The 72,089-nt window shown below is 36.6% G+C and overlaps 4 protein-coding genes and 1 pseudogene across 4 annotated transcripts; all 5 read left to right on the top strand.

The window, feature by feature from the left end:
• Positions 1-6,573: 6,573 nt before the first annotated feature.
• LOC113346767 (cysteine desulfurase, mitochondrial-like) lies at positions 6,574-9,736 on the top strand. Its single transcript, XM_026590276.1, has 2 exons — positions 6,574-8,080; positions 9,482-9,736. The coding sequence occupies exon 1, from the start codon at positions 6,636-6,638 to the stop codon at positions 8,010-8,012; it is 1,377 nt and encodes a 458-aa protein (XP_026446061.1). The 5' UTR covers positions 6,574-6,635; the 3' UTR covers positions 8,013-8,080; positions 9,482-9,736.
• A 13,048-nt stretch (positions 9,737-22,784) lies between these two features.
• LOC113354653 lies at positions 22,785-22,884 on the top strand (annotated as a pseudogene).
• Positions 22,885-28,785: 5,901 nt separating this feature from the next.
• On the top strand, positions 28,786-29,643 carry LOC113350619. Its single transcript, XM_026594757.1, has one exon. It carries the CDS (start codon positions 28,786-28,788, stop codon positions 29,641-29,643), a length of 858 nt encoding a protein of 285 aa, XP_026450542.1.
• A 22,147-nt stretch (positions 29,644-51,790) lies between these two features.
• Positions 51,791-52,921, top strand: LOC113350618 (F-box protein SKIP23-like). Its single transcript, XM_026594756.1, has one exon. It carries the CDS (start codon positions 51,791-51,793, stop codon positions 52,919-52,921), a length of 1,131 nt encoding a protein of 376 aa, XP_026450541.1.
• Positions 52,922-57,299: 4,378 nt separating this feature from the next.
• Positions 57,300-58,567, top strand: LOC113352940 (putative F-box protein At5g55150). The gene has a single exon (XM_026596685.1). The coding sequence runs from the start codon at positions 57,568-57,570 to the stop codon at positions 58,531-58,533; it is 966 nt and encodes a 321-aa protein (XP_026452470.1). The 5' UTR covers positions 57,300-57,567; the 3' UTR covers positions 58,534-58,567.
• The last annotated feature ends 13,522 nt before the right edge of the window (positions 58,568-72,089 follow it).

Raw genomic sequence — 72,089 nt, 5'->3', positions numbered from 1 at the left:
CCCTGTCACCATCTTGTCCACCACTGCCTAACAACTGCAGCAGCTATATCAAGCACCATCTTCGGCTTCATATACTCTTTCGAAGCAACAAATCTGTCACCATTGCAATTCAGTAACTCCACCTGAAATTTCATCCAACAAGGCTTCAACTGATTCATCCATCCTAACATTCATCTAAGCTCATTGTGTAGCTTCAACTGCGTCTGCACTTGCACCTGCAATTCAGCCAAGCTGCCAGCCCTTAGCTTCACCACCATTTCCATGTTAGATTCACCATCATAAGTTTAACACAACCAGCTCCATTCTGCATTTGACCATGTATTGCAACCTCCAGTTCTAGCTCTGTGACAGAAACCACCATCTCTGGATTCTTCTTGTTCTGCTATGAATCTCCTCTTCTTTCCTGCATTGAGAACAACCACCAGAAACTGATACAAATTCAGTTCAAACCCACTCTTGTGCATATGCTATTCACAGCCTCAATTCCCCGCAAAACTCGCAGACTGCAACTCCATTATTCTGCATCATTTCATTAGGCTGCAAACAACTCATTGCCTTCATTTGCACCTGTAACTTGAGTTTCAGCCATAACGCATGATAATCATTACTTCCACCTGCAATCTCCCATCACAGTTGCACAGCTTACCATCTACTTAGCTCCATCATTCCCTTTACTTCATTGCAATTCTTCTCAGCACCAGTTCCAGCTCATTTTGAGCCATTCTGTCACAACCAAACAACCACTTCTTTCCATCCGTCTTCAATTCATTCAATCTTGCAACACCTCAGTTCAAGACTAATCTCAGCTGCACAGGTCTAATTTCTCAGTTGTATCTTCTCCACTATGGCAGCAACAACATTTCAGTTCCATGGCAATTCATTACCAACCGCTCAGTCATTTTCTCTTGCTTCATCAGCAGAATACCCACACAATCACCACCAATGCCTTCACTGCACTTCGTTTCACAGCAGGACCATCTCCATCTCATATAACTCATAATCGATTCATTGTTCTTGTTGATTTCATAAACCCATCCTTTCTCTGCAAAACCACCATCTCAACAAATCCCATAAACCATTCTCTGAATCTGAACCAAACCCCATTACTGCAGAAACCCATCTGTCTCTTCTTCTCAGCTTTGAATCACCATTTCCATCAAAGCCTAATTCTTCTGATTTGGGGAAGAATTGAAATCCTCTTTATTACAAAAACCTGATCTAACCCATTGCAGAGACAACCTTCTTAACCCTTCCGAGTCTGAAATTTCTTCTTATTACAACCTAGAACCCATGAATTTCTTCATTAACAGCAGACATATAAATTGTTTTCAGATCTCCTCTAACCTTCTTCTCTGAATGTTCTTCATCTCTGTATGTTCTCCTTGTCATGAATCATTGGAAGAAATCATTCCTCCACCTACACAGGTTATTGAATTCACTTTAAATCTCCCTTTGTCTCTGAATAGTGTTGCCGCCATCAGACAGGGACGGTAAAGAAGAACTACTGATTTCTTCTGAAATTGAGGTATTTCTGTAGGAACTTGAACTTACATGCCCCAGCTTTGGATAAGGGCTACCTGAGGTGATAACATTTCCATTGAACTGTCGGTTCTGCGAAGCTGACAGTTCAGACCCCTTTGCAATTCATTAATTTGTTGGAGTAGCCTCGTTCTTTCCCCGATGACTTCATATTTTTGCTCCCTCCAAGTTGATGAGATGAAATCCTAGATTTGAGCGAATTTCGCTTCTTTTTGCTCCAAATGACGCTAAAGTACCTATAAACTCAAAAGCAAGCATAAAATACATAATTTACAAAGACAATAGCAAAGAAAGCATAAATACTAGATATAAAATTAGGTGTTTTAGACACCTATCAGCAGGTGAAGATTCTGGGCATTGTGAAACCCAATGAAAATCACTATCACACTTGAAACACCCTTTAGTTAACAGAACTAGTCATAAAAACTCAAGGTGACCAAACTTGTGGTACAAAAACCCCGTTCAAATGTTGGGATCCATTAAACCTCCATCTTAAGCAAAATTGATACCAAAACTCCAAAGTTTTAAAAATTGATACAAAAACCCCAAATTTCAAAATTGGTTTCATCAAATTCTTTGGGGTTTTTGTGTTACCTTTGTTTTTGTTTTTTTGGGTTTTGTGTTACTTTTGTTTTGATGGGTTTTTTGTGGATGGATAGTGACACTTTTGCGGTTATAACTCGCGGACCGTTTACTTAAGTGTTGTTTTTTCTTCTTGGTGATTCTGCAGCTTTGTCTAACCATTCAAACTCATCACATTTTGGTCAGTTTAAACACTTTATAAATCTCCTTCCTTTGTTAGATTCAGTTTTTCTTACCAAAACCTACATCCTGTCACATTTTCTGCACTTTTACATGTATTACTAATGCTAAATGAGAAGATGATTTGCAAACTTGGAAGCTCCAACGAGACTAAAAACAGAATATGTTATTAGTCTGACCTACTAACTGTAAAATACGAATTAGTATTACCTCCTCTGTGTAAATACACTATTTTGAGTTACCTCCTTTAATGACGTTACTTATATTGCAAGTAAAGCTTGATGATGAATACCCCATCACAGATAGAGCTTGATATGCTTACTTGATGTACTTACAATAAAAATTCTACACTTCAGAAAACATATTTTTTTTAATATATAAATGTGAAATATCAGATTTTCGTTATATAACTTGGATCGGAAGAGAGGACTCGACCGTACAAATTGTTCACCCTAGGTTATCCGCGTATTCTAGATTAGATATTTCAAACTGAAAGTATTTTGCACAGTCGGAATGACACGCATGATTTAATTCAGGTGAACATAGTTGATGAGTCGAGTAAATAAAAAACTGATAGAGAACTTAACCGTAGAAGGATATGCTAATATTGAATCTTTAGAGGAGGTTGTCCTAAGAGCACTTCCTATGGAATGAACAAACTCAGAGTTTTTTCATTTTGCTCCCACTATGGAATGAACAAACATGAAAAATGGATGTTCAAATCAATATATTTGTTGATTTGAACATCGAGATGGACATCCCAGCGCGCGCCTATGGTAACAACGGGCGTCCTTGTTACGAACGCTGGCGTTTGAAGAAAAAACGCCAGCGTTAGAACAGCTCAATCTGAACGATTAGTGTTATGAACGTGCGGCATGACGTAAAGCGCCAGCGTCCGTATTAAAAACGCTAGTGTCACCCAAGGGCGCAAACAGATCAATCTGAACGGCTGAAAAATCTTGTGATCCAACGGCTACATTTTCTGAATTCTATGAATACTCCTCATTCAACTCCAAATTCACACATTCTACACATTCTTCACTCTCAAATCTTCTACAAAAATGTCTCCCAGAGTTCGTACTGTTAGATTCACTAAACAAGAGGATTTAGCTATTTGTAGAGCCTTTGTTTTTCACACACAAGATGCTGTCATGCGTAATGTGGCCGATTCGAAGTTGACTTTCTGGGAGAAAGTTTACAGAATGTTCACCGCTGAAACTGGGAACATCTATGGGCGTGATTCTCATGGATTGCAGCATCGTTTTAGTGTAATTAATATGAACGCGTTGGAGTTCATGGATTTACTAATGGAGAATCACAAAAATAAGCTCAACGGTGATGCCGAACATGAAGTGGAACCCAGAACTCTAGCAATGTGGCCAGTAACTCACCGCAGTCGTCCTTTCGACTTCCATGCTTGTTCCAATATTCTTAGGGTGCTCAACATATACAATCCCCTACTCTAGGAATTCCACCACCCGCCGAGAATTGACGCCTATGTAGTAGTTGTTTTAGTCTAATGTATTTCTTTTATATTCATGTATGATGTGGTGGTTGTTCAATGCAGTACGTTTTTATTTATGATGGTGTAATTTTTAATCCAGGAAAAATTTAAATTACTAACATGCAAATGTGAAGATTAATCGTAATAACATAATAGCATAGTGAATCGATTTGTCATACAACTTCAGTCAGCCCACTCCACCAAAAAACACCTGGGACATTCCCAGAAATGCCTTCCATATGTGTTTTCTTCAGAAGAAGTCCGCAAATGCATAAAAGTCTTGCAACCGGGCTTTGCGCATGCACTGGTTCTCCGTGGACAATATTTGTATTCGTGATCTCCATATCCATAATGCTTGCAGTGTAATAGCTTCTTCTTCAATTTGGCTTTAAGTTTGAAGTTTTTGCAGAGTATTGCAATCTTTTCTTCTTCTTCTTTTTTAATCTTCATAGCATCATCTAGCATATGTGGTTCCTCTGGACAATTGGGATCTTGACATTGCAAATACCTGAGCTTTTCCGGTTGTGATTCAATCACCATTCTGATGCGTGAACATCCTTCCAGCGGACACTTTGAATACATCCAAGGACATTGCATAAGACTGTGGTTATCCATGAAACATAATAGACAAACCTCTTTTGCTTCGACACATAATATTTGCTTCGCTTTGCCTTTAGAAAACATGGTGGATGTTGAGAAAGAAATCGGTTGGTTTGGTTTAGAATAAAACCTAGTGATGTATTTATAATAAAAAATATGCGTTGGTAATTCAAAAGGGAGGTTTTAGTAAAATAGCCAGCGCTTTTACTTTAAACGCCAACGAAAAAATTTCCAACGGCTCCATTTTTTTTCTCGACCTATAAATTTCATTCCTCCCATCTCCAAAATCACTTCTTGTTCTTTTTTTATTAAATCTCTCTCCCTCTTTGACAGAAATGTCTGTTAGAAATCGTGGTCCAAAGTTTACTCAAGAAGAGGATATAACTCTAGGCAAAGCATATTTTTTTCATAGGGTAATCACTGGTGTTGTTATTTCTCATGACAGTTCTTTTTGGAAGAACGTTTTTTAATGTTCGTCTCACTGACGGGAAACCCAGGAAACCGAGATGATCGTCGATTGCGTACTCATTTTCATTCTATTAGGCTTGAAGTCCAGCCATTTCTTGCTCTAGTGATGGAAATTGATCGAGAAAAGTTCGTCGGTGTTACTGAAGATGAAGTGATCCAAACAGCTCTTGATAATTGGGAGGAAGCTCACGGTAAACCTTTTCGTTACGAAGCATTTTCAGAATTCTAAAAAATGGTCCATCTCAAGCACATCGTTACTGCACTCGAATGCCGCTGCCGGTCTTTACAATGGAAGAAGATGTTGCTCTTGTTCGATGTTGGATACATCGTATGATGAGACCAATGAACAATGACAATTTCTGGGAAAGAGTATTGGGACATTTTGTAGCATCGCGTAACGAAGCGATAAGAAACATTAAGAGCCTAGATTTAAGAATTGCATTCATCACTAAGGAAGTCAAACATTATACAGAAGTATTGTGGATGGTTCATCGTGGCAATTCTGGAATATCCAACGAAGAACTGGTGAGTATCTTACCTTTGTCTTCGTGGGCTCAACTGCATCATAAAAATATCTGAACTCGTTATTTATCTGTTTTACAGAAACCCATCGCTCAGACCAAGTTTATCGAAGAAAGCGGAAGAGAGTTTAGGCATTTTGAATGCTATGAACTTTATAGACAGAATGTTGTTGGATTTGATATAGTTTGATATTTTTGTTGTGGTTTATTAAAATGTAGTTTGATGTTATTTGCAAGTTTAAATTGTAATGAATTTCACTTAATCTGAAGTGGAAATCTATTTTAAAATATAAACATTTTCATTCATTGATATTACTGCCAATTCTTTTACAAGATATAAACTTAGACAATAATAAAAACTTCAATAAAAATCAAGTACAAGTTTTGGCCTCCTGTTTATCTTCATTTGACGTATTTTCCATTCAACGCGCTCTTTGAAAATTTCACCATTGTTTTTGAATATTTTGTTGTTAACTTTCAAAACTGGAGCTCTTCTTTGCCTTTTAGCGGAACATTTTCTTGGAACAACTTCTAAAACTTGCACTTCCCTTTTACAATTTTCAATCTTTTTAAAACTCCCACATATCTTAGAAACAGCAGCTTCAAGTTTTGCATCGCAAAAAAGTGTGATCGCCTTTTCATCCATTTCACAAGAGAAAATTCAAGTGAATTTTGGCGTGAGTGAATTGTTTGAAGATGGTAGTAATTTATAGAGGTAAAAAGTGAATTTCAAATTTTAAAAAACTACCTGTTGGCGTCTGTCGCAAAAACGCCGGCGTTTTATCTTAGGACGCCAACGTTTTCCCCTCCAACGCCAGCGTTGAATCTACCGACTCTAGCGTTTGTACCTGGATCGCACACCTATTGATCTAACGCCCAATGCTTTATCATAGTGGAAAACCTAGTTTGGCCATCCACCTGACTCAACAAACGAATGGATTAGTTCATTCCCGTAGGAATTGCCCTAATCAGCAATCTTTAATGGGAGGTAACTTTAAATACCCAAAATAAAATTGAATCTTTAGAGGAGGTTGTCCTAATTAGCAATCTTTAGTGGGAGGTAACTCCAAAATACCCAAAATAAAAATGTGTTTGGTTTACGTGTCACGCAACAGCGAACTCGATGTCAAAGGTCAAACCTTTGACCAACCCTCCAACCCCTATCTCTCCTCTGAGGTTTCAAGTATCTTTCAGTTAAAGATTGAAGATTCATCCAAACCCTAATAGCAGAGGAGAAAACCATGGCGACGAAGCTTTTGGTTTCAAAAATCCGCGAAACATGTTACAGAATCTCACCATCAATTCATCACCTCCGGAATTTCTCTATGGCAGCTACCGCGGCAGCTCCACCACCACCTCTGCAAGAAGAAGAATCAGAAGGAATTTCAATGAAAGGAGTAAAAATTTCAGGTAGACCACTTTATTTAGATGTACAAGCAACAACACCAGTTGATCCTAGAGTATTAGATGCTATGCTTCCATATTATATCTCGCGTTATGGTAATCCTCATTCTAGAACTCATCTGTATGGTTGGGAATCTGATCTCGCTGTTGAAAAAGCTCGATCTCAAGTTGCTTCTTTAATTAAAGCTTCACCTAAAGAGATTGTTTTCACTTCTGGTGCTACTGAAAGTAATAATATCTCAGTTAAAGGTTTAATGCATTTTTATAAAGATAAGAAACGTCATGTTATTACTACTCAAACTGAACATAAGTGTGTTCTTGATTCATGCCGTCATTTACAACAAGAAGGTTTTGAAATTACTTATCTTCCTGTTGGTAATGATGGGATAATCGATCTAGAAGGATTAAGAGCAGCGATTAGGCCTGATACAGGACTTGTTTCGATTATGGCGGTTAATAATGAAATTGGAGTTATTCAACCAATGGAGGAAATTGGAAAAATTTGTAAGGAATTTAATGTCGCGTTTCACACTGATGCGGCTCAGGCCTTGGGTAAGATTCCTATTGATGTGGAAAAGATGAATGTGAGCTTGATGTCATTAAGTGGGCATAAAATTTATGGACCTAAGGGTGTTGGTGCACTTTATATGAGGAGAAGACCCAGGGTCAGGGTTCAGGCACAGATGAATGGTGGAGGACAAGAGAGAGGGATAAGAAGTGGAACTGTTCCAACACCGTTGGTTGTTGGTATGGGCACGGCTTGTGAGGTTGCAATGATGGAAATGGAGTATGATGAAAAGAGAATTTCTGCTTTACAGGAACGTTTGTTAAATGGAATTAGAGCCAAAATTGATGGTGTTGTGGTCAATGGAAGTACTGAGAGTAGGTATGCGGGGAATATGAATTTGTCTTTCGCTTACGTTGAAGGGGAAAGTTTGCTAATGGGTTTGAAAGAGGTTGCAGTTTCTAGTGGTAGTGCTTGTACGAGTGCAAGTTTGGAGCCATCTTATGTTTTGAGGGCATTGGGTGTTGAAGAGGATATGGCTCACACGTCAATTAGGTTTGGAATTGGTAGGTTCACTACAGAAGCTGAGATTGATCGAGCTGTGGAACTTACAGTAAGGCAGGTGGAGAAGTTAAGAGAGATGAGTCCACTTTATGAGATGGTCAAGGAAGGGATTGATATCAAAAGTATCCAGTGGTCACAGCATTAAAATGATCCGATGCGGGATGCAGGATGTGTAACGTGCCATATGTATGCATATGCAGAATAGGCTTCCAGGTTTCTTTTTACAAATCTCCCTATAGTTCTTAGTAGTTTTTGTAGCATGAATTTTGATTTCTGCTGTATAATCGATGCTTTTTAAATATATGCCATTGTTGTATGTATAACTTCTAAGCATTTTTATGTGGTTATGTTTTACATTATTTGATTACTCTCTGTTGTGTTAAACTGTATGTGACTCTTTGTGTGAAAGAGGTGACAATGATTGTTAACACATATTCATCACCGAAAAGAAGGGAGGAAAAGGTCTTTAGGGGTTAGATCCTGGAGCAGAATAAAATTTGAAACAGTGATGAAACGGTGTTTTCTAGTCTTTCACAGAACAAAGGGTTACTTACCTTGAACCATATAGCATGTCTCCTTCAAGTTTTCGTGTTTTGACGTGTTTTGGTGAAAGCGATGTTTCTTATAATTAATGTTTCTGCCTTCTCCACCTCCCAAGAAATTGTTGCTTGATCTACAAGCTGATCCAGCTATTATTTTGTGGTTCAGGTATTGTTTAGTGGGACATTTTATCCATCAAAATCCGGCTGGAATTGTGTCCCTTGTAAGCTTAGAAATGATGTTACTTAGAGTTGGTCTTGCATTTTGAGTAACGTATACCTACCAACAGTTCTTGATTTCACGATTTTCCGCCTGGAGGATTCGGGAATTGTTTGCTTTTGTGTCTAGAAGGCAGAAATGTTGCATGCTTTAGTTTTTTTTCTTTTTCTTTTTCAGGTTATCCATTTTAACATAGATTGTTAAATGACTGCATAGGCCATGATTATGATCTTGTTATGATGTTATTATCATTTTCTACACAGCGTGAAGCACTTTGTAGCAGTGACTGACTTCTATTATTGACATAGTGGAAAATATGATGGTGGCATTGTTCTTTTTTCCATTTTTAATGTCACCTAAAATGTAAAAACAGGGAACCCATACTACTTGGCATCCACTTAGTTTACCAAAGTTCACTGGTAGAGGACTAGTGCATTGCTGTAACTTCATGGATCTTAACAAGATTGTAAGCTATGGTAACAATTTATTCCCGTAGAGCTGCATATTGCACTGTCCTTACCATTTTACATTCCAGGCTCCATTTCCTTCAGTCTAGACCATTCAGATTCAGTTTGATAGCAAGAGTTCCTGTAGTGAAATCATAAAACTCTCGCCAACTTTCGGGAATTTCCTTCAGTTTGATAGCAACAGTTCCTGTAGTGATCCTAAAGAACTCTCGCCAATTTCAGGAATTTCCTTTATACACAGAGAAGGCCTGTTTCGTGTTTTCTGTATATAAACATCGTTGCGTATTGGTCTTCTTAGGATACTTCTTTGAACTGTAGCTACAAAGTTATACAATTGCCTTTGAGGTACCATTTTTTTTCTCAGACCATCTTTTCTTCCAAATGGCAGGTGAAAGAACTTGAAAATAAGTGGGACCATGGTCCAAAAATTGCCTTCCACCCTTGGTGTTTAGGTAGTAAGTGAATCGCAGAGCTCTCAGGAAAGATTGAAGTGATTCAAGTGAAGAAAACAATTAAAACAATTTGGTTTTAATACCATGGTGTATAAAATTTTGGGAACCATTTGATCTTTTTTGGAAATTTACTGTTTCTTTTGTTTTATTGTCGTGGTTGATTCTCCATTAATACAATTTGGTGTTCTATGTCTAACTTAGACTTGCCAGATAGGGGAAAGATTAGTCTGATTTGTTTCTGTTTCTTTCCCCCTTCAAAAAGTAGGCTGGTAAAGTGGATTTATATAGAAGCCTAACATCTATACAAATAGTGGATTAACATCCATTCTCGTCTAGTTGTTCATGTGAAAATGAAATAGTTGGGGTTAGTCAGAACTAGAGAACAAAATCAAAAATCAGCAATTCATATTTACTGTATTAGTGAAAGTTTCAAACTTGAGACTAAGAGAAGTAGTAACCACTAACCACTGTTACAGACTAACACTATTAATATACTTTACTATAAGAACTGATAAACTTTAAGAAGTCAGAAATTCATAGTAATGCTGAATCAAGTGCATCTTCTTTAGCGCATTGCGATATGGTTTACGTCTTCTTTTTTATCCTCGGTCTTCAATTATCATGTCAATGGCAAAGCTTTTTTATCCTCAGTCTTCAGTTCTCATGTCAATGGCAAAGCTTTTTTTATCCTCAGTCTTCAGTTATCATGTCAATGGCAAAGCAAAGCTTGTTGGAATCTGTTTTTCTGAAGCACCAAAGATGTAACTTAGTTTTCAGGGCCACCATGTTGAATTTTGCAACTAAGTTATTCCAGTTAGCGCCGCTTAACACGTATTTGTTGAGACTTCTCCAGTTCTTGAACTTCATTTCGGACGTCTCACCTTCTGGATCAACAACTGTAACAATGAGCTCGTTTTTCTTCCTCTGATTGTTTTCATCACTTCTGCCCTTCAAAACCAAACATTTCTGCCTCTCTGCGGGTGTCAAGAACTCTAGCAAGGCTGTAGATGATGGTAAAAAGAACCTTGCTTGTTGTCGCAGTATATCGCTTTTACTTACCAGCTTTTCATTTAACCACACAGGGGTTGTGCCGCCTAATGCTGAAATGGAATTACTAATAATTTGAGGCACTTCCTGTGGTGGTGCTGCTGGTGGAAATGATTTCTTCTTCTCTCCTTTCTTACTTATCTTCTTAACCTTACTTTTTTCCTTCTTCTGATACTTCCTCTTTTGTTTTTGCTGTTTCTGGTGAACTTGTTTTTCATCTTCTTTGTAAGACACCGATTCTGCAACATTGATTTCAAGTTTATTCAGGTCTACTCTATGTTGATTCCCAGTACTACTTCTAGTATCATCAGCAGGCACCGATTTTGCAACATTGATTTCGAGTTTATTCTGGTCTACTCTATGTTGATGCCCAATACTACTAGCAGTATCATCAGCAGGCACCGACCTTTTCTTCTTAGGAAAACCAGTGAGGCAGTGGTATACTTGGAACCTTCTTTCACTACGATTATCAGCATAAACTTCTTTGACTTCTGAAGCTTTCCTTAATCGACAGAGATCTTCTGCAATATCAACATTAGCATATGCAACTTTGTCTTCTGAAGCTTTCCTTATTCGACAGAGTTCTTCTGCAATATCAACATTGGCATATGCAACATTGCAAACCAGGAGTTCCTCACTGTTAGATTTTTCAACTTCAGAAACGTTTCTTTCTTGAAAGGGTTCTCTTGCAACATTGTTTTTCTTCCTCTGCCTAAATTCTTCCATGAAATCCAAAACAGTGTCACGGGTCTTTCTTTTCTTTGCACTACTAGTCTGAGTTTTCTTTGCACTACTCTGTGTTTTCAAGATATCAAATTCATGGAACGTTTTCTTTGCACTACTCTGTGTTTTCAAGATATCAAATTCATGGAACGTAGGAAGAGCCATAACCTGCTCCTCAATTGAAATAGGCAAAACCTGCTTCTCAACTGGATTCCAGTAATTCAATGGTGCGATATCCATTGCCTGTCAAGAACATACACATATCAAGTTAAAACCCATAAAGATCCAGAAATCGAAAAAAAATCAGAACTTTTGAACTCCAAAAACAGAGTTCTCAAACAACAACCTGAAATTTGTACAAACTAAAAGTAGAAATCATAAACTTGAACAAATACAAACAAGGGTTTCGAGTATAATGTTAAATAGAAGAAAGGGGTATCTTTCAGAAAAGGGGCTTTTCAATTTAACACATTCAGAAAAGGGGTTTTTCAATTTAACAACTCGACATTACGAATACAATCAAAACCAGCAACATTGAAACGAATTTGAGTACGGATTTTGAATTCGTTGCATGATTATCAAGAACAACAAACCGAAATCAAACTAGTACCAGTCTTAGAAAATGCAGAAAAGATGAAGAAGATGAAGAAAAATAATACCTTTTTAAGAATGTTTGGCTTTGGGGGTATTTCTTATCCTTCGTCTTGTTCTTGTTCTTGAGAGAGAATTTCGAAGACCAGAGATTAAGATGAATGAATGAACGAATGAATGTGTTTGAGGTGCACTGTTTATTTATAACAAAAAAAGGAGTTTGATTTATGGAAGTTCCCGTTCTTTTGCACCGGTTTCCTTTTCGGAGTTCAACGAAAAAAGCTTGGTTCCTGGAATTCTTTTGTTTCAAAACACTTCATTTACTTGATAATCAAGTAAACTTACGCGTTTAAGTACTTAGAAGGGAAATTTGATATTTGGACCTAAGCCCATATACTAGAATAGGGTCCAACTGGATTTTGCATTTGTCCTAGGATACGTAATACTTTGAAATAATGAAATTACCAGCTTACCCTAGTACTGAATACGTGTGAAGCATGCACGTTCCCAACCATGTTCCATCTACACAGTTTTCTTTCACCTGCAGAATCAAACCAAACAGTCACAAATGAGAAACTTTACAATTGATATCTTACAGTATTATTATTGGATGTTTATTGAGGATACAAGATATAGGTATTTATAGACCATAGTCAACAGACAGGCTATGACTATATATCCTAATACACCCCCTTCAAACTTTACAAACAGAAATTATAAAAGTTTGAAGAGTAAAAAATAAAAGAACAACACTCACTCAACAAGAGCCGGAATGTGATAACTACGCGTACTCAAAAAGGAAATGAAAGACGATAGAACTGACAAACAAAAAATTGCAGCAAAAGTAACACAAAGCCAAAAGAAACTTCAGCAGCAACTCTCAGCGGTAGTAGTAGGAGCAGGAAGTAATATTGTCAGCAACATTTGATGAAGTAACAACAGCAACAGTTGATGAAGTGAAAGCACCAGTGAGACTTTCAACAATATAGAAAGTAGTAGTTTCCAGCAGACCTCAAAGACTAACTGTTGTAGTAAACACACACATGTGCATAACTTCAACAGACCAAACTTGTAGACGAAGTGTGAGAATGCACAAGAATAACTATCAGCGACAGTCGCAATAATTCCCAGTAGCCACAAAGAACCAATAGCAATATCAGAAGTAGAAGAAGGAAGTGTCAAACTGCAGCAACAAGACCAGCAGTAAAACCATTCACATCAAACATAACTCCGAATGCAGTAAGCATTCTAAGCTGAAGTAACAGAAGTAGTCGATGATGAAGTACCAGAACAATCATCAACAGTAATGTTTTGAAATGAACAAGCTAAACTCATTCAAGGAGTAGCAACATTAGCAGTATTAGGAGGTCCCAGCAAAGGAGACCAACAGCAGGTAATAAAAAAAATATTTAGAAACTAGTTATTGAAACATTTTAGGACTAGTTCTGTAAAGATATTAGGTATGGTTGAATAAAAGATGTTTAGAAACTGGTTGTAAAGAACGTTTTTAGGACCAGAATCTGTAAAGATATTTATCAACAAGGAACCAAACTGGGTATTGAAAAAAAAATTAGGACCAGTTGGTAAATTGGTGTTCTCTGTTGGTTAAGCGACTCAACTTGTTTTAAGGAATGTTGTCTGTTGGTTAAGAGACTCAACTTGTTTTTAGGAATGTTCTCTGTTGGATAAGAGACTCAACTTGATATTGATGAAAACTGAGTATTCAATACAAATGTTATTGAAAAATATTTGTAAGGTATGAAGGTTTGAAGACATTGGCAAGACAAGTATAATCGACTAAGATATTGAAAGATGTTGGAAAGACACTAGGTATTGAAAAATAATAAAAATAGCAGCACTATGAATGTTAAGCAAAGAAGGAATATTGAATGAGATACTTGAAGAGATGATACCTCGAACAACAGCTGAATCAGAGATCCAAGATGAAGAAGTATAAGCACCAGAAGTATCTTCACACATAGTTGTTGCATTAAACTGAAGTACCAAAGATGTAACTTAGTTTCCAGGGCCACCATGTTGAATTTTGTAAATAAGTTATTCCAGTTACCGCTCTTAACACATATTTGTTGAGACTTCCCGAGTTCTTGAACTTCATTTCGGACGTCTCACCTTCTGGATCAACAACTGTAACAATGAGTTCGTTTTTCTTACTCTGATTGTTTTCATTACTGCTGCCCTTCAAAACCAAAAATTTATGCCTCTCTGCAGGTGTCAAAAACTCTAGCAAGGCTGTAGATGATGGTAAAAAGAACCTTGCTTGTTGTCGCAGTATATCGCTTTTACTTACCAGCTTTTCATTTAACCACACAGGGGTTGTGCCATCGTGGCCGGTTCCACGCCTCTCTCTTTTATTTTATTTTATTTTATTATTTTTCCTAATCTCATGAAAACTCCTTCATTCGAGCAAACTTCCTCGTTCGAGTGAAATTCCTCGTTTTTCCATATTTCCTCACACGATGAAAAAATATAGAAAATAGGGAAAAGTGTCAGGGGACCGGGCGTACTAGCCGGCCGACCGTGCCCTAGCCGTGTCCGGTCCCACACTTCTCTAATTCCTTATTTTATTATTATTTCTTCCTTAATCTCATGAAAACTCCTTTATTCGAGCAAACTTCCTCGTTCGAGCGAAACTCCTAGTTTCTCCATATTTCCTCACACGATGAAAAATAATATAAAATATGGCAAAATGTCACGGGACCGGGCCTACTAGCCATCCGGCCATTCTCTAGCCGTGGCCGTCCCACACTTCTCTAATTCCTTATTTTATTATTATTTCTTCCTTCATCTCATGAAACTCCTTCGTTTGAGCAAAAACCTAATTTTTTTCATATTTCTCAAACATTGCTCAAATTGTCAAAAGCCAAAAAAAAACAAATGGTCACACGACCGTCCGCGCTCTTTACGATAAATATTAAAAAATTATTATTTTAATATTCTCAAAATATCGACCGCGCGAGCAAAGTTTTACTTGCTCATTCGAGCAAAACCAAGAGTTTCAGTCAAGATCAAACTTTTCTGAAAATCCGGAATATTGCTCGAACTCTCGTCAAAAAATATCAAAATTCTCAAGATTGCGCCATGAGCAACATGGTGACACAGACATGCTACCTTGGCAGGTCCTTTGGCTTGCAAGGATCCGGTCCCACATATCTTCATAATTTTGACCTAATTTGCTCATATTAGGTTCAAACTTTTTCCAAACAATTTGGAACTTGATCAAACGACCGTCGGATGGTCCCACGGCCACCAGGGCCGGTTTTCATACCCCTTGGTGGGTCTCTCATCTCTCCATAATTGAGGTTTTATTACCTAACGCTTGGACGAGCACCATTTTTAATAAATGATTAAACCAGCATTTAATCATTCTTTCACCAACTGGTCTGCAAAGGACTTTGATGTTTGTTCATTCGAGCATCCGGACGCTACATGGTCGGCTCATCATCCTATGTAGCCAGTCCCTCTCACTCATTGATCTTCAGTAAATCATCAAACGATCAGCGATCGAGCAAAATTATAGTTTCGAACCAAATGTTCTACAAAGCATAATTCAAACACCAATATTTTTATGTTGATCCAGCAATCGACATTTTAATTAATTGTATTTGGTCCAGCTGCCGATACTTTAAATTAATATTTTATTTGGTCGCTCTGCCAATAATCATCAAACGAGCAATATTTGCTCAGATTAGGAATATTGATTCAACTATCAATATTCAATAATTCATCATCAAATGAGATTTAATTCTCCGAACGAGCAATGTTTGCTCGGACAAAGGAATATTGATTCAACTATCAATATTCAACAATTCATCGAACGAGCAATATTTGCTTAGACAAAGGAATATTGATTCAACTATCAATATTCAACAATTCGTTGAATGAGCAATATTTGGTCATTATCAATATTTGATTCAATTATCAACATTCGAGAACTATACATCTGTCTCAACAGACATGCTAAATCCTTATAGAGCATTTCGCCAATCATGCTCGACTAAGCAATACTAAGACTCATCGTCTAGTCAAGTCAACAACTGAGTAATTAAATACACGTCTGCCTTGCAGACTCTATAATCATGAGACATCAATCATGTCACATGGGAGGATATTAACTAGGGTTTTAGTCTGGCGGTCTATGATGTGATTTGTAGATAGTGGTAAAAGTGGTTCGATTCTCAGACTTGTAAAGGATATTAATTAGACTTAAATTCTAATATTTAAATAGAAAACTCACTAGAAATTATAGCAAACTCAATCAAAGATGATATCAATACTAAAAGAAACACTGAGGCTAAGATTCCACTATTTCCAAGTTCAAAGTGATTAAACCAATACTTATATTTATACAATTTTCTTGTTTAATTTGATTCTAAAATATTGCAACAAGTAGATTTTCAAAAGTAATAATTGTAAATACCAAGTATGAAGCATCAAAAGTCTTAAAACTAAGCATACTCCATCAAAATAGATCACAATCACTCAAATAAAAATCATATTCAATAATAGTTCAAGGCAAATAATCATACAATTATTGCAAATAAAAAGATAAAATAGAATATACCACTTTTTGTTGGACAAAATAGCTTCCTCTATCGCCTCAGCAACGGGGTTTATCTCCTCATATTAATCATGATCTCAAAATGTGTGTTTGTTGCTCAAAAGATGATTCAAAGAGTGAAAAGTAATAATATAGTCTGTTTGCAACAGTGTATTGGTGTTGCAAAACAGCTGTTACAATGGAACTGTTACAGAAAAACTGTTGCTTTGTCGCTGATTTTAAGACCCTAAAATAAGACTGCCCTGAAAAACTTAATGTTCTTCAGCTGTTAAACAACGACACTGTTCTGCGACTGTTTACCGAGCGTCAATGTTCTTCGCGTTCTTCTTCTTCTTCTTCAGCAGCAGCAGAAACAGAGTTTGGTAAAGCTCTGATTTCTTCTTCTCTGGCTCTCCTTAGGTTCCCAAACTCTCGACACCTCTTCTATATGACCCAAGACATCTATTTATATCAAAATACCGATTAAATCTCTACCAAATCTTCCAAAATCTCTTTCCTTCTCTTCACGGCCAAGTTGCGGCAATTTCTTGTTTTAGGATTTCTACGCGTTTCTGAGCTTTCCTTTTTATTCTAAACTCTTCCTTAGATAGATACAAATCTTTGGGAAGGTTTACAGCGTTTTAATCTCTCTAAAATTCCCTAAAACAGGTCACACACGTGACTTTCCATATTTTCTGTTGTGAGAAAAATCCGTCGATTGAGGCCAGTCTAATCGATTTAAACACCCATATCAGATTCCTAGACCCATAAGGAGTCTATCCTATGAATTTCAGAGGTTTATTCGACCTCAAACTCCTCCAAATCACGATTTCCAAAACTATTCTTTAACTGCACTTTTTCCCGCCAAAATCCTGGTTTTTGAATGTTGAAGATGGTTGCCCCTTATCCAGAGTAGGGGTGCGATTAGCAACTTCCTGGAAATGGGATGCCCCTTGGTAATTAGGTTACCCCTTATCTAAAGTGAGAGTCTGAATAGCAAATGTCCTCCGGGTGCTTTCCGACAACTTTTCGAGCCAATTTTTTCCAAAAATGTTCATTAGCCAAAAATACCTACAAATAAATAAAACACCATAATAAGTACAAAAATGAGCCCTAACAATATATAGAATCGAGATAAATCGGACACAAAACTGTGTCTATCAAATACCCCCAAAACACCATAATAACTCTTTAGATGTTGCCATCTAGTCAGATTGGTTCCTCAACTCCTACAACCAAAATGCTTCCATCCACTTAGATTGGTTAGTGCCATCCTTAATAGGGATAAATTTCTAGGCTCTGGAGTTTATTTATTGCAACGAAAAGGTAACAAAAAGTTCTACCCCACCCCCAAACTTAAATCTAACGCTGTCCTCAATGTTTCTAATCAAAGAACAGTACCAAAAATATAAGTAACATGAGAAAATAGTAAAGAGAGAAGTCGGAAAGATAGTACCTGGGTGAAGTGCAACCAAAAACCTACAAAAATATTATACAACATACAAAATCGCCTCGATGGTCAATCAAGGTAAACAGGGTCCTCCAGAGGGACCTCCTCAACATCACCTGTAGGAAAAGGCTCTAAAAAGGGCTTCAATCGCTAACCGTTAACCTTCGAAGATCTACTACCATCTGGTGTCTCAATCTCAACAGCGCCATGAGGAAAAATAGTACGGACCACAAAAGGACCGGTCCACCGAGAGCGCAACTTCCCGGGGAATAGATGCAAACGAGTGTCATACAGAAGAAATTTTTGACCTGGAGAAAATGACTTTCGTAAAATATTTCTATCATGCACAACTTTCATTTTGTTCTTATACTCCTTAGCACTATCGTATGCATCTCTACGAATCTCGTCCAACTCATTGAGCTGGAGCTTTCTTTGAGCTCCTGCCTTGTCAAGTGAAGAGTTTAAGTTCTTAATAGCCCAATAGGCTCGATGCTCTAACTCAACAGGCAGGTGACATGCCTTGCCAAACACTAAACGATAAGGTGACATTCCAATGGGTGTATTAAACGCAGTACGGTAAGCCCATAAGGCATCAGTAAGCCTCGACGACCAGTCTTTCCTATTTGGATTAACTGTTTTCTCTAGAATACGTTTAATTTCCCTATTGGAAACCTCTACCTGACCACTAGTCTGAGGGTGATATGGGGTTGCTACTTTATGGGTAATACCGTATTGTTTCATTAAAAGAGAAAACGGTCTATTACAAAAGTGTGAACCTCCATCAATAATTATAGCTCGCGACGTACCAAAACGTGTAAGTATATTCTCTTTCAAAAACTGGACTACGACCCTGTGGTCATTCGTTCTACACGGAACCGCCTCAACCCACTTAGACACATAGTCTACAAAGACAAGTATGTAAAGATAACCAAACGAAATAGGAAATGGACCCATAAAATCAATGCCCCACACATCAAAGACCTCAATCACTAAAATAGGGTTCAAAGGCATCATATTTCTACGGGAAATGGTTCCTAACTTCTGGCAACGCTCACAAGAAACACAATGACTATGGGAATATTTAAACAACGAAGGCCAATAAAATCCACACTGCAAAATCTTAGCAACAATCTTCTTAGCACTAAAATGACCCCCACATGCATGTTCATGACAAAAGGAGATAATACTAGACTGGTCACTATCAGATACACATCTCCTAATAATCTGGTCCGGACAATACTTAAACAGATAAGGATTGTCCCAAAAGAAATGCTTAACCTCGGCTAAAAACCTAGAACGATCTTGCTTATCCCAATGTTGAGAGGTTCGACAAGTAACAAGATAATTCACTATATTTGCATACCAAGGTGATTGGGAAACAGAGAACAATTGTTCACCAGGAAAGCTATCCCTTATAGGAAGGGAATCACTAGGGGAACTAACAACTAGCCTAGACAAGTGATCAGCTACTATATTTTCTGCACCCTTTTTGTCTCTAATGTCTGGGGAAAATACGGTAACAATAGGATACATCTAATCAATCTAGGTTTGGTATCCTTCTTAGATAAAAGGTATTTCAAAGCAGCATGATCTGTATAGATTATGATCTTAGAACCTAATAGGTAGGACCTAAACTTATCCAAGGCAAACACGATGGCTAAAAGTTCCTTCTCGGTAGTTGTGTAGTTCATTTGGGCATCATTCAGAGTTTTGCTAGCATAATAAATCACATGAAGTAATTTGTTTTCTCGTTGTCCTAAAACTACGCCTATAGCATAATCTGAAGAATCACACATAATCTCAAAGGGTAGGTTCCAGTTAGGTGCCTGGACTATCGGGGAAGTAGTGAGTAAAGTTTTAAGCTTCCCAAAAGCCTCTAAACAAGCATCATAAAAGACAAACTTAACATCTTTTGCAAGCAAATTGCAAAGAGGTCTAGAAATCAAACTAAAATCCTTAATGAATCGACGGTAAAAACCTGCATGCCCTAGGAATGACCTAATATCTTTTACGGTTTTTGGGACCTGTAAAGTCTTAATAAGGTCAACTTTGGCTTTGTCTACCTCTATACACTTCGAAGAGACGATGTGCCCTAATACAATTCCTGATTTAACCATGAAATGGCATTTTTCCCAATTAAGCACTAAATTTTTTTCCTTACACCTAGTCAACACTAATGTCAAATGATGAAACACTCATCGAAAGATGAACCAAACACTGAAAAATCATCCATAAAGACCTCTAAGAACCGTTCTACCATATCAGAAAATATGCTCATCATACAACGCTGAAAAGTTGCAGGGGTATTACATAGCCCGAAAGGCATGCGTCTATACGCAAAGGTACCAAAGGGACAGGTAAAAGTGTTTTTCTCTTGGTCTTCTGGGGCAATAACGATCTGATTATAACTGGAGTAGCCATCTAAGAAGCAATGGTGACTATGTCCAGCTAATCGCTCTAGCATTTGGTCGATAAAAGGAAGGGGAAAGTGATCCTTCCTTGTGACCTTGTTCAATTTCCTATAGTCAATACACACACGCCATCTCGTGGTCACTCGGGTTGGGATTAATTCATTATTATCATTCTGGACTACAGTTATACCTGATTTCTTGGGGACAACCTGAACAGGGCTGACCCACTTACTGTCTGAAATTGGGTAAATAATACCCGCATCTAACAACTTAAGCACCTCTTTTTGAACTACCTCTTTCATGTTAGGGTTCAGTCGACGTTGCATCTCCCTAGAAGGTTTGGAGTCTTCCTCTAAATGAATCTGATGCATACACACAGTAGGACTTATACCCTTAATGTCTGCTATAGTCCACCCTAAAGCTTCCTTATTGTTTTGAAGTACATTTACTAGCCTACTTTCCTGATCACTATCCAAATTGGAAGCTACAATCACAGGTAAAGTCTCAGATGGGCCTAAAAACACATATTTTAGAGTATCGGGTAGTGGTTTAAGGTCCAATTTTGGGGGCTCTTCTAAAGAAGGAATTAGGGTAGTCACAGAAACTGGTAACGGTTCGAACCTAGCTTTCCATATATCAGTGTCTAACACAGGGGTAGAATCTAATAGAGCATTCACCTGTTCAATAGTGCTATCATCATCAAAATCTAAACCAAAATGGGATAGACAACTTTCTAACGGGTCTTCAGACAAGATGTTTGGTAATGACTCCTGAACTAAGGCTTCTATCATGTTCACCTCCTCAACACATGTGTTATCTATCTCATGAGGTTTCTTACTGACATTAAAAATGTTCATCTCTATAGTCATATTTCCAAAAGATAAACTCATCACACCATTTCGACAGTTAATGATCGCATTAGATGTAGCTAAAAATGGGCGACCTAAAATCACAGGTATTTGGTTCTCTGGGTCAGGGACAGGTTGGGTATCTAGGACCACGAAATCCACTGGATAAATAAACTTGTCGACCTCAATAAGAACATCCTCGATAACACCTCGAGGGATTTTAACAGACCTATCAGCTAACTGCAGTGTCATCTGAGTAGGTTTCATTTCACCAAGTCCTAGCTGTAAGTATACATGGAATGTCAGTAAGTTCACACTGGCTCCTAAGTCAAGTAAAGCTTTTTTTACCCGGAAGTTACCTATTGTGCAAGCAATGGTAGGAGAACCTGGGTCTTTGTACTTTGGAGTTGTGGTGTTCTGAATGATTGAACTTACGTGACTAGCTAAAAAGGCTTTCTTATGGACGCTAAGTTTTCGCTTTCGCGTACACATATCCTTAAGGAACTTTGCATAAGCAGTAATTTGCCTAATTGCATCTAATAAGGGAAGGTTTATGGTAACTTGCTTAAAAACCTCCACTATGTCATTAAAGTTCGATTCCTTCTTTATTGGTACAATAGCTGAGGAAATGGGGCTATATGCCTAAAATCAGACCTTTCAGGAACCAAATTCACATCATCAGAAACTTTATCAGTCTCTTCAGCTACTGGTCCTGGGAGGTGAGATCCTGAGGGGTGAACTACAGTATGTTCACTATCGGGCATGGTTACCTTATTGTCTACAACTCTACCACTTCTAAGGGTTCTAACAGCATTCAATTGATTCGATGGTTTTGCACCTAATTCATGAACTCCTCTAGGGTTGGGTTGTGTTTGACTAGGAAACTTACCTTTTTCTCTCAAAGAATCACTTATCAGACCAACCTGGGTTTTTAACTCGGAAATAGCCTGACTATTTTCTTGTCCTATCCTGTTACTAGCTTGTAGACTCTGTTCTACGGATAACTGAATTTTGCAGTTTGCTGAGTTAACAAGGCGAGAGATTCCTCTAAACTTAGGATTTTCTTATCTGACTGATTCTGAAACTGAGCTAGTCCTGAAGGATTCTTAGTATAGCCAAAACCTGGGGGAGCATTAGAATTACTAAACTGACCTTGACTTTGGCCCTTAGACCACGAAAGGTTCGGATGGTTTCTCCAACCAGGATTATAGGTTTCTGAATATGGGTCAATCTTTTGACGGTTATCAAATCTAGTGTTATTATAAAGAGCATTGGCTGCTCTTCAATATTCTGGCCTTCCCAAAAAGGCTCCACTCTACCACTAGTCTGGCCCACTTCTAAGGCTTCTAACCTTTTTGCTATAGCAGCAATTTTGGCATCTGATTCATAGCCTCCTTCTACCCTATTAACGTTTCCTCTACTTAAAAGAATTGTTTTTGGGGTGCCCTACTATTTTCCCATTGCTGGGTTTTTTCGGCGATTTCATTAAAAAATTCCATCGCCGCATCAACAGTTTGGTTTTCAAATCCACCAGTGCATAGAGACTCAACCATGGTCGTTGTGGAATAATCTAAACCCTCATAAAGGATCTGAACTAGCCTAACCTTTTCTAAACCATGATGAGGACACTGGGATAATAAATCATTGAACCTTTCCAAATACCTATATAAAGATTCTCCCTCTTGTTGTGAAAATGTGCATATTTGCGTCCTAATAGACGATGTTTTGTGCCTAGGGAAAAACTTATTGAAAAAGGCAGATGTAAGTTGTTCATATGTCTCAATTGACTCGGAGTCCAAACTATACAGCCACGACTTGGCCTTATCTTTCAGGGAAAATGGGAATAACCTAAGTTTCAAAGCATCATCATCTAAGCCTCTAATTTTAGAGTACTACAAATTTCCTCAAAATCCCTAACATGGTAATAAGGGTTTTCATTTTCTTTCCCTAAAAAGATTGGGAGCATCTGTAAGGTCCCAGGTTTCAGTTCATAGGGTGCCTCCGTTTCAGCTAACTTAATACACGAAGGACGGGTAGTCCTAGTTGGATTCAACAAAGCTTTCAAAGTTGCCATTTCTGGCGCTATCGGAGCAACAGGATTCTCTCCTCAGTCAAAGACGTTCAAAAACAGACTCTTCAAAAGCGGACTTTCTAGATTAAGGTAATCGAGACGCTTCGAACTACTAGGTTTCTCTTTAACAAATCTACCTAGTGCGTCTCTTTTACGTTCAGGCATACAATAGAATTTTCTAAATTGGAAGGGTAAGCAAACACAGATCAAGGCCGACTCAACCAAATCAAACCTATTGATTTCTAGCAAACAAAAAGCATGATGGCTCCACTTAGATTGTTTCTAGACCAGCTTCTAATCCTTCGAACGGGAATTCGTTACAATTTAAGCAAACCCCTCTGGAATCAATCCGAGTTAACGTAAGTTGAATAGAGGCGAGGGAAGCTCGGTGGAGCTTTGATACCCAAGGCCTCACCGGTATTACAAGGCGGCGCAGTCACGCATTCAACTTACAGAAACCGTCAAGAACTTCGAAGTATGCTTAAAAGAGTAACCAATATTTTTCGAATGACTTTCCTGTTAAGCTCGTTACCCTATCGGTCTCGTTCTAGTCAAAATTTTAGGCTTAGGTTCGCGTAGGTTACGTGTTCCTAAAGCGGGCAAGAAGAGAACGGTGATGAAATCCGAACCCTTATCTTGTATGGCCAGGCCTTGCCCTTTACTAGAAAAATAAATGTCTGTATTCAGTCCTCAACATATATGCATATGAAGGAGTCCAGTAACTCGCTGACAGGGGATTCGCGAGTGTTTAGAATCTTACCTCCCGTTCTAGACGGGAGATGAATCAGTTGTAGTCGACTCGGGCCACTGACTCCGATGTCTAGTGTATGAACCCAAGGTGCAGAGACAATATCGTAATTATCCTCCTTCTCTGCAAACAGTTTATATTTAAAGTACCCTTCCGTAGGGTAATAAAAAATAAATAATGTCCCAAAGTCCAAAAGTCCAAAAAAATAAAGAAAAATTACAAATATAATAAACCCTAATACAGTTTTTTTTTAAATAAAATAAACAAACCCTAAACTAAAATTGTCTAAAATAAAATTGTCTTCTTTTCTGTGCTTTTTGCTTTAATCTTTAGCTCCAAGTCATTATGAAATCACCAAACTCCTTGGATCAATTTTCTTTATGATCCAGACCTATAGACACAAGATAAATACCCAAAAACATAAAAAGGACAAAAATAATAAAAAAATAAATAAAATAAAATAAATCTAAAACCCTAAAAACAAGTCCGCGTCGGCGGCGCCAAAAATTGATGTGATTTCTAGATAGTGGTAAAAGTGGTTCGATTCTCAGACTTGTAAAGGATATTAATTAGACTTAAATTCTAATATTAAAATAGAAAAATCACTAAAAATTACAGCAAACTCAATCAAAGATGATATCAATACTAAAAGAAACACTGAGGCTAAGATTCCACTATTTTCCAAGTTCAAAGTGATTAAACCAATACTTATATTTATGCAATTTTCTGGTTTAATTTGATTCTAAAATATTGCAACAAGTATATTTTCAAAAGTAATAATTGTAAATACCAAGTATGAAGCATCAAAAGTCTTAAAACTAAGCATACTCCATCAAAATAGGTCACAACCACTCAAATAAAAATCATATTCAATAATAGTTCAAGGCAAATAATCATATAATTATTGCAAATAAAAAGATAAAATAGAATATACCACTTTTTGTTGGAAAATAGCTTCCTCTATCGCCTCAGCAATGGGGTTTAGCTCCTCATATTAATCATGATCTCAAAATGTGTGTTTGTTGCTCAAAAGATGATTAAAAGAGTGAAAAGTAATAATATAGTCTGTTTGCAACAGTGTATTGGTGTTGCAAAACAGCTGTTACAATGGAACTGTTACAGAAAAACTGTTGCTTTGTCGCTGATTTTAAGACCCTAAAATAAGACTGCCCTGAAAAACTTAATGTTCTTCAGCTGTTAAACAACGACACTGTTCTGCGACTGTTTACCGAGCGTCAATGTTCTTCGCGTTCTTCTTCTTCTTCTTCAGCAGCAGCAGAAACAGAGTTTGGTAAAGCTCTGATTTCTTCTTCTCTGGCTCTCCTTAGGTTCCCAAACTCTCGACACCTCTTCTATATGACCCAAGACATCTATTTATATCAAAATACCGATTAAATCTCTACCAAATCTTCCAAAATCTCTTTCCTTCTCTTCACGGCCAAGTTGCGGCAATTTCTTGTTTTAGGATTTCTACGCGTTTCTGAGCTTTCCTTTTTATTCTAAACTCTTCCTTAGATAGATACAAATCTTTGGGAAGGTTTACAGCGTTTTAATCTCTCTAAAATTCCCTAAAACAGGTCACACACGTGACTTTCCATATTTTCTGTTGTGAGAAAAATCCGTCGATTGAGGCCAGTCTAATCGATTTAAACACCCATATCAGATTCCTAGACCCATAAGGAGTCTATCCTATGAATTTCAGAGGTTTATTCGACCTCAAACTCCTCCAAATCACGATTTCCAAAACTATTCTTTAACTGCACTTTTTCCCGCCAAAATCCTGGTTTTTGAATGTTGAAGATGGTTGCCCCTTATCCAGAGTAGGGGTGCGATTAGCAACTTCCTGGAAATGGGATGCCCCTTAGTAATTAGGTTACCCCTTATCTAAAGTGAGAGTCTGAATAGCAAATGTCCTCCGGGTGCTTTCCGACAACTTTTCGAGCCAATTTTTTCCAAAAATGTTTATTAGCCAAAAATACCTACAAATAAATAAAACACCATAATAAGTACAAAAATGAGCCCTAACAATATATAGAATCGAGACAAATCGGACACAAAAATGTGTCTATCAGTCTACGGCACGTGTGTTCATCCAAGATGTGAAATGTGAGTAAGTCGTGCAAGCAGTCAGAGTAGTTAGCAAAGTAGTGAAAGGATGATCAACCAAGTCTTAGCACGACATGCAACTGGGTAAACCACGATCTCCCACTTTCCCACTCTTTCACTCAATCAACCGTCACACTTATTGGAGATCAATGTGTCTACATTCGGGCAATATAAATAAGTTTTCTGGATTCATGATTGAACAACAACAGACATACGAGAATTAACACAAGAATTCTCGTCTGAGCAATCACTCTCAACAGAGCAAATTCAATAAATCAGAACTTATCTTATTTCTTCACGCAGAATACACAACACATCCACAATCCTTAATCATCATTGATCTCACACATTTCTCAGCTTCCCTCCTACAGATCGACCCTCTTCCCTCTTTGTGACCGAATTGACTCTGGAACGGCCATTGTCTTGGTTTAGGCCGGATTCCTATAGATTGATCTCATGAACTCAAAGCACTCCAATGCAGTGCATCTGTTTTAGGATAAGTGATATAGTTTTTTGATGAAGTTGTAGTAATGAGGTTCAAACTCTCGGACATGTGAAGATTAAATTTAAAGATTTGATAAAATTATATATACAAAAATATTAACAATGGGCGAGAGGTACTGGGACTAAGGATTTGGCCGAATTCACTACACAGGGTTCATTCATATATTCTTTGACAAATAAAACTCAATAAAATTAACATAAACTCTGATTTTGCCAAGATAGATTCTCAAAACATCGATTGTAAGTCCTAAGCATGATGTATCAAAACACCTAAGCTAAGCATACATCATCAAATTAAATAACAACCAATTAATTCAAATCATATTTCAATTTTAGATTAATGCAAAAGTCATAAAAAAGAATAAAATAAATTTACCCGTGTATGAAATTCACCCTCCTTCGTCGTCCCAGTGTTGGGTTTTAGCTCATCATGATAAAAACACGCTCAAAATATTTATTTATTGCTCAAATGGTGTTTACAATGAAGAGAAGAAGAGAAAATGGTGTAAAACTGTAATCTGCGCGCACAAAAAGCGTCACAGAATGAACGATAAAAAACAAGTGATGCTGCTGTTTAGACTGCACTGCGGCCCACGGCTGTGCGTCTTAGACACTGTTGATAAACCACTGTCCTTGCGAGTCTGTTCTTCGTGTTCTTGGTGTTCTTCATCATCAGCAGCAGCAGAAACAGAGTTTCATCAACTCTTGATTTCTGCTTCTCTGGACCTTCTCTCGACCCCAAACTCTCGACACCCCCTCTAGGACTCCCAGGGAACCTATTTAAACCAAAAACACGCGTTGAATCTCCTCCATTAATCCCAAATAATCTTCTTTTACTCGGGATATTTTCTTTCCTTTTTCAAAGAAATACGGGATTTTCTTTCCTTTAATTCCTCTTCCGCGCTTCTGTTGATGTGGAACACACTCCAAACAAGTTTCTACAGCATCCCAACTCCATCCAAACACGTACAAACACGCTGAATCCCGTGAACAACTCTTCCCTGCACGTATTCCCCTTTTTCCAGATCGTGGATTTCCTAGCCAATTCAAGCCAATTATGGTCGAACCAAACACCCATACCATCTTTATTATGATATATCACATCTTTCCACAAAGTTTCAGCGATTGAATCGCACAAAATCACGTCCAAATGTCCGATCAAACTTCTGCCAGTTGCATGCATCATTTTTCCCTCCTTTTTCTGATTTCAAATTTTGGAAGAAAGGGACCTCCCCTTTATCCATTCCCGGGGTCCCTTTAGAAATTGGGGCGGAAATAGTAATTTTTCTGGGTGTTTTTAACAACTCCTCCGGGTGCTTTTAGCGTATTTCTGGGGTGCCTTTAACACTTTATCCTGGGGTGTAAAACACCACTTTTTAAGCCCATTTCGCCGCAAGGGCTTATTTCTCTAAAATTTCCTACAAAGACATAAAATAACACAATAAATACAAAATCGAGCACTAACAACACATACAATTGAGACATATTAGGCACATAAATGTGTCTATCAATAAGCAATTTGCTCGGTCGAGGAGTCCCCGTCCTCACGGTCGTCTCTTCACTTTCCTAAAAAACCAACAAATCATTTTACCCCATCAACAGAGATAACGATCAACCAGTACATATCTCTAATACTTGAGATAGATTTCTTTATGATTTCATGGGATTTAGGCACTATGAACATCAAGTACATAACTCATATACTGAATAATAACCATTATTATCCTTTTTTAGATGTGATTTTGGATGTTTTAACCAGTACATAAGGCCAATACTGATTAAGTAACATTGTTTATGTGTTCATATATGATTGTTTGTGTATCTGGCACCTAGATTGCCAGTAGATGACTCAAAAATTGTTAAAAGATCAATGTTTCTGACACATAGATAAAAAGGTACATATATGCAATACTGAGATATAAACGTATTTATGAACTTTAAATTCATTACATTGTTTATCATGCTTCCGTACATGATTGTTTGTATAGGAAATCTCAAATGGTGTATAGGAAATGGTAATAATGTAAATTTTTGGTTTGACAACTGGATTGGTGAAACTCCTCTAATTGAGAAGACTGAACTAAATGATTATGCAGGGAACAATTTAAACATGAAAGTGTCAGATCTCATCAAGGATTGGCAGATGGAGCATTCCTTCAGAACTGCAGCTGCTTCTTACTTCTATGTGCTTACCTGACATTGGTGGAGGGCAGGATTCTCTAATGTGGACTGGTGATATGCAAGGTAAATTTACCACATCTTCAGCTGTTGCTTTGTTAAGACATAAAGAACCATGTTTAAACTGCTCTAACTACATATGGAATACGTTTTTGTATCCAAGTACAGCAAGTAATGTCTGGAAAGTTGTTCAAGGCATTTATGTTGATGATCCTGTAATGGTTGGAAATGGGTATGAATTAGCCTCCAGATGCTGCATTTGTGAGAACAGCCTGGACAATATGAGCTACATTCTTTGGGACTGTATCTTCAATACAAAAATATGGAGTTGGTTGTGTTCCGTGTTTGAATTTAGTACACCAAAATATTTTGAAGAAATATGGAACAATGCAAAACATAAAATTCCATTGGTTAAAGAAGATTGGATCACATCTGCTTGTTCAGTCATCAAAGATCTTTGGTTTCAAAATAACAGAAGAATATTTGAAAATATCAAGCCAAATGAGCAACATTTCAAGAACAGAATCAAAAAGCTGGTTTTTGAAGGTGGATTAAGAATGGAAGGTAATAAGTGGAATCAAAATTATGATCACAAGGTGATATCATTCTTTAATCTGGGTTCTGGACCTAGTAAGTTTCAATGTGTTAAAGATTGTTATTGGTTCCCTCATTCAATTAGTTATACAATGTTTTGCTGTGATGGATCCTCCTTTGGTAACCCAGGTACAACTGGTTATGGAGTTGTAATTAGAGACCATTTAAGTCAGGTAATTGGTGTATTATCAGGAGGCATAGGTATTGCAACCAATTACATAGCAAAAAATTATCCAATATTGGGTGTTGTTGAATTGGCAGGAGAATGAGAATTACAGAACATCATTATGTGTTCAGATTCCAAAACAGTGATTGATGATTTTTCCAGAGGTCAAGTCCCATGGTTTATTAGAATGAGATGGCAGAAAGCAGTTAGTAAAGTCTCCTCTATCATTTTTCAGCATAATATCAGGGAGGTAATTTTTTTTGCTGATACAACTGCTGAAAAAAGAGCAAGATTGGTAGCAGGTGAAAGTCAACTGGTTCTTGGAAGACCAAATTTCCTTTCCAGAGTTGAAATGTCAGATGTTACATACTACAAATTTTGCTAGGAGGTTCTATTTTCTTTCTCTAATTGTGCCAGGACAAAGTTAATTCAGTTTTCCCATTATTTTAATGAGCCTATGTAGTTGGCTCTTCTTGCTTTGAATCTAATTAATGTAATCTTCCCAATTTTTTGGTTTTATTAATAAAAATTATGTGATTCAGGAAAAATACATGATTGTTTGTGACACAAAAGAATCATATATGTTTCACCTATTTTTTGCTTTATGAGATTATGATCTTGGGTATACAGTGCATAAGTCCAATACTGATTAAGTAACATTGTTTATGCTTTCATATATGGCTGTATGCGTTTCATACAATACGAATTTTCAAGTGCTTAAATGCTATACTGAAACAAGACAAATTAAATTTTGCACGAAGGTTATGCAAAAATCTGTTAGAAATTTGTATAGATCTTTCACAGCACTACATAGTATGGTTGCCAAAATGAAGTCGAGTAATTAAACTTTGAGTGAAGCCCGGTTAGAAAAGATAGGTGAATCTTCTTATGGACAGATATCTGGTACACTAAGTACACAGAAAGTCATTGGGAAAATCTAGAAGGTACTGTCAAAAAGTACTTGAAGTATTACAAAAGGGATCGAGTCAAGAATGAGCTCACATTTGAGTTCGTTAGAAGAGGTGAAACACACGTTCTCACATCGACACCAGAAAAAATGACTGTATTATTTGGGATGCCAAGAATGGCAGGAAGAAGAACTTATGACACTAATTTGATGAGAGGTGGTGGATGGAGAAAGAAAACCTTTTACATTAGACACTTTGGCAGGAGAAACATGGTTACAAGACCAATGCTACAAAATGTGATCCTGAACCCTCAAGTGTACTGAAACCAAGAAGAAGAATGATAAAGATTGTAATTCTGAATCTAAAGGTGGCGAAGACAGTTATGAACACAATAAGGGTAATACCGAAAATAAACAAGTACAGGATAATTAAGATGATGAAGATACTGAACACAAAATGTAGAAACTGAACAAACTCTAGAAGATATGGTTAAGTTAATATGCCTGTTTATGTGTATTACTTTTTGTTTTAGGGTAAAAACTGATTCTGCTGAAAATGGTAAATTTGGGTGTGCCGCCGAGAAACGAATCTAAAACCTAAACAAATGCACTGCACGGGAGCAATTTAGATTCAAGAGATCAATTTGTATAATTCTGGCCTAAACCAAGAAATGATCGTTCCAGCCTTGCTTCGGTCACAAAATGAAGGAGAAGGGTTGATCTTAGGGAGGGAAGCGAAGAAGGTGTTGAGATCAGAATGGTTAACTCTAAAGGTGTGGTTGTTTATGACTTGTATCAGAATGTAAAACTTTCCTACGGAATGTAAGCTATCAGTTCTTGGTGTTTTCTGGATACTTGTGTTGATCATCGTTCTTGGTTGAAATAGATCAAAAACCTATTTATATAAGTCATAGTTGAACGTACCCTGATCTCATAGGAAGTGGAAGTAGTTGAGTGATGGAGAAGTGGGGATCGTGTAAAAATGTTGAAAGCCACGTCTTACTATGAGGAAAGACAAGTTGGTTTACGCCCACTACTTCTTTGTTTCCACTAACTTTCCGCCTTTCCTGACACTTTCTTATAATGGGCGTGTAGCACGCCGCACGCAGTAAACCGCCAGCCTAATACCCTGATGAACATCCTCCAGTTTGTAACATGTTTTTTTGTCTCGAGTATTTTCGTGGAAAATATGTAGCAAGTTGCTGAGTGGGTCTTGCTGGCAAGACCTAGCTATTTTGATCAATCACGTGCAAGCTAGGCGGCAGGCGGTCATATGTTATAAGCCATGAGACTTTCCGCAAGAAATAGTATGTAATGCTTTTAGGTCAAATAATTAAATTATTTGTGAAATCGATATTTATAAAATATCATTTGTAATCGATGCGTATAAAGCATCTTTTTTAAGCAAGCAGCTCAAATAATCGATGCTCATGAAGCATCATTGTATAAAGCTCGTTTAAATTAGTCGTGGAGTTTAATGTCTTAAAAGGAGCATGACCGACCAACTTCAGGAAGCCGCCAGGAGTTATTTGTGCAAGCCAAAGGTGAGCCGTCGATCCTTATAAGAGAGTGATGGCTGGTATCCATTTTGACATCCTATTGGTGGGCCCAAGTTAAATCTAGGACGGTTAAATTGGCTAGCCAAATTGAGTGGCTGAGATGATTTGCGGTAGTTGTTGGATGCCGTTGAATTCTTTTAAGACCCTTGTAGGCTGCACGACTAGCAACCTTTGGGAAGCCGTTCAGAAGCCATACAGTTAGGTCGTGGCTTGGACGATCAGTCCTCATGGAAGAGGGATGGACGGTGATCACGACGACATCTTATTGGTCGCCTAAAATTAGATCCAGGCCGGTCGATTCAGCTAGCGAAGTTGGACGACTGAGATCATTTTGCGACAATAGTGTGATGTCGCTGGTCGTAATGGGGTAGTTATGGCCGTGTGGCCAACCTATTTTGTGCTAACGGTTTTAAGTGTTAGCCGCGGGCAGGGAGTAATTCGATCGACCAGGGTTATATCCGGGCCGCTGGTGAGCATGTCCACTCCTTGCCCGTTGATTGGAATTAAATCAAGGTCGATCAATTCGGCCGAAGAATTTGGACGGCCACGATTGATTTAAAACTGGCATATGCGGTCTTAAATTCTTTAAACCCTTTTTTATCCGCATGGCCAGCCTATTTTTGGCTAGCGGTTAGGGTTGTTGTTGGCATGCTATAAGAATTCCGATTGGTTGGAATTATAGTGGGCCCGCTAGTGAGTATCATGAAGTTCGTCTGGATGCGCTGGGAGAAAGCTAAGCTCGTCGAATTGGCTGGCCAAAACATATGATCGTGATCGTTTTGAGACTGACATGGGCAGCCCATGTTCTATTCCTTAAGGAATTAGGCGTGCGGCCAGCCAACTTTCACTTTTAATCAAAAGTGTGTGTTGCGCATTTAAAGCGTTTTGAGTGGTTGATGCGGAAGAGGGTCTAGCAGGCCATAATATGGGACGGGGCCGGCCACGGGAAGCGCCTGCTAGGGCAAACCGGCTTGCCAAGTGGCAGATCCGCGCCTCCTTTTGATGCTGCTTTTATTTGCCGCAGTTTCTCTTTTACTTCTAGTTTTCTACTTTTGATAGGATTTTGCTCCTACTAGTCCATGGCGGATCAATTTCCTAGCTTGCCTAGGTTTGGTATCGACCAATAGGGTTCGAGATATTGCGCAGGCCGCAAAAAAAGACCTAATTTTTGTAAATTAGTAAAATTAGGTTTAGAAAGATTGAATTTTGTGGGTTGGCGCAAAATCAATCAATTTCTGGTGAATTTTTTGCGTTCATACAAAATCACTAATTATATTTCAGAGGGAAGCATAACTTTGTGTGCCTTTAATTGAGTACTTTCATGCATATCTTAATCCTGACACTAGGGGAAATTCATGCTACTCAGCTGCGAGCGAACATTAATTGTCATGTCATGTCAACATTAAGAGTTCGGCTGGGGAACATAGCATAGAATAAATAATCAACAGACCATGCATGCATTAGTGAGTAATGCAGGTGGAAGATAAAATTTACAAAATACTTGGTATTATTGCTACACGCATCATTCTGGATAAATTTCATATAAATATACCGAATTGATCGATACATATGTAAGTAAAGAGGCATGAGCACTCATCACTTTTAAATGGCTCAGTTTCTTTGCAGAATGACGACGCATTAAATGCAGGGTTTTACAATTTTAACCTTGAACTAAAAACCACCATGTCTCAATGGTACTTCGAATTTGCGACTATATCCTCAGAAATGGTATGCCCAGTTGCATTGCTCATATTATTAATTGAAGACAAGGCCTCCTCTACATGCGTGGCTAACGAAATATGGCTTGTGCATTTCTTGGTTATGGCAAGATGTCCATACTTCTCCCACATTTGAGTATACAAATCTGCATGCTTGGCCAGCACACTGAATCCTCCGATCAACATGTGATCCGCAAAGGGAGCAAAAAATAGAGGGTTGAAGATGGCACCTGCAGCAGAATATACGACTAGTGCTCCTTCAACTCCATGAGATTCTTTGGAAACGATTGCGCCCGCGACCACAGATATGGTTTCTACTATTGAAGGCGCAACAACATCCTCATTGCGATTAATCTCCATCTCAGGGTTATCCATAGATATGGTTTCTATGATTGAAGACGCAGGCACATCTTCATTATGATTAATCTCCATCTCAGAGTTATCTCCAGGTGCAGATTCTTTTTGTAATACCACCAATTGAATATTTATTTCATATAAAATAATAAATAATCCAAGAAGAAAAACGTGTGTGAAACTCACCGACTCATCTGTTGGCTAACTGGAAGAGTTAGATTCGCTACTACACTCAGAAGTTCTTTTCTCGTCACCACCGGTCCCTGAACTCTCTTCTCCTTCATCTTCACTTTCGAAAGACTCAGTGTCACCAGATTTCTCCTCTGGAGGCGCCATGCTCTGACCGTGTGCAAGTCTGGCAAAGACCCTGAATTAAAAGAGTGATGTTCCGTGAGGAAGATCCAAAATACTTAAATGATTCGGCCATTTAGAAGGAAAATCATGCGTGCCTGCATATTCGAAGAATTAAAAACAACCGGAGTTGTCGAAGCCGTTCGAATGCCAATTGCACGCCTCTTTGATCTAACTTCTTTCTCTTGGGCACTGCACCCACTTTGATTAGAATCACGAGCTCTTACCTGAACCGGTTCGCCATAGGATTTTCGTTTACCCGAAGGAAACGATTTCAACGGCTTATGTTTTTCTAAGGTCTTGGAAGAAGGCCTTCCGCGTGGATCCGTCACGACGTCCTACACGAATTGATGAAGATCAAGGAACTCCTCCTACCTGAATTTCTTATACTTAGGGGTTACCACCGGCTTTCTTCCTGGGAGCAAGAATGGGAGGCTTTTCTTTGTTGCGAAAACACTACTATCGAAAACATATTTCAAAAGATCTTCCGAGGGCATCAACGGACGGTGGAACGGAATTGCCTGGTCAAAACCCATCTGACGAGCAACTCTGTCAATATTATAAGGAACCCCAGTAAAATATTCCTTGAAGAAATATGGAACATGTCCTGGTATACAACTTTGCATAAACACGATTTCTCCAATACTCATATTCTCTCCATCAGAATGCAATTTTATGCCCGAGAAGGAAGCATAAATATCCCGCTGAACTATAGATGTGTAATCCGGTTCCCATGGAAGAAAGTTAACTGCATGCACGTTGTCGAAGAAATCAATGAGCCTTAAGCCGGGTTTTGGGTGCTTCTTCAGCCAACGAAGTATTCTTACACCTCCATATATACTGGAAAACGAAGCTACAAGATTAGGATCATAACCTTTGAAATGCTCCTACAACCATGCTTGGAGAAAGGCAATGTCAACATGTGATTCTATCTTCATATATCCATTGGAAGCATACATGTCCGCTGCTAGAGAATCCATATGGGAATACAAGGAACCAAGGAAGAAGCTGCCTATGGGAAGAGCAACACCTTGCGCCAATTTAATGGCAAATGTAACAAGATTACGTCTTATTACCTTCGTGCCGGAGCCATCATCAAAAACATCTCTACACAGCCATAAGGATAAAAACGCAGTAACACTGAGCATGGCATTCAATACCTGATCCGGTTTCGGTTTCGTAGGAAATCATTCAGACACCCACCAAGTATATAAGCATTTTTCATCATTTTCCTGCCGATTATATTCTTCTTCCTTCTTAACTAGAGTGCATACATTATTTATTCTTCGTCGGACAATTTAAAGTCAAGATTGTCTACAACTGGAAGATTCAGCAGAACAGCCACACTCTCTAAAGTAATGGTCATCTCACCCCATATACATATGGTTGTATGAGTGGCCATGCACCATCTAGAAATGAAAGTAATCAAACCTGCGGCATCTTTCCTAATATGAAGATTTGCAGACGCCATGACAGCATTTGCGATTTGTGCTTTAATCAGATTGTCCCTGACATGGTCATTGCTCATCATGTATCTCATCCATCCATCATAAGAGCGCAGTGGGTTATGGAAAAACTTGAAGTTAATAGAAGAATCTGGATACTCTTTCCTCTGGAGACAAAACCTTATTACGTAATCTGGAGAAATCGACTGAACAACTCCTTCATTTTCCGAATCAGTAAGAAGGGTTATCATATAACCGGTATGGGTCCTCATAGTTGTGTAAGACATTGTGAAGAATTCATCATTTATGTTCGGTCTATCTTTAGGATCATTTGAACTTCCTGGTTTAGCAACAGAAACATCTCCAGGTGACATCTTATTTAAACAAGAATTCCTTATGTTACTGTTCTCTTTTGAATAACTGCAATGAACAAGACGGAAAAGAGTCACTACTTTATACTTCAAAGGAGAAGAGCCATGCACGCCAATTCTTATCAAAATTCGATATGTCCACTAGTGTTTGAATTTACATGAAGTAACATGGAATTTTGATATATCGAATTTTGATGTCTTCAATTAATAATATGCTCAATGCAACTGGGCATACCATTTCTGAGGATATAGTCGCAAATTGGGAGTACCATCGAGACATGTGCGTGAACTTTGTGTTGTCTATTTGTTGGTATGATCGTGTAGTTCAAGTTTTCTTTTAAGTACGTATTTAATGTGAAAAAGCGGGGGTACAACAACCACACCCAATATTTCGATTAGCAATCTGTATGGACTAACTCCAATATACTTTCAAGAGAATTGACTAGACTCAATCTTAATAAAGTATATCAAAGAGTTATATCTCTCTTCTCGCTTCAATTATTACTCAAGCAAATAGAAATCTGCGAGTCTAATTGAATACAAGAGAAATCACTTGAACGGTACCAGAGACCAATGCTCAAGTATAAATCAATGTAAATCAACAACCAACGGTTGGATATTCTAATTGATTGATTCAAACGCACAACCTGTGATATTTCAATTATATAACAAAATATAATGCGGAAAATAAATAACACATACACCACAAGTTTTGTTAACAAGGAAACCGCAAATACATAAAAACCCCGGGACCTAGTCCAGATTGAACACACACTGTATTAAGCCGCTACAGACACTAGCCTACAACAAACTAACTTCGTTCTGGACTGTAGTTGAACCCCAATCAATCTCACAGTGATCCAAGGTACAGTTATGCTCCTACGTCTCTGATCCCAGCAGGATGCTATGTACTTGATTCCCTTAGTTGATCTCACCCACAACTAAGAGTTGCAACGACACAAAGTAGAAGACTTTAATAAACAAATTGTATCACACAGAAAAGTCTACGGTAATAGATAAATCTGTCTCCCACAAAAATACCTACGAGTTTTGTTCCGTCTTTTGATAAATCAAGGTGAACAGGAACCAATTGATAAACCAAACTTATATTCCATAAGAACAACTTAGTATTATCAATCACCTCACAATAATCTTAATAGACGCGGCGAAAGAAGATATTGTGGAATCACAAACGATGAGACGAAGATGTTTGTGATTACTTTTATATCTTGCCTATCGGAGATATCAATCTCATGCCAATCTTTACGATTATACTCGTACAATAGAAACAGCAAGATCAGATCACACAACTACGAGAAAGTAGTATCGATCTAGCTTCACAATCCCAATAAAGTATTCAAGTCGTTAACCTACAAGGTATCAAATAAACCTAAGGTTAAAGGAGAATCCACTCTAGCTTATACAAGTAGTATCACACAGGAGGTGTGGGGATTAGGTTTCCCAATTGATAGAGTTCTCCCATATATAGTCTTTCAAATCAGGGTTTGCAATCAATGTTAGCTTGGTAACAAAGCATTCAATATTTACCGTTAGATGGAAACCTGATTAGATTCAAGGTAATATCTTTCAACCGTTATATCGAAAACTTAGCTTGTTACATACAAATGAGATGCACATTTTAGGTTTGTGTAACCGTACCCAAACATGTACATTTGTTGGTTCAACAATAGTTAACCAAATAGTTAGCCATATGAGCACTTTCATATTAACCATATTCTTCTTCACCATAACTAGTTCAAATGACTCAAATGAACTAGTTAGGGAGTTTTTTAATTTCTTAGATCTTATAGAAGTATACAAGACACAATCGAAGCAAAAACGATTTGATTCACTCGAATCGATTCATGAACTTTATAGCCACGGTTTGAAAATTGCATTCCTTAGTTTATATAAGTATAAGTTTACAAATAATCGTCTTTAGAAATAACCAACTCAAGTACGCGGACTAAGTTCGCGGACTTAAGTACCCGGAAGGAGTTTACAAACTCCAGCAGATTTTCTCGGGATGAGAACCTCCGACAGTTCGCGGATTGGGATCATGGACTCTTGTTCCGGTTTTCCTGATCAACAAAGTACGCATACTTTGGTTCAAGGAATAAGGACTTATACATATATGTGTTTCCACACAATGCTTATATACAATATTGGTTATATAATCTAAACTCTCATTTCAATCATTGAAACATTCTTAGAGGACGTTATATAGTTGTTATTCACAAACCATTTTTCGTCAAAGCCATTTTCAAGTGATTGAAACTTAGCATGACTTTCGTCACTAGGTAAAGATGAACTTGGCCAAGGCAAAAGCTTACCAACACATATTTCGCGAAATAGATAAGCGAGATAAACTCGGTTCGAAGTAGCAAATGTGTATAATCAAATTCTATATAGCAAAACGACTTGTGTCTCAAGATAGGAGATAGAGTAGATAGACTTTTGAGTGATATATAAGTTCAAGTCTCCACATACCTTTTAGTCGATGAAGTTCCACCAGTTCCTTGAGTAGTTCTTCGTCTTGTATGATGATCGCCATGGAGTTCTTAAGCTCAACTACACTTTCTATCCTAATCCGAGACTTAGCTATAGTAGACTAGAAATTAAGACTTATAGTTTTGATCACTATCATTGACAAACATGCTTGAGATAGCAACGCATGCGAGTTCGACCGAGCAGTGCTCTAAAAATCTCCCCCTTTGTCAATTTTAGTAACAAAACTATCAATACGTATGGAATACAAAAATAAATAAATAAACTTTTGTAGCTCCTATTCCACATGCCTAATCTTCAACATTACTCGAAATATTCGTCACTTCCAAGTACTCCAATGATTCCAAAGGTTGTAAGTTTATCATCATCGTTGTTGAAAATCCTTATCTATAACAATGAGAAAACAGAATTATCGATCATTGTTATCCAGTGTCATAGTATCATTATGAAACATCAAAGTTCAATTGTATCACAACTTTGACAACAATACTATGGTGATATGTATCACTCCCCCTTAGTCAATACTTCATCTCACATGGAAACCACTCCCCCTTACATAATGATCCGAAAATCATATGTATTTGTAGTGTGAACTACACATTAATTCTCCCCCTTTTGTCAATAAAATTGGCAAAGGTACAAGAACGGGATCCTAATCAAAATTTACGTAGAGACATTTCATGAACAAAAGCATATCAACTTATTTAGATGCAATCATATAGTCGAAGCTAAATGCTTTCATCAAGGAGTTTATAAAGATACAAGATAACTCCTATAATATTCCACAGCCGCACTCCCCACAAAGATTTGGCAATTAAGAACAAGTTTAATTAAGAACTCTCCCCCGTAAAATGTCATTCCTGAAAGAACAACAAGAGCGACCTCAATTTCGTGAGAAAAGAAGGATTTATTTGGACATAACAAATCACATACGAATATGAATTTCAATCCAAATAATACTCAATTAAGTTAACCACAAGAAAACCCATGATTAATTCAATCGGAATACACAACTAAATTACCACAAGAGTGTGATCAATTTAATTGGTCATGATCAACACAAGTGAACTTACGGAGCCTCACAGTATATACATAAAATTGGATCAGGGAAGATCAATACCGCGGAATAGACAAGGATTCATTCTATTTTGCATCACCATTTACACAATAACATACAATAGACATAATCCTCGCAAACAAAAGTTCATCCTATCTTCCATCAATAATGACATAATAGGCTTCAAACTTTTGTGATATCAAAAGCTCATTCATTCTTTTATCAATACATGCATATCGACTTACGAAAGACTTAACTTTTGACAAGGTATGGGACAATCACAGTTCACGGAAGAAAACACACATATCCCATAACATATTGCAATATATAAAACCATAAGATTAAAACTGCAAAAATCATCTTCCCAACAATTTTAGAATTTAAACAAATAAACCTAAAAACATGAAGATGAGAACGTTGGACATAGCTATGTGTAATCACAATAATGTCTATTCCAAATTCTAGTTATTCTTCTAAATAAAACAAGAAAAGAATATTTACTAGGCGAATAACAAAATCAACAAGCTAAAAAACAGGAACAGACTCCTATGCCAAAGCCGGATACAAACTGAAGTCAAATAGACGGTTCACTATCCTCATGAGTCTTGAGGTCTTTGAGCTTGTGATTGACAGCATCCTTTGCATCTTCATAGAAGAGATTCTCTTTGAGAATATCATTGTTGTGATATTCTATGAGACCAAGGTCAGAGGTAACCTTTTTCAATTCAGTTTTTAACACATCAAGACTTTTCAAAGTATCAACGAGCTGCAGTTTTGATTCCTCAAAGTATTTAAGAAAATCATGAACCACTTCAGCAGAATCCATATCTTCCTTATCAACATCCTCATGAGTATAGGCATAGTAATATGAGGCATTGGGATGATCATCTTCTACAAGGGTTCCTTTTTTCCTCCCTTTTGACTCGAAACCTATATCTTTATCAAGAAAACCTCTTGCAAACCCACAAGAACGTGAAGGAGGAGAGGATGACATTCTTGACAAAAAGGAAATAACACCCAGAGTATGCGTACGATACTCAAAGGATTGGTATTTAAAAGGTTTTCTAGGGAAGAAGTTTTTAGGGTTTTCAAACAGTTGACTCGTACCAGAACACGGGTATCCGTTCGAGTACAACTTGACCCAAAAAAAAACTAAAAACTTTTGCTACATGATAATTCATAAATGGCTCAATAAATTTCATAATTTCAGAGAAGAAATTTAGAGCACAAGAGTAGCAGACATCATAGTTGCAAATAAAACTTCTTTTAAAAACAAGAGAACAACAAGGAGCAACTTTTGACACAAACAATACTTAAGCAAAACTTGTCTGCAAACAATAGTTTAGCTATGGACGATAAGAAAATAACCCAACTAAACAGAAGCAATTTCGCCAATAGTATACCTGATTATTAACACATCTCACTCAACAGGATTTTTATGAGTAAGTTCTTTAACCCTTGTGATTAATTAGCACAAGTATGAGCTCTGAGCTCATTAAAAGAATTGTGTTTACGATCAAGTCTCTTTTTTCTTTCATATCTAGGAAGGAATCCCTTTTGATGTGAGAAATTATCATATAAACTTTTTGTCATCAAAATACGAGACATAGTTTAAGTTCTTACCAGAAGAATTTTGACTTGAGGAGGTAGACAGTCTGTTGACAATTTCTTTATAACTTTTGATTATCTTCTTCAGGTTATCTCTTACATCATCATTTTTTCCCCTTTCTCCTGGAATTTTGTTCACATCAAAGATATTGTTATCTCCTCTAACAGAAGAAAAGACTTGATCTTTTCTTAGACTATTTTTGTTGAGGCGTCTGTTCTGCTTCTGAACGTTTGAGGAACTCATAGAATTGACTTTCCCGGTAGCATACACATGGTAAGTACAAAAACCAATTGGCTTAGACATACAAATGTCAGTTACACCTTTGAGAATTAAGTCTAAGGTGTGTTAAAGTCGAACAAAGGAATTTTTATTCAACCTAGAGTTTTCCTTTTGTTTAACAAAACTTTTTTCTTCACAAAAGAGACATACTTTCTAATCACAAGGGTGATTAGAAAGTGCAGTCTTAACTGCCTTGCTTGGAGATTTCTTCCTTCCATGTGATGTGGAACGTCCTTGATTAGAGGAGGTGACTAACACATCTTTTCTGATAGGAAGGGATTCTGATTTTACTTCTGGAGTTGGAACTTTCCTAGTTGTAGCAGAAGTACTTGGTATATTAGACTGCTTAGAGAATCCTTGAATTGAGAGTTTACTCAAGCGATGTTCAATTTCCAAAGCATCCTTTTTAAGGCTTGCCTCGAGAAGCATACGTGAAGAGTGATCTTCAGTATTTTCTCTGAAATTACAGTCTCTTACTACACCAAGGAGAAAATTGACATGGTTTTTCAACCGATTAAATCTATCAGCTTGGATTCTAACAAGATTTAGAATCAACTCACTCTCTTCAGCTGTTTCTCTTTCATTAATAGAGATAGACTCTTTTGAAAGGTAATCGGGATAGCGCATGTCAGTGTCTGTCTGTCTCGTCTGAACACAAGGTTGGTCTATATTTGAGATCGATGAATCTTTCTCTTTGATAGATGGAATCAAGACAAAACTTTTATTTCTGGTGACGCGTTTATCAGAATTAGTACTCTTGTCCATAGAGTCAGATCACTACAAACACAGACTTATAAGGTCTTTAATGTGTTTGCCTGCTCTGATACCAATTGAAAAGGCGGGGGTACAACAACCACACCCAATATTTCGATTAGCAATATGTATGGACTAACTCCAATATACTTTCAAGAGAATCAACTAGACTCAATCTTAATAAAGTATATCAAAGAGTTATATCTCTCTTTCTCGATTCAATTCTTACTCAAGCAAATAGAAATCTGCGAGTCTAATCGAATACAAGAGACATCACTTGAACGGTACCAAAGACCAGTGTTCAAGTATCAATCAATGTAAATCAACAACCGAAGGTTGGATATTCTAATTGATTGATTCAAACGCACAACCTGTGATATTTTAATTATATAACAAAATATAATGCGGGAAAGAAATAACACAGACACCAGAAGTTTTGTTAACAAGGAAACCGCAAATACATAAAAACCCCGGGACCTAGTCCAGATTGAACACACACTGTATTAATCCGCTACAGACACTAGCCTACTACAAACTAACTTTGGTCTGGACTGTAGTTGAACGCCAATCAATCTCACATTGATCCAAGGTACAGTTATGCTCCTACGTCTTTGATCCCAGCAGGATGCCACGTACTTGATTCCCTTAGTTGATCTCAGCCACAACTAAGAGTTGCTACGACCCAAAGTCGAAGACTTTAATAAACAAATCTGTATCACAAAGAAAAGTCTACGATAATAGATAAATTTGTCTCCCACAGAAATACCTACGAGTTTTGTTCTGTCTTTGATAAATCAAGGTGAACATGAGCCAATTGATAAACCAGATTTATATTCCCGAAGAACAACTCAGTATTATCAATCAGATCACAACAATCTTAATCGACGCGGCGAAAGAAGATATCGTGGAATCACAAACGATGAGACGAAGATTTTTGTGATTACTTTTATATCTTGCCTATCAGAGATATCAATCTCAAGCCAATCTTTACGATAGAAACAGCAAGATCAGATCACACAACTACGAGAAAGTAGTATCGGTCTGGCTTCACAATCCCAATGAAGTCTTCAAGTCATTCACCTACAGGGTCTCGAAGAAACCTAAGGTTAAAGGAGAATCCACTATAGCTTATACAACTAGTATCACACAGGATGTGTGGGGATTAGGTTCCCAGTTGCTAGAGTTCTCCCTTATATAGTCTTTCAAATCAGGGTTTGCAATCAATGTTATCTTGGTAACAAAGCATTCAATATTCACCTTTAGATGAAAACCTGATTAGATTCAAGCTAATATCTTTCAACCGTTAGATCGAAAACTTAGCTTGTTACATACAAATGAAATGCACGTTTTAGCTTTGTGTAACCGTACCCAAACATGTACATTTGTTGGTTCAACAATAGTTAACCAAATGGTTAGCCATATGAGCATTTTCGTATCAACCATATTCTTCTTCACCGTAACTAGTTCAAATGAACTATTTAGAGAGTTGTTCAATTGCTTAGATCTTATAGAAGTATACAAGACACAATCGAAGCAAAAACGATTTGATTCACTCGAATCGATTCATGAACTTTGTAGCCACAGTTTGCAAATTGCATTCCTTAGTTTATATAAGTATAAGTTCATAAATAATCATCTTTAGAAATAACCAACCCAAGTACGCGGACTAAGTTCGCGGACTTAAGTACCCGGAAGGAGTTTACAAACTCCAGCATATTTTCTCGGGATGAGAACCTCCGACAGTTCGCGGACTGGGTTCGCGGACCCTTGTTCTGGTTTTCCTGATCAACAAAGTACGTATACTATGGTTCAAAGAATAAGGACCTATGCATGTATGTGTTACCACACAATGCTTATATCCAACACTGTTTATATAATCTAAACTCTCATTTTAATCATTGAAACATTCTTAGAGGACGTTATATAGTTGTTATTCACAAACCATTTTTCGTCAAAGCCATTTTCAAGTGATTGAAACTTAACATGACTTTCGTCACTAGGTAAAGATGAACTTGGCCAAGGAAAAAGTTTACCAACACATATTTCGCGAAATAGATAAGCGAGATAAACTCGGCTCGAAATAGCAAATGTGTATAATCAAAGTCTATATAGCAAAACGACTTGTGTCTCAAGATAATAGATAGAGTGGATAGACTTTTGAGTGATAGATAAGTTCAAGTCTCCATATACGTTTTAGTCGATGAAGTTCCACCATTTCCTTGAGTAGTTCTTCGTCTTGTATGATGATCGCCATGGATTTCTTGAGCTGAACTACACTTTCTATCCTAATCTGATACTTAGCTATAGTAGACTAGATCAAGACTTATAGTTTTGATCACTAATATTGACAAACATGCTTGAGATAGCAACGCATGCGAATTCGACCGAGCAGTGCTATAACATAATGTACTGTCAATTTAAGTCTGTATTTGATTCTATTGATGTTATTTTGATACACTTTTTGTACGCGGAGAATACTCACTTGGTGACACCACTGAAATTACCAGATGATCGATACCTGCCGAGAGCGGCAAGGTGGAATATCAGAGAAATATTTGTGGAGTTCCTAAAGGACATGAAGACTTCGCAATACACACTAAGCCCCCAAGAAACAGTATATATTACTAGGACCAGTTTTATATCATTATGCTGCTTGTTTTTTTGGTTTAGGAGACAATGATGCACCATTACATATCTCAAAACTGATGAAATATACTTTTTTATATTTTCATACATGAAATTATTTGTTTTAGACACTATCATAAAATTAGTTTTATGTTTAACCAAATGATTGTGTGTGTATGTTATGCACTATTAATTTTAGTACATAAAATTAAGGATGAGGATTTGAGGCTTACAATCACATCAAAATGGGGCGAGTTACTGAGCAGGAAATAGGGCCTCCCCACTGATGTGAGTAAGCTAGAATAAATTTTGAATGTTATATATCACGGATCTTACCCACTTCCACAGTCAAACTCAGAAGATGAAGAATCTAGAAGTAGCTCAGAAGACGACACTCATTTGAGTGGTAATTTAGACGACATTATTCCATCAGCAACTACTCCCTTAAGAATAGAAAGTCCAAAGGAAATTCCAGTTGATACGCGATAAACAACGAATGAACAGGAAAATGCTACTCCAACTATGCCTGTTATTGGAGCTTTGAAGAAAATCTCACACAATACGTTGAAGTTTCGCAGTTTAAAATTTGGGCTCGATCTGATTTAGAGAAAAAGATGAAAGAGCGTGCCAGAACTGTCACTGTTAAGTTTTATAATTCTTCTAGTATTAGTTTGTGTTTTTAAAAAACAAAATTGTTGTTGCAACTTGTCAATATATATTCTATATATAATACTGAAAACCGTACAAGTACATATCTGCAATCCTGAACAAAAAAAATCACTTTATGTTGAAACAAACTAAAAAAGTTGAACTCCAACAAACAGCAGCGACACAAGCTCTGGGAACATAAAAGCGGAAATTAGTTCTCTTAGAGAGAGACATGTTGCCGCGTATGCACTTTATGCCCTTGGTTTGTGAGCTACCGAGTCTGAAAAAAAATGCATTCAGTACCGATGGAGAGACTCATTGACCTTGCCATCCATGGAAAAGGTATTTATACCAAGGTATTTAGATATCTACAAGGTGAAGGAGATGCTTTATCGTCTCTAGGTACTCTTGATCTAGTAGACTACCCATCAACTGATAGTTTAGAAAGCATGGAAAAATTATACCCAACTCAAATTTTTGATAATTATTATGCTAAATATTTGGATCCTCTCTCACAAGTTTCGCGACCAACTTTTGACTTGGGTTTAAGGATAAAAGATCAAAATGTTGAAAATGGAGAAGAGGTGCAACAACTTGTAGTTGATCTAGGTGCACCTGATCCACCTCAAATCCATCTTGCACCTGCGTCTGCGCCTAATGAAGATCCAGTTGTTATAGCATCATCATATTAAATGAATCCCTCAGCTAAGCAACCTCAAATCAATACTGCACTTATACCCAATGAAGCTTTGGCAGATGACTTAGCTGCACCCAAACAAGCTCATACGAATCCTACAACTGAGAAAGCTGAACTTCAGCAACCTGCACAAAAGGTATGAACTTGTTAACACTTATTACATATATTCTATAGTACCCAAAATATTGTTAGCATGTTTCGGAATAAAAAAAGATCTGATTTGTTTCAAAAAAAATGCAGGAAACAAGGAAACCTTGGGATGCCATTCCATTCAATGAAGTATGGAAGAAGAAGAAAATTAAGAATGACAGAAAGGAACACAAAGAATCAGTGAGTGTTGTGAAGAATTTAGTACGCAACTACATCTATATCTCTAATCCATATACGTCTTTTTTACTAATAACACTTTAACATGTTACCAAAAAATTTGCAACTGCCGATTCCATAGACATCTCCAGTTTTAGATGCTGAAAAGGGAGATGAAGCTCGATTAAAGGAGATTAAAAGCGCCAAAAAATCTAATGCATACGCTGAGACTCTCGAAATTCTTGTTGAGCTACAGAAGTTAATTATAATTAGCAAAAAGTGGAAAGTAACATGCAATTTGTTATATAACATGGAAAAATCCAACAATACATATGTTTTGTACTCATTGAGACTAAGGGTACATATGTTCTGTACTGAAAGAAATCCAGCAATACATATGTGTTATTCTATTCATTTTTTCGTTTTTTTCATTTCATTTATTTTTTACGTTTATGTTATATTGAAGGATAAGGAACCTGGGGTAAGTCAGACACCAGAGAAGAATGACGTACCACTTGGCAAGAGACTCGTGGATATTCTCGCTACAAAGGATAAGGAAGTCAGAGCAATAGAGAAGAAAAAGTTAAGTATGTCAGTAAAGGAGAAGGAAATTGCTTCAAGAAAGATAAAAAAGCCGACTATCTCATCTAAGGAGAAGAAAAAAGCTCCAAAAATCACATTTACCCCACAGAATTCAGTAACTCGGAGCAACCCACAAAAAATAGTTGATCCTGATTTCGGGAGTAGCAAAGGATTGTCAGGAATTAAAAGGCAAAAACCAAAATCCAAAGCTGAAACCCCAGTCAAACAAGCTTGCCCAACATAGAAAGTTCAGCAAAAGGATAACGAGAATGTGAAAAAGAGTAAAGCTAATTGTGGTCCAAATCTTAAAGAATATCCTAAAAAAATTGAAGACGACACGCAAGTTTCTGAAGCTAAAGAAATCTCCGTTCTATAAAAAGTTGATTCCATAAGAAATACATATTCTATCTCCTTTTTTTGACAAAGAAACCTCAATGTGAGTCTCTCATGGATATGTCCATTGCATAAACATACATTATGTAATTCGTTTAGGATCAAACTTATAAATGATTTTGATTATTTGAATTTGCAGCTCCAGTGCATGGAAAGTTCCTACTGCAGTTGGTCATCTCATATTATTTGCAGAGACACTTGAAGATTTGGTACAACAGAGCTTTAGAGGAAGATCTTATAAATTACTGGCAATACCAACTGAAGAAAACATTTCAGAATGAGGAAATGGTGGAGCAAAGAAAAGGTACATACCAGTATTGCACACTGATGCATCTGGATGGGTACGTTTTCCTATTTATCTTGACAAACAAAATGAATCTTGTTTTTGATAAGTGCAGTACATATTTCTCATATTGTTGAAAAAATCGACTTCATGCTCACTTTGTTTTAGATATTGAGAATTTGAATTGCATATCTCCCGTACTAAATGAAATAAAACATTTTTTTAATGTTGTAACATTTATTATGCTTTCATATATGTGTTTTACACTATGATTTTCAGTACATATTTACCATACTAATGAAAAAAAGTAACCATTTTCACATATTTTTCTTTCTTTTTTCAGTTTTATGCAAGTAACCCATTGTATCAAATAGCAGCAAAATGTGTTTTCAATGTACCCATCAGTCAAATGGAGGAAGGAACCACGAAGATTCTTATTCCAATTTCACATCAAGACGTGCATTGGACGCTGCTTGTGTGTGACTGCAAAAAAGGAGAATTCCACCACTACAACACTTGGGAAGTTGTATCCAAAGACCAGTGTCTCGATGATGCTAAATGTATGGCAGAATTCTGCTTGTTATCAATTAATGAAAACTTGATGCGCCGCGGCCTTCCACAAGTACGCAAAATAAATTTGATCAGTTACCCAACACCTTAACAGGGAGACTGTCCAGATTGTGCACTATGTGTCATGCACTTCATGAAAAAACTTGCAAATTAGGAAGTCAATGATAGAATGCGAATGAGCTTGGGGGATGATGAACAAATCCAAGTTAAAATACAAAAGAAAAAGATCTCTTTAGCATGCAAGATACTCTCTACAACAACTCCTCCTGAGCAGAGTTGGAATCTTAATGGTCCAAGTGGTTTTTAAGCTAATATCTGACATTACATATATGAAACACTGATTAGGACTGTACACTAAAATTTATCCTAGAATATATTATAAGTTTACTAGTCGTTTTTGATATATTCCAAGTTTACTAATTGTTCTTAGATATTTTGATAACAACTGTGGTGTTTGTCTTTAATCTATGTGCAGTTGTTTCGCTTTATAAAAATCTTGACTTGTTGTTGGATGGTAAAAGTCCAAAGTATGTAGAGTGCATATGTGTGTTTGGTGTGTCTTATGTAACATTTTCTGTCACCTAGAAAGATACGAAGTACATAATGACTGTACTCAACAAATTATATATCCAGGTACTCTGTGCTTATGGTCACAAACAATCTTGGACAATTATAATGATATACTGTAACATTTATGCAGTGCATAGGTGTGACATATTGTAACATTTATGCAGTGCATTCACCCGAGAAAAATAGAGTACATAATGATTGTACTAGAAAATTATCCGGTTACTTGTTCAGTACAGAGTAGATAACAACTCAGAATACATAACTCTTGCACTCTTAAAAAAACTTATAAAGCAACCTGAAAACCAATAATATTGAAGGTCAATAATGCTTGAAAATAATTTCTGAATAATGAGTCTTAAATGAGCACAAAGTACCCTGTCCCATAAATATATATAACAGTACATAATTGCAGTACTCTAAAAAAGCTAACAAAAGTTTTTAAAATGATGCGCAAACAGAATCTGCATTGTGACCAATAGAAGTAGTCAGGGAGAACTGAAACTTAAAACTTAGGGGTAAGAAGGTATGACAGTGCAGGTGGCCTTGTTGTGATGAGATTACTTATGGAAGTTGAACATCTGACACGGATTTCCTACTCTTCTCCCATGCATTCTTGATACAAGGGAAAAAAGTTATCAAAAGTAACCTTATGTGGTGTATTGGTAATGGGAGTCAAGTGGATTTCTGGTATGGTGCTGGTATAAATGAACTTCCATTGTCTGCTATCACTAATTCGAATAATGTTACTGTTTATGAACTTACTGTCAGGGATGTAATTAACCCAAACACGAAACTATGGGATCTGTCTGTTGTTGATCAATTCATCTCTGATGAGGTGAAAGTAAGTATCTATTACGTAGCCGTTCCTTCGAGTGAGGGTAGGACTGATATGAGAGTTCGGGCTCATGTGAAAGATGGTAGGGTAAATTTTAAAGAGGCTTATAAATATCTAAGAGTTGGTACGAACAATACCAATGTTAACTGTAAATTTTTGTGGAATATTAAATGTCCACGAAAGATCAAATTCTTTTTGTGGAAATTGTGCCACAACAAACTTAATCTAAATGAATCTCTTTATCGGAAATGTATTTCTTCAACCCCTGAATGTGACTTTTGTAACTGTGACTTTGAAACTGTTTACCATTTGTTTTTCAATTATTCTCCAGTTTCCCCTATTTGAATAAGTTGCATGACATGACAGGTCTGATAATAGAGTTGGATGTGATGTCACCTACATACTTAAAACAAATATTTCTATGAACACTTCTGTTGGTGGTATTAGTTGGTGTTACATTATCCCTCATGTGCTATGGAACAGTAGGAATAAATTAATTCATGAAAATGAGAAGTTTGTCGCTTTAAAGACTCTTGCTTTGGTCATTAAAAGAGCAGGAGAATATTACTTTACAATCACTAAAAAAAAATGAAAGCTTTACTTGTACGAGTGAAATGAAGTACTATTTAAGTGGAAATTCCCCATGTCAGGATATTATAAGTTAAACACAGATGGTGCTTCTTCTAACTCTCTTTTTGCAGAAATTGGAGGGGTGGCTAGAGATGATGCAGGTTATTTTGTGGCAGGCTTTGCTAAGTACATATATTAGAATGAGAGTAATGTGGCTGAAGTTTGGGTTGCAAGAGATGTTTTGTTACTTGCTCTCCAATTGGGAATCAAAAAGTTTGAGGTTGGTAGACTCTACCTATACCATTCAACCGCGCAATGGCGAAATTGCTTCTCCATAGTACCTCGAGCGGCTTGTCCATGACATTGTTGACATGAAGGAGAAGTTTGAAGATTTTGTCCTTGTGCATCAATACATAGAATCAAATTTTATTACTGACACTTTGTTGAAGAAAACTTATGAAAGATTTTTAGAGGACCCGTGGTTTACTAATCCATCGGAGAAGATAATTAATAATCTTGTTGTTGACATTCCTGATGTGTCTTATCCGAGAATGAAAGAAAAATTAGGGGGTTAAATTAGTATCTAGCCGATCCACGTTGATTGAGAAACTGGTGTTATGACATGCTTAATTCTCGATCCCTAATTTAATTAGCCAAATGTGATTTCTAGCCAGCAAAAAAAAAATTAAAAAATTAAAAAAAATGATATGATATGTCCCACATGAAAACCCGGATGCACGGTGTGACTCTCCGACTGCCTTGGGGGTAAATTACGGGGAGCAAGCGTTTTCACCAAAATCCTGTCCATGAAATTGGTGTCGATCTTGTTTTTCCTCTGGACTCCGGTGAACAAAATGCCCACCGAGGAGGGATGATCTTATTACCGATCAAGTACATTTACTTAGATCATCATCATACGTGTCCAAGTAAAACGAACGGTCTGGGGGTATTTTAGTCATCTTGAGAAAACATCGTACTCCCACGTTCACGTGATTATCTGAGCCAAGCAAGCTTTTCCCCTCAAAAGTGATGGTCTTTCAAACTTCAAAACTTGGCTCTGCATTTCTGTTCATTGTTGTAGAAACTTGTACGAGAGACTCTGACTGACACTGATAAGACTCAATTAAACCTACCCCCAAGGGTTTAATTGAGAACCTCTACTGTTCATTAAAACAATCATACCAAACAAAAACCCTCTTCTTGTCTTCTTCTTCTCCTTCTCCTCATTCAACAAACAAAAAACCCTAGAAATCATCTTCTATGGAGGTCGATTGGTCTAAACTTCCACCTTATTTAGTTGAATTAGTAGCATCAAAGCTAACCCTAGATACTGATTACATCAAATTTCGTTCGGTATGTCCAAAATGGAGATCTCTATTGTCTCCTTCATCTCCTCATTTACCACCATGGTTGATGCTTACTTTTTGTACTGATCCTCAACTTCCTACTCGTCGCCAGTTTTACTTCAATGGTGGAGGTGGTGCTTCTAAATGTGATTTTCAAAACCGGTTGAAATTACCTGAAGAAGATTGTAAATGGGGTCGTTGTGTTGGGTCTTCCAATGGTTTGATTGTTCTTCTTTCAGGTAAAAATTCAGACATTCTTCTCTTTAACCCTATTACTAGAACTCAAGTCTTTCTTCCAAAGTTTAAAATTTTCCCAAAAGTGTCATGTATTCGGAAAATAGTGTTGTCCAAAGAAGGGGGTGATTGCATTGCTTTAGCAAGTATTAGTAAACGATTTGAATTAGGCTACTGTAAGAAAGGAAACAAAGCATGGTCAGTTATTAAGGAAGCTAGAGGTTATGGGTATGATATTATCTATTTTAAAGGTTTATTTTATGGTGTTAACATCATTGGATGGTTGGCTATTTGTGATGTTAATGGGGGTTCAGCAGTAGTTACCGTAATCAAACCATCTATATCGGTGCTGTATTGGGATAAAGATGACCTATTTCACAAGTTTTATCTAGTGGATTCATTTGGTGAATTGTTGTTGGTTGCTCGTTATCTTAGTGTTGTGAATGATCCCAAGTTTAAGAATAGTGATGTTATCAAGACGAGTAAATTTCGGGTTTTTAGATTAGATACGTCTGCAGCCTCGTCTTCGTCATCATCATCGAGCTATGCAAAATGGGTTGAAGTGTACGATTTAGGTGAGCGGATGCTGTTTGTGGGTGGGGGAAGCTCTGCATTGTGTTTAGCAGCGACTGAGGTTTCCGGTTGTGAAGGGAATTGCATATATTTTGTTAGTGAATATAATGATAGTCCTTGGAATCCTGATACAGGTGTTTTTAATTTAGCCAATTCTAGGATTCAGCCATTAAAGTTTCCTAACAGTGAATGGCGCTGTACTCCTACTGCTGTTTGGGTTAAGCCTTACCCGTGTTAAATGGAAAGTTTGATCATCAAAGTCCCAAGATGAAAATGGTTAACCAGACCAGCTGGTATAATCTTACGTTGTGGAGGGTAACAGTAAGTATTCTTGCTAGTCTAGTGGTCTTGTAATTATCGTAATAGGAAGGAACCTTTAAAATCGCACATCCTTCAAATCTAGTATTGTTTAGGAATCCCAATCAGTAGAGTTATAACTATATTTTGTACTTAAGCTACTAATATAATGAATGAGTTTTTCAGTTCTAATTTTTATTCATTTTTTTTTTAGATTCTATCAGTTTGAGTTCAAATATGATAATCTTCTTCTCTATGGCTAACTCTTATATGTACGGTTATTAAGCATTCTTTGATTTCCGAACCAAAACCTGAACCTCTTATAAATGCTAACTCTGATTTGGGTTGCATTACTCAAATACTTGTAATAGCATTTTGATTCTTCAGTGATTTCCTCTGTGAGGATCTGTATGGTGACTAGAACATGTTTTGCTTGTATGAAAAAGAATATTAGAGCAGGGTCTCCCAAAATTTTCTCATTGGTTGTGGGATGTCCGAACTCTGATGTCGTAGGATCAAAATTTGCAGCACATCTGCTGATACTTAGTCCACTTTTTTATCTATTAAGAACACCATTGATGGGTTCGTCGGCCCGTTTACATAGTAGCAGTTTCTCTGCACTTGACTTTGGCCTTGTAGCCTTTCTCAAAAGTCGAGTTACTATTTTTACAAAGAGTTGAACTAGAGCTGATGTGTAAGGAAGCTGTGGATATGCATGAAATTGAATATGGGGTTTCTCTTATGTCAAAGGAAAGAGAGAATATATGTGTGGATTAAAATTTTGAATGAAGTTGCAGTTTCTATGGTGTTGCACATACAAGTCTGAGTTGGAAGTCATCTTTTTTCTTACTGGCTTTGAGAATCCTGGAAGTGGAGGAGGAAGCGACTCACATGTCAATTGATAGGAGGTTGGAGGTTTGCAATGGGGTCAGAAATCGATCGGACTGTGAGGCTTACATGGAAGTGGAGTAGCTGAGATAGGTGAGTCTACTTTATGAAATGCTTTAAAGGATTTCGGAATCCAACGGCCAAAATGTTAACTTGTTCTTAATGTTGGATTCTAGAACTGTGGCTGCAGGTCACATGTATTTCTGCGCATAGCAGAAGACTCTAGTTTTATTGGGCTAATGTGAAGTGAAAAGAAGTTGAGTGAGCTAGAGCTGCCTGGTCTCATATGTGCCAATCTCAAACTGATACAGTTCCAGGTTTGCTACCACAATTTCCTCTATAGTTCTTGTCACATGTGCTTGGTGTGTCATATTAGTAGGTTTCTCTAGTATATCAAATACTTCAAATGTATACTCTTGTTGTTTGTGAATGTGGCTTTTAAATGTTCTTATCTGTGTTTGTTTCACATTACTATGGGCACGATGATTAATCATGGTCAGTATAAACAACAAATGCTCTTAAGTGAATAAAATTAAAACATTTTTACAGACCTAGAACCCTGAAACAGAGTAAAAACTGTGGACTCTGTTTTAGCGTCTGCTCAAAGTGCTTTAGATAATTGTTCGAGTACCAGCATCTTCTGTTACACCTTCATGCTGTCGGTTCAGACTTTGTTTTAAGGCTAATGAATGCTTCTGCCTGAACACTCATCCAGGAGTTGTTGCTGTGGATCTTTCCCAGTCAAGGATTCATAAGCCCAAGCAACAATTTATCTGCCTGCATTACTCTAGTTTGACCATCTAGTTTCCTGTCCCAGTCTAACCAGAATTTTATTATCCTAGAATTGAATTTCGTTTCATATTTTAAACTTACAGTAATGCACTTCTTTGCTTTTCTTCTTTCTGCTCTAGACTATTCAAATCCAGGATTGTGAAAGACCCCATACCCGTATATCTTGGTCTTCCATAAATTAAATAAACTTGATTTGGGACCGTGGTCGTCCGTCTCCAAGTTGTTGGCCGATAAGATTTATGAGATGGACATGTTCGAGGTGCCTTATGTGGAACAAACAGTATTCAAATGATGTCCTATGATCTGTTTTTAGATACACCTAGGGGATGATGGATTCTATATGAACCAATGTATTCTATGTTCTGGGGCTATCTAACTATGTAATATGTTTGTATGAACTTGTGTTTTCTACTTACTATGCGATAGTGTCAAACATGCACAAGTGTATTTGACAGTCAAGGATGTTTGAAATTAAATCAATTCTCCCTAGATCTCGTCTCTTTTTATCCTGCCACAACAAGCTTTTCCTCCCTATACATTATAGGGATCTGACTATTCTTTTCTTCCTAATGGCAGGTAAAAGAATTTCTGAAACAGTCTGCTTTCGGAAATGAGGTAATGGATCAGATGCTTGGGTTATGCTACTGGTAAACCGATATCCAGGTCCTTTCTCTGAATGGAAGTTCATATCCAGATCTCATTGTCACAATTCTATCTGTTGTTTTGGTAAATGTGCTTGTTGATCTCATGAAATAGATTTTCACTAGGCGGTTGCTTAATATTTGATTTATCTTGTCGTGTAGATAAAGCTTATAAACATTCTCGACGGGTAGCATAATTGTTTATATTCTTCCTTAACTTTTAGTTCTCAGGGGCCCTAGTAGAAACCCTTCAAGCGAATCAAAACATTGGATATCAATTGTTTTGACCTTCTCCCCGAATTGCTAAAAAAGAAAATCAGTAAGCATCTATGTTATATACATTGAACTTTACATGGACTTAGTATAAAGTTCATATAACGTCTGATGATGAAAACTGTTCTGCTCAACACCTATCCTAGAACGTCTGATGCTATTGCTTTTAACTTAGACCAGATGATGAAAACTGTTCTGTTATACACTTGTCGTTCAGAATGCTAGGTTTAATTGTTTAATCTTCTGAAGACAGTAAGCATCTATGTTAGATACATTCGACTGCTTATGGACTTCGTAAGATGGCGGTCCACAGTTCTACTCAACACTCACTATTGAACGTCTGATCCCTATTGCTTTTAACTTAATCCAGATGATGAAAACTGTTCTGTTATACACCTGTCTTTCAGAATGCTAGGCTCAATTGTTTAATCTTCTGAAGAGTCCTCTTAGAGCTGTTATTCTGGGTCTTCACAAGGGTATTTTGCTTAATATAGAGAGAAAAGTGAAAACAAGATACCCAGTTTTCATATCCTCACTGTCGAGGATCACCAGATGAAATGTAACTGATAATGGGCGTTCAAGTTCAGTTTGCTGTTTTTGCTATAATATTTTATTACTAGCAAAGATTAATCAGAAAAATACAAGAAATGGGGGTCAATGCAACCTCAAAAAAACCTGAGAACTTAATTGAAACGCTATTAACTAATGCCCTGCCGTCCAAGTTTAGTTTGCTAGTCTAACTAGGGGTGTATATCCACAGAATATAAATCTGTTTGGATGGGCTGACTTTACATTCCCCTTGGTTTCATTTCTTTGAAGTGCTCTTTGGACTAATCCGACCCAGTTACTTGCTGAATGAGATGTTCTCTCTACAAGATTCGTCAAAATTTTAAACGTGTTATATTGTTTTATTGAGTCGAAACATATTCTCTTTGATTTATGCATGCGAGTTGTCCAAGGTTTCGTTTTCTTTTTGAATCTCGGTGCAGCTTTCTTTAGCAATGATTTTACCTTTCTCATGATGGTGATGTCATGATATTCCGTCATTCATTTATTTCTTTTTGCAACATTTCTTATCTTTTTTTACTGATTTCGACTGTCTCTATTGGAACAGATAAACTCGTACGCAGCAGTTGACAGTAGGGAGTGATCTTGGTATAATTTATGCACGCAGCAGTTGACAGTAGCGAGTGATCTTGGTAAAACTTATGCTGTGTAGTATAGGAAGGTTTACACTGATATCATGAATTCACCAGGCTGTGGATTTTGCATGCGGAGAAAAATTCATCCGAGTTCACTTCACAAGATTTTTAATGAAGGAATCGATATCGGAAGCTCATCACTGAATCATCCAAAGCGCCGGATGCTAGATATGGGTTACCGGTGGCCTGTTCATTTCAGCAAATCCCTCTGAAATTTTCGTTAATCAGTTTCATATGGCTTCAAGCCAAATATTATTTTATAAATTCAACACATCTAAGTTCATCAATAATTTTTTGTTTTCATTTATTTATTGACCAAGGAATGTCCATTTATCGTTAGTTAGAACTTAGAAAGCAATACAACCTTCCATTGAGTCCTAACTGGACTTCTCCAGGGACAAGACAACTAGTATCCACATCGCAGGCAAATAAAGAAGCCTTATTGATGGATGCATCAGATACCTATTAGGAAATCAGATCATTACAAAATATTGGGTTCAACTTTTCAAGTCTTCTCAAGTCAACTGTTCATTACAAAATAATAAAGACAAAAGGGAGAGACTATCGACGGAAAATCCAAATAGATATTAGTGTTTGATTTTCATTGGACTTCGATATCCTTCTTTTCATCTCATCATCCAATAGAAGAATCAGATTTCCCTATCTCTCTCTCGGATCACCGGATCAGCCAATTTCTCTTGATCCAGGTTTTTCTTCAGCTTTCTCTGATTTGAATAATTTTAACCTCTTTGATCTGTTTATTTCTTTCATTTTTCACTTTATTAACCAAAATGGATGTGAATTGGTCGGAACTTCAACCTGAATTGGTACAACTTATTGCTAATAAGCTAACCAGCTATATTGATTACATTAGATTTCGTTCAGTCTGTGTAAATTGGCACTCAACTTTATCACCTACTCATCGTTACTTACCTTACCAATTTCCATGGCTAATGCTTCCTTATACTGGAAATTGTTGCCGTTTCTTTAATCTCTCGGCAAACAAGGTCTACCAATTGAACTTACCACTACCAAAGGCTCCAGTTCCGAGCCGTTGTTGTGGTTCTTCACATGGCTGGCTTGTTTTTCAGGTAGAAAATAACCCAAGCATATTTCTTTTTAATCCGCTCACAAGCATTCAAATCCAGCTTCCTCCATTAACAGCATTCCCAAATGTATTGGATTTTGATGTTAATAAAGTTGGTAAAGAGTATCTTTTTCGAGATTCGCCTACAAATGATCCATACAGATGTAGTGCTGTTGATATTCTTGATTCTTTTATTAAGAAAGTAGTTTTTTCTTCGTCTCCTACTTCAGATGAGTACATTGTTCTAGTAATCATGAATGAAACAGGCCAACTGGTTTATTGTAAGAAAGGATTTGAATCATGGAAAATGATTGATGGTGCCCAAGGCTACTCTCAGGATGTTATATTCTACAAAGGACTATTCTATGCTGTAACCAAGAGAGGGGCTATTGCAATTTGTGATGTCACTGGTGAATCTCCAGTGGTGACAATCATTACAACACCGCCGCTACGAAGACCATTACCAAGTCGAACAATACTTGTAGATTATGATCGTTATTATTCTGATGAATTACTTTATTTGGTGGATGTGCTTGGTGAGCTGTTGCTGGTTGCGAGGTATTTTGAACTTGTAGTGGATACTGAGCCGAATATGTCAGTTTACAAAACAGTTGGTTTCTTTAAGTTAATAAGTCCTGTAATATTTGACTTGAACTGTTTCATTCCCTAACGTATCTTTCAAGTCGTGCATATTGAAAACATAACTGCGAAGCATGAATGATTATACTCTAGTTAGACATAGTATTAAGAAATACAATACGAAGTATAACGCTTATCTTTTGAACTTCGTATATAAGACATCGACATAATCGTATGAATGCTATTGTGATTATGTGTATTGGTAAAGTTGAAGATTTCATCCTAGGAAACAATGTTTTACATTCGTTTAAAGTAAGTAGTTCATAAACTTGGTTTGTGAATAGAAAGGGAAATCGCTAGGCTTATTGGTATTTGTTATTCATTGCAAATATTTGGATTACCAATATGTGTGATTAGTATAACCACTCATGACTTGTTTATGTTCTTGGTAAAACTATTCACAAAGTCTGAATTATTAGTGAAATCGATCTTAAGTAATTACCTGAGATGGTATGATCGATTTGTTGTTATTGGTATGACCGACTCTATTCATTGGGGAACAGATCCTATGAAGAGGTACAACCAATCACAAAAAGAGGAATCGATCCCTGTAAGAGGTGCAACAAGTTTCTAGTTATTGGGAACCGATCCTATGAACATGTGCAACACGTTTTTAGATATTGGGAACCGATCCTATGGACATGTGCACCAAATACAAGTTAGATACCATATATATGTGGGAACCGATCCTAGTACCTAGCCAACCGAATTTTGGAAAGCTAGTGTGACTAAGTCCAGTACTCACATGGAGGTAGAACCGAAACTTGTTTTGGTAAAACCGTGAAACCCATGATCGGTGATTGAATGTTGTTTGATAACTCACATAGTTCTTGGAAGTCGGATGAACAAATTCTAAACTTGTTTGGAAGTGTGGCAAATTGGTTCCAAGTTTGTAAATATGAAAAAATATTTACAAAATAAATATGTCGACATACTTTGAACATGTGTAGTAACTCTTATCTTCTATTGTTCAAAGATATTCCTTAATAGCTAAAGGAGAATCCCGGATCGAAATAAATTGAGAATCTTTTAATTAAGGTTTTTAGTTTTATATGCTTTTATTTTCCAGCAAATAAATGCATATATTTGGAAAGTTAAAATTGGTAATGTGCATTTACTAATTAATATTTTCTACTGAGATTTCGGTCATTATTTGGACAAAGCATTTCCAGGAATTATGAAAACTGAATCTAGGCGTTAATGCATATCTTGTGAATATTTTCGGTTTTGGAAATTCCTTGGTTTCCAAACTTCCTAGATCTATAAATATCAAAGTTTGCATTTCAAGCAAACTAATCCTCAGAGCCAGCAAAACTACCTAATTGTGTTGTTACTGGTGGAACCGCCTATTCGGAGAGGAAAGTAACCTAATTAGGCGAAATCTCTTACAACCGCTCGGTTTAAAGATTCCTTGGGATTGAGAAGCTCTATTAATACCGTTGGTGGGAAACTAGATAATTGCAGTTTATTATTAGTTTCGATTGATTTGATTGACTAGCAGTGGTTGAACTTTGATTGCACCTAGTTTTTTTATAATTGAGAATCTTCTCTTCTGATATAAGATTCACTCAAACTAGATCGAAGTTTCGACGGGGATCTTTAGACTGTTTGTAGATCTAAAGACATCTTGTGATAATCCAACGTTAACAGACTCTGTTTTGTGTGTGATTGATCACAAGAGATTCAAGTTGATCGTGTACAGATGTTTATTTAAGATCTAAGAAGATTTGAAGACAAAAAATACTTCGAAGATTTCTGATTTGGGTTCATAATCTTTGGTGTGCACAATACTTGTTTCGGCTGGAAAAGGATCCAACTATAATCGGTTTATCCTTGTGATAGATTGGATTGATTAGTTGTGTAGATCGGCATCAATATCATTCTTTGGATTAAGAATATTGATTGCATAGTCTTGACAATTACTTTGGTGATTGTTGATAAGATTGATCTAAGAACCTGACAAAGGAGTTTATTGGGATAAACGGAAGAGCCTTTTGTCGAACTCATATCACTTGATTGAAAAGAGTTGTTAGCGAACAGATTTGTTGTTCCTTTAATTTTTGGAATACGAACCAACGGAATTGTTCCAAGTACCTGACTTATTACAAGTTGGAGGCGTGGGAATACAGACAGAACTAGGTGAACTATAGGTTTAGTTGCTTGGTCTCAACTATAAGAAATTGATTTATTTTGTATAGCGGCTTAATCCTGAGAGTATTCAATTCTGAACAAGGTCCCGGGATTTTTCTGCATTTGCGGTTTCCTCGTTAACAAAATCTTGTTGTATCCTTTACCTTTCTATTTCCGCAATTATAATTGATTTATTATAATTAGAACTAAAATACACAAACGTTAATTCCTATTTTACTTGATAGAAATCCTATTGTGTTTGGTTAAGTATGAACCTTTTATCAAGTAAACATACTTCGTTGTTGTATTGTCTCGATCTTGTATCCATAGACGATCATGCGAAGTATGAACCAATTAGTTGTATTGTCTCGACTCAGTCCATAGACAATCACTTTCGGAGAAAGGACTTATAGGTGTAAAAGTTTTAGATTGAGGTATATTTGGGTACCCTCGTCTTTTCAATTGGTGTCAGAGCAGGCAAACACGAAAAGATCTAAAAATTTGTGTTTGGTGCGATCCAACCTATAAGAATGAACTCGAGTTCTCACGAATTGACTTCAATTAACGTACCGCCAAGATTTGACGGAACAAACTATCTACGGTAGAAATCTGCTATGAGATCTTTTCTTCAATCACGGGACTTTAATACATGGCTATTAGACGTTGATGGTTATATTCGTCCAAAGATAGAAAATTCGGAAACTGAGTTTAAACGCTTAGTAGATTTTTCAAACAAAGAAAAGGCTCTTGTAAAGCAGAATCCAGATGGTTTGAATGCTATAATACATGTTGTAAACCGTGATCTACAACATCATGTATCAACATGTCAAACTTCGAAAGAAGCTTGGGATAATCTTCAGATTGTATTCGAAGGAAACACTTCAGAGAAAGAAGATAGACTTCAAACTCTTACGTCCGATTGGGAAAACCTTCGAATGGATGATAACGACACTTTTGAAGAGTTTCATATTAAACTCTCTGAGATAATTAATGGTTTTTTCCCACTAGGAAAGACTATTTCTGAAAAGGATATAGTGTGCAAAATTCTTAGATTGTTGCCATCTAGATACGATTCTAAGAAGCATGCAATCATAGAAGCAAACGATCTTTCAACTCTCTCACGAAGCACACTCGTTGGAAATCTAAAGGTCTTTGATCATGAATCACGGTCTATTCAATCAAAAGGAATTGCTTTTAAAGCTGCAAAGATTCCGAAAGCTCCTATGGAGAGAAATAAACAGATGGATGATTTAGATGAACAGATTGCAGAAATTTCTGATGATGAGATTGAACAATCATTATCATTTATTATTAGACAGTTTCGAGATCTTTTAAAGAAAATAAATAAGAGATTTATAAAGGATACTCATCGATCTTCTCGTCCATATGATCGAGTTCCTGTCAAAAAGGATCATGAAGAATATGATGACTATCAGCCGTAGTGCTTCAAGTATAAAGGGTTTGGTCATATTGCTAAAGACTGTCCCAATCTTAAGAAATACACTGGAAGCAAGGCTCTGGATGTAACTCTAGATGATACCTCTGATTCATATGATTCTGATGAACAAGAAACATCTAATATTGCATTAGTTGTCAATCTTATTCCTTCCTCCTCCATTAGTGATTTAACCATTTTAAGAATGGACACATCTTCCGATGTTATTAAATCATCTAATGATAAAGGGAAAAACAAGACAAGATGCAAAAAGTGTCTCAAAAACAGAATTGCTAAAAGTTGCGTATGCAATCCCAGTAAATCTCAAGATACTTCGTTAGTTATAGGTAACAGAAGAAGATCTTTTCATGCTATACTAGATCAAAAACACTCTAGTTGTTCAAAATTTCATAATGAGAGAAAATCTCATACTAATACCACCTAATCGGTATTAGAATTCTTTCCTTACCACGTGTGCCAAATCTTTGAGTGAGGAAGAAGAAAAATCAAGGCACTTATGTGTAGATTACGGGAATAAAATCTAGTAATTGGATATATTTGAGATATTTATATTTATAGGAATATTATATTTTCGGTAGTATGAAAATTATAAAAAGATTATTCTCCTTCTTTGGTCATTCCTTGTCCGAACTATGAGTCTGGATCAAATGGCTTCTTTGGAAAAGGTGCTAGATCAGAAAGATCACTTGAAGAATAAGTCTGCATCTTCTCTTGATATTAAGAGTAAAATCAAAAAGAGAGATTGGCTTAGCAAGAAGGAAAGAGAAAATATGCTGAAGAAGGATCAGTGTATTGAAGCATTGACACACTTCTATGTTCCATCAAAGACAGAATTACATGCTCTTGTAGAGTCCTTCACGAAAATTTCTCAACTACAAGGGATTCTGGTCAAGCAACAAGGTTATTTACTTGAAGAAATTCACAAGCTGAAGATTGAAAGTAATAATCTTCCTTCCTCTAGCACTGATATGAAGGATTGAGTTGCAAAGAAAATAGACATTACTTTTTTGATTTCTTTCAATAAAGTCTATTTGGCATAAAACTATTATTTATGAATAAAATTATTTGCTTTATAATTTTTCTTGTGATAGTTTTCGTTTACATAGCCTGTGCTTGAATGCTTTATCTTATTGTTATGTATGTGTATGGGATGTTTGATTTCGTTTTTCTAACCTTGATATTCGATCTCATATGTTGTGAATCCTTATGGTTTAGGTGACTTTTTGGTTTAGCGGTATTAAGTTATAACCCATGTTGGTAGGCTTTATCAAAGGATCACAAGGGGTTCCGATTGAAACAATATGTGAAAAAGTCACGATATGTTGAATCGTCTTGGTTTAGCATAAAAGCATATGTGTTTCTGGGTTTTCAACTTTTGCTTTGCACTAGTTAAAAACCGGTTTTCAACCTTTCTCTAGTAAAGGTTGGTTGTTGTTGTTCTTTTGTCTTACAAGAGGATAACGACATGGTGGTGCTTTTCCCTGGAAAAACGCGGAGATTTTGGAGAAGAGGATGCGAAATTTGAGGTAACGACTTTGTTAGTTAATCGTTTTCCTGTTTAAGAAAAGTATGATTTTATTGCTTATATCTATTGTTTTTGCTTAACAAAATTTCAGTAAAATTGATGTTTATTCCATTATGTGTGTACGGATGTGTGTGTGATTCAATTGTTTCCGATTAAGAAAAACTATTGTTATCTTGCTTTATTGTTTGGTATCAACTGTTTAGGCTTACGAAATTTATGGTGCAATTGCGGTGCTTTAATGTCTATGTTGTTTCAATTGCTTTCGGTTGAGATAAATAATTAAGAAAGTTGATTTATTTGGTTTGTATGAATTTTTTATGTATTAAATAAAGTGTTTCGGGATCAATTGTTTAGTCCAGTTCGATTCTGAATAAGAGAAACTAAGTTAATTTTGATATTAGTTAGACTTATAAAAGTGTAGGATTTGGTTATTCAAGTCTAATCAAATGCCTTAACAAGAAATGCTAGTTAACTGACCTAGTACTTGTCTTGTTTAAAATGAAAGGTCTAAGTTATTGATTCGAATAATTAGAACCTGATGAGAAAAATAAAGTTAATTCTGATCTTTATTTTGGTCTTATCGAATAACCGATTGTATTTGTGCAATCGGTTTAGCAAAGGAATTAAGGTGCTTAGTCGATTTGTGGTTTGATAAACTATTAGGAAAAATTTGTTTCGGGCAATTGTTTCCTTGGTAACATATCAAAACAAAATTACTCTGTAGTTTCGATTTTGATATTGGTTATCAAAAATGGTGTGTGGAACCCTCGTGCTTAACTCTTATAGGTTTGCAAGTATTTTTGAGATTTGTAAGATCCTTTAGGTTTGACCTTTATTTGCTCGTACCTTTGTCATTTTGTGACAAAAAGGGGGAGAAATATATGGAGTAAACAAGTGATATTAAGAATCGGTATCACTAAAGGAAAAGACAATAGCGCTTAAACGTTATATCTAACGAAAGAGTAAAGCATAGACTAAGGGGGGGTAGCATATCATTTTGATTTGGGAAATAACAAAGACGTGCGGATTGAAAATCTACCTATCTTACCTTTAGGGGGAGTATTAGCTTTGTTATTTTAATGTCAACAACGACATTTATAAATTGAATGTATACAGGTTATTGTGTTGTTGAATTTGGGAATGAAGCGTATGTATAATGAATTCTAGTAATTTGTTTATGCATATGATGTAAGAGTTTTGTCACTAAAATTGACAAAGGGGGAGATTGTTAGAGCATAGCTCGGTTGAACTCACAAAGCGTTGGTAGTCAAGTTTGGTTGTCATATTTTAGTGAACCAAAACTCATTTAAAGAGTCGCTTTGTTATGTACTATAGTCAACTTCGTATAGGTTAGCTTGAGAGTATTAGGATACGAGACATTACAAGTATTACATGGAGACTTGAAGAAGCGAAGAAGCAAGGAGCTACAACGACGACATCATCCTTCCTCTTGAGGTTAATAATATTTGACTTGAATTGTTTCATTCCCTAACGTATCTTTCAAGTCGTGCATATTGAAAACATAACTGCGAAGCATGAATGATTATACTCTAGTTAGACATAGTATTAAGGAATACAATACGAAGTATAACGCTTATCTTTTGAACTTCGTATATAAGACATCGACATAATCGTACGAATGCTATTGTGATTATTTGTATGGGTAAAGGTGAGGATTTCATCCTAGGAAACAATGTTTTACATTCGTTTAAAGGAAGTAATTCATAAACTTGGTTTGTGAATCGAAAGGGAAATCGCTAGGCTTATTGGTATTTGTTATTCATTGCAAATATTTGGATTACCAATATGTGTGATTAGTATAACCGCTCATGACTTGTTTATGTTCTTGGTAAAACTATTCACAAGGCCTGACTTTGGTATTGGTATGACTTTTCTTAGTGAAACCGATCTTAAGTAATCACCTGAGATGGTATGATCGATTTGTTGTTATTGGTATGACTGACTCTATTCATTTGGGAACATATCCTATGAAGAGGTACAACCAATCACAAAAAGAGGAATCGATCCTTGTAAGAGGTGCAAAAAGTTTCTAGTTATTGGGAACCGATCCTATGAACATGTGCAACACGTTTTTAGATATTGGGAACCGATCCTATGGACGTTTGCACCAAATACAAGTTAGATACCATATATATGTGGGAACCGATCCTAGTACCTAGTCAACCGAATTTTGGAAAGCTAGTGTGACTAAGTCCAGTACTCACATGGAGGTAGAACTGAAACTTGTTTTTGTATTACCGTGAAACCCATGATTGGTTATTGAATGTTGTTTGATCAATCAAAAAGTTCTTGGAAGTCAAATGAACTAATTCTAAACTTGTTTGTAAGTGTGGAAAATCAGTTCCAAGATTGTAAATATGAAAAAGGATTTACAATGTAAAGATGTCGACATACTTTGAACATGTGCAGTAACTCTTATCTTTTATTGTTGAAAGATATTCCTATATATCTAAAGGAGAATATCGGATCGAAATAAATTGAGAATCTTTTAATTAAGGTTTTTAGTTTTATATGCTTTTATTTTCCAGCAAATAAATGCATATCTTTAGAAAGTTAAAATTGGTAATGTGCATTTACTAATTAATATTTTCTACTGAGATTTCGGTCATTATTTGGACAAAGCATTTCCACGAATTATGAAAACCGAATCTGGGCGTTAATGCATATCTTGAGAATATTTTCGGTTTTGGAAATTCCTTGGTGTCCAAACTTCCTTGGTCTATGAATATCAAAGTTTGCATTTCAAGCAAACTAATCCTCAGAGCCAGCATAACTACCTAGTTGTGTTGTTACTGGTGGAGCCGCCTATTCAGAGAAGAAAGTAACGTAATTAGGAGAAATATCTTACGGCCGCTCGGTTTAAAGACTTCTTTGGGATTGAGAAGCTCTATTAGTACCGTTGGTGGGAAACTAGATAATTGCAGTTTATTATTAGTTTTCGATTGATTTGATTGACTAACGGCGGTTGAACTTTGATTGCACCTAGTTTGTTTATGCTTGAGAATATTCTCTTCTGGTATAAGATTAACTCAAACTAGATCGAAGCTTCGACGGGGATCTTTAGACTATTTGTATATCTAAAGACATCTTGTGATAATCCAACGTTAATAGACTCCGCTCTGTGTGTGATTGATCACAAGAGATTCAAGTTAATTGTGTGCATGTGTTTAATTAAGATATAAGAAAATTTGAAAATAAAGAAGACTTTGAAGATTTCTGATTTGGGTTCATAATCTTTGGTGTGCACAATACTTGTTTCGGCTGGAAAAGGATCCAACAATAATCGGTTTATCCTTGTGATAGATTGGATTGATTAGTTGTGTAGATCGACATCAATATCATTCTTTAGATTAAGAATACTGATTGCATAGTTTTGACAATTACTTTAGTGATTGTTGATAAGATTGATCTAAAAACCTGACAAAGAAGTTTATTGGGATAAAGGAAGAGCCTTTTGTCGAACTTATATCACTTGATTGAAAAGAGTTGTTATCGAACATATTTGTTGTTCCTTTACTGTTTGGAATACGAACCAAAGTAATTGTTCCAAGTACGTGACTTATTACAAGTTGGAGACTATACGAAGTTGGTTTATTTTGTATAGCGACTTAATCCTGAGAGTATTCAATTCCGGACAAGGTTCTGAGGTTTCTCTGCATTTGCGGTTTCCTCGTTAACAAAATCTTGTCGTGTCTTTTACTTTTCTATTTTTCGCAATTATAATTGTTTTATTATAATTATAAGTAAAATACACAAACATCAATTCCTATTTTACTTGATAGCAATCCTATTGTGTTTGGTTAAGTCCGAACCTTTTATAAAGTAAACATACTTCGTTGTTGTATTGTCTCGATCTTGTATCCATAGACGATCACACGAAGTGTGAACCAATTAGTTGTATTGTCTCGACTCAGTGCATAGACAATCACTTTCGGAGAAAGGACTTATAAGTGGAAAAGTTTTAGATTGATGTATATTTGGGTACCCTCGTCTTTTCAACATCATACAAGTAAATTCCCCACTATCAATGACCGTTTTTATGCCCCTCTTTACTTGATGCCCAAAGTTGAATTTTGGTTACTTTGGCTCAAGGACGGCCCTGTTTCCACTTAATTGAGTTGTGTATGTTAACAGTGGAGTTACCTGCACAAGAGTTAGACAAACTATTATTTAAGTGAAACTTGATTCTGTTACCAATGTTGATAGGGTTGAGATATTTGTTTTGAAAAAAAACTCACACCTCTCTTTCCAGATTACCCAACAACCTATCATAAGAGTATTTCTCCATTTTTCATGTTCTTATTTATTTCTTATATCCGATTAACTAAACCAAGAAGACACCAACTCTCTACGGTATTGCACTGTTGACTGACTTCATCGCTGTTAATGTTGATCATTCTCTGTGAGGCTCTAGCATGATCACATTCTAACAGTAAATGGAACAAAGTTTCTTCTTTCTTGTCTCATGTACCACAAGTAACATCTATATCAGTTATATAAGTAGCCAGCTTCAACTTGGTGGGAACAATATCCTGGAGACATTTCCAAATGAATAATAAAACTTTATGTGGAACTTTACACCTCCACAAGTATTTCTAGATAGAAGAATCTCTTGCAATATCAACATTTGTGTTATTGTCTGCTGTGACAAGCACTTTTAACAGAAAATCTCCCATCTCTCATTGGCTTCCATATCATAGTGTCTTCTTCATCAGGTGTTATGGGAATTTGAATAATGAGGTTTATGGTTTCTGTATGAAAAAATCTATGCAGGATATTCAGATCCAATCTAGTTGAATCAGGAACCATGAGTTCCGAAACATAAACCAGTTTGTTGTGCTCTTAAAAGTGTGGAGTGAGAAGAGTATCGATCTTGGCTATCTATTTGTCCTTCCATATTTTTGCCTTTCTCCCATTGTTAACCAGCATGTAGTAATTCTATTATAAAATAGGAAGACTAGCTTAAGATCCTTTCTAGAACCAAGAGGAGTTATACTTCCTTGGTTCTAACTGTCAAAATTCTCAGATTTAAAGTACTTAGCCTTCAACAGTCTGTTAACGAAGGATTCTGGCTGATTACTGATTCTCCAAGAAACTTTTGTTACTAAAGCATGATTTAGGTCCTTAAGATTACGGAAATCTAACCCACCATCACATTTATCATGGCGCAATCTCTTTCATGCAATGGGACAATATCCTCTATTGCTCTTATATCCCCACCAGAATTTTCTCTCCAAAGATTCTAGTTGATGTATTAGATTTTTAGGATCTCGAACGTTCCCATTTGACATACATGTACTGCATTTAGGAAAAATTTCATCATGGTAGATCTAGTTGCTTGATTGAGAGTGGTAGATTGACAACCAACATTTCTTCTTTAAAAAGCCATTTTATCTCTTTGAAAGCTTCAACCTTAGAACTTCCTATCACTAAAGGATAGCTAAGGTATGCTTCATTCTTATCCATATATTTTACTCTAAGGGTATGTAACAAAGTATCACAATCACTGAAATCCTGCATTGTTTGCATGATATTATTCACACTAGAGAGATTGACATGTGTAAAAACTAGACAATCATCTGAGAACAGTAAATGATTGGTAGTTGGGCACCTCTAGAAGCAGAGATCCCTTTAATAGTTTTACTGTGATGAACAACAACGAGAGTCCTTAATAAGAATTCCATTGCTAATATGAAAAGATAGGGAGATAATGGATCTTCCTTTCTAATCTATCCAGTAGGATGAAAGTAATCACATGGACTTCTATTTAGAAAAATAGCCAGAGAAGTGGTACTGACACACTGATGAATAAGTTGACACGAATCCTGAGAGAAGCCAAAACTTCTAAGAACTTTGAGAAGAAAAGGGCATTTTAGATGATCAAAGGCTTTGGACATATCTAGTTTGAGAGCTAGCCATCCTCCTCCACGTTCTTCATTTTCATGGAATGAATTAATTCTTGAGCATTGATAGTTATCACTAATGAGTCTTACGGAGACGTATGCATCTTGGTATAAATATATTATCCTTTCCATTATAGGCTTCATACGATTAACAAGAATTTTAGACATAATCTTATAAGAGGTGTTGCATAACCCTATGAGTCTGAAATCAACCAGATCACAGGGTTTTCTTCTTTTATGAATGAGAGCAATGTAAGTCTTGTTCAGATATTTATGAAGAAACCCAATGGTAAAAAATTTCTTGACCATACTATAAACATATTGACTCACTGTATTCCATCGTGACTTGTAAAAACTTGCCGGAAATACTTATGGTCCCGGAGCTGACCAGTTCTCTATGTTTTTCACAATAGCATATATCTTCTCGTCTGAAGGAATAACAATAAGCAACTCGTTTTCTTCTTCAGTAACTATGAAAGGAATGACATTGTATTGATGTTCTTCAATGTTAGGATTGATGGAAGTGTTGATATTCTTGAAGTGAGAGGTAAGAAAAGCCGACATATCATATCTTTTACTGGTCCAAACACCATCCTTGTTCTTGATACAATCAATGTTATTCCTGGCTTTTTTCCGATTTTTCACTGTGTGGAAATATTTTATGTTGTTATCTGAGTCCTTAAGGAAGTGATCTCTTGACTTCTGTTTATGAAAGTCAGACTGAATTTGATGTCGTCTTTTGAGCTCCGTTGTTATTTCCATTATTCTTGAATCAATATTTGTTGAATGTTCTTGCTTTTAAAGGATTTCAAGTTGATGTTGAAGCTCATTTATTCTTTTATTAATATATACAAAGTCCAAAGTGATCTCTATTCCATTTGATTAGAACTTGCCTTGTGAACTGAAGTTTTTTTAGTGAACTTAAACGTCGGAGTGCTTCTAACTGAGGTTGCCCAAGAGTTTGCTATTTGAACAACACAAGTCTTATCGTGAAGCCAAGTGAAGAAAAAATTGATCGTTTCCATAATTTTCCTTGTTTATAATCAGTTAAGAAAAGTATTGGGTTGTGGTCACTTCCCACCTGATTTAAATGAATAAGTTTGGAGTTGTTAAAGTGTTTGCTCTAATCTCCATTAACTAGCGCCATATCTATTCTTGGCTTTTTATTTCCAGTTTCGTGAGCATTTCTTGTGCAAGTGTGACTTTTCCAAATATATCCAACATCTTTCAGACCATTTTGATAAGTGTATAATTCATATGATTTTAGTATCCATTCCATACTTGTTTTAGCTATTATTCCTGAATATTTTCGTATTATTACTCTTGTTTTCTCTTATTTTCCTATATTAGGTGAATCATCCAAAAAGGAGCTATAAAGTTCTAAAAAGATCTAAGAATATAAGTATTCCAAGTATCCAAGTGCCCAAGTCCAAGAGAAGTGGAATAAGTGCAACGAAAAGGAGCAAAACGCTCAAAATCAAGAGACGGGCCAAAGACCAAGCTTAACTCATTCAAATACAGAATTTCTCATCCCATATTGAATATACTTGAAAGAGGAAAATAATGCAAAAAGAATGAGGTCATTCCGAGTTCAGACGAAGAAGTTGTGGGCAAAACAAGCTTTTTATCGAATACCGAAGATAGGAAAAGTATGCAAACGGATTTTCAGTATACAAACGGGTATGCATACTTATTTCCCTTGGATTTTAACTGAAATTTAAGTATGCAAACGGGTATGCATACTGGTGAAGTCCAAAACTCACGGTTAGGGTCTTAATTTCATATTTTCGGGTCGGGTTCTTAAAACCGAACTAGATACTTGACGGACAAGCAATATAAACCTATACAAAGAGGTATTAGGTCATGAATGAATATCATATCATATCAGGAGGTCACAAAATTGTAAAGGCTTAGAGATAAGAAAATACACACAGAGCGAAAGCTAGGGTTTCAGAGCGGTTCTTCAATCTTAACGATATCTCTTAATTTTTCTATATCCATGAGTAGATAAACACTTATTGATTGAGGATGAATTCTAAGCTATAAACAAGATTTGAGTTATTATATTAATCTACTTTGAAGTTCTTCATATGATCGTCATTTGTTTATACTATAATGAATATTTATGATTGATTGATAGATTGTTTAGGTGGCCAACTAAATCGATTTGTTGATTCAATCGTTTGATAGTATGTATTGAGTTAGGAGATAAGTAATCGTCGAATAACTTGTACACAAGTAGAGAACACAAAACCTTACAGAGGGATTCTGTGAAGCGATTGTGTGTATAAACAACACTAAAAAGTAGACATTGATCTAAGAGTCTAACTAGTATGATCAACCTATAAATTCAAAAAAGACAAAGCATTCGGAAAAAAATTACACCTTGAGTGATCTACTACTAGGTGGTTTAGATGAATAGAATCTGGTAGGCGAGAACTTCCATATCCAGTGATATAAGAAATTTAGGGGATATCACTGATCTAGTTGTTATTCCACGGTTGGTGATACTCTATGATTAACAACGAGTGGGAAACTATAATAACTCATTG

Source organism: Papaver somniferum, chromosome 2 (genome assembly GCF_003573695.1).
Source record: "Papaver somniferum cultivar HN1 chromosome 2, ASM357369v1, whole genome shotgun sequence".
NCBI lineage: Eukaryota > Viridiplantae > Streptophyta > Magnoliopsida > Ranunculales > Papaveraceae > Papaver > Papaver somniferum.
This window is presented reverse-complemented; position numbering and strand designations above follow the sequence as displayed.

Coding starts and splice junctions, on each gene's coding strand:
- LOC113346767 (XM_026590276.1), top strand. CDS start 6,636: ATGGCGACGAAGCTTTTGGTTTCAAAAATCCGCGAAACATGTTACAGA.
- LOC113350619 (XM_026594757.1), top strand. CDS start 28,786: ATGTGCTTACCTGACATTGGTGGAGGGCAGGATTCTCTAATGTGGACT.
- LOC113350618 (XM_026594756.1), top strand. CDS start 51,791: ATGGAGGTCGATTGGTCTAAACTTCCACCTTATTTAGTTGAATTAGTA.
- LOC113352940 (XM_026596685.1), top strand. CDS start 57,568: ATGGATGTGAATTGGTCGGAACTTCAACCTGAATTGGTACAACTTATT.